The sequence below is a fragment of the Lates calcarifer genome, linkage group LG17 (assembly GCF_001640805.2).
Source record: "Lates calcarifer isolate ASB-BC8 linkage group LG17, TLL_Latcal_v3, whole genome shotgun sequence".
Taxonomy (NCBI): domain Eukaryota; kingdom Metazoa; phylum Chordata; class Actinopteri; family Centropomidae; genus Lates; species Lates calcarifer.
The window spans coordinates 24474388-24546476 of NC_066849.1; the positions used below are offsets into that span (position 1 = coordinate 24474388).

Below are 72089 nucleotides of genomic sequence, written 5' to 3' on the forward strand. Positions count from 1 at the left end.
TCTCTCCCTGGACACTGTAGATGGCTTTGTCAGATAATTTTTCTATTGCTGTTGCAATAAGATGACTTTGATAAGCTGATGCCATGTGTCACAAAAATGTACACATCAAGAAAACTAATACTAAACCATTAGCAGACCAGTTATTTAGTGAACTAATAACAGCTACAAATTGAATGTTAACCATGGGGTTCCAATATCGACTCATGTCATTTCATGCAAAATCTATGCAAAACACTCAGAAACCATTTAAGAAAAGCTGTGATGTGGCTATGTTTCCATGAAGTCAGTAGCTGTTTGGATTCATAACAACAAATGTGATTTACAAAAGTGATTTTACAAGCTATAAAAACCAGTCAATGAACTAAAGTCATACATCTTATTACTAGTCCTTATAGTGTTATGGTGGAGCACTGGAGAGACAAATTCAGCTGGGACATGGATGATGCCAATGCATTTACAATGAAACAATTCCCCTAAAACTTGGTCTGTTCCTGGGAGTCTGATTCAAAACAGAAGCTGAGAGAGTCAGCTTCAGACTGCAGCAGCCACAAACAGACCATGAAGGGAAGACATCAGTGCTGAGCTGTTTCCTGCCTCTTTAGGGAGGAGAGAGTAATGCCGGGAGACAGGCTGAGAGTCAGAGATGCACTGAAGGGTGTCAATATAGTACAAAATTGAATTAAAGTGTAATTAGGGAAATCATTACCTGACACTTCTGCAGTGGGGGATTTGGTTAATTTACTGAACAATCCTTCAGCGAATGGACTGTGTCTTAGAAGATTTTTATGTCAAGGGTGACTGAGTGCCTGCAAGTGGTAGAGGGTGAATTCATAATGCACTCGTTAATAATGGAACACAGATTCAATCAAATCTGCTTTAAAAGTGTTTATGCAGTATAAAAAGATGGCAAAGTTTGGTGCTGACGGAGGCATATCTTATCCCCCATCGAAGCCTAAGAGGGGTAATGCCTCGCTTTCTGTGTGCTTTAAAAAAGTAGTATAAGCCACCTAGATCATACTTCATCATATTCAAACTTCTTGAGATTTACTGATATGATGGCTCTGAATGACACAAAATCCTATTGTACATTTACATTCTGCCCTCTTTTTCTTTCATTTTCATTCCTCTATTGAACCAAGTGAAAATCTTGTAAATTGAAATGTCTCGAGAGAGACCTGTCAAAGAGGTTAGCATTAAAACATAAAATATAAGCATAAACATGGTAAGGCAGTTGTCACATACTATGAAAAAAATATTAAATTTTTCAATTATGATACATAATAGGCATGATTAACATAAACATAACATAAAATTACATATAAATGATTTAAATTAAATTACATATAAAGCTATTCTTTTCCTGAGAGTTTTATATATATATAATTCAATCAATGTAAACAATGACAGAAAACAAACAACAATGGACCAACAACTATAACTGGAAATAAAATGCAATGCATTTAGAATCTTTAGACTCTGGGCAGGGCTATTTATGAGGAACAGATCAATTCCAGGTGCTTCCTCACCTGGAGAAACAGGATTTATTCCAAAAGAGGAAACTTAAAATAAGTTCAGCGTGGATTACCAACTTAATTTGATTTAAAAGGAGATGAACTACATGAAAACCAGACTGCAGGAAATCAAAGGTTTGTACTACTGATGGAGAAGAGCAATAGAGAACAGAATCATCATCATAAAAATGGTAAAGTGTATATAACAAAGAAAATTTACATAAATAATGATAATGGGCCCAGTATAGAACCCTGGGGCATGCTCTAATATGGGGCAAGGAAGAGGAAGACCAAGCACAGGACGCAATCAGTTTTAGGTAACATGGAGTTGGCAAACTGGTGTACACCTTTCCCAAATGAGCCAGTAGTGTGGAGTCTATTAACCAAGCTGATATATTCAGATTTATCAAAAGCACTGGCCCTTAAACTAGCTTGCTTGCTTAAAGTAGTTGGTGCCTTTGGATATAAATCTGGAAGCAATGTCGGTGACATTGCTGCCCGCTACGCACTGATCATTTTCAGGCTAAACAATGTAGCTACACACAAGTTACATGACCGCAATTAGCTACAGTAGGTCCCTATGGGATAGAGATTTATGAGCAGGTGCATGTTTTTGTGTGTTTATTTGTATGTGTGTGTTAGATTTTGAGAGTGCTTCACTGGGTCAAAGCAGTACGGTGCGTGTGATGCCATTATTTTCACAGAGGAGCTTCATTTGTTGCTCCTTCTCAAGTAATTAATTTATTCATGCCAGTTAAAAATAAAACCAGGAGAGGACCCTTGTGAGAATATTAAGGCTGGGGAAGGAGCTGGAAGGGTGTCAAAACATCTGCTGGTCGCACTGCAGAGCTGCATCCATTAACATTCAAAAAAACACAGAAAATGTTTCTTTATGGGCTGTGAGTGGTGGTATTACATGTTGTTTTATGCTTCATCAGTTTATTTGGCAGCAGTATGACCAAAACATTTTTCCTCTTAGGAGAAAATAAATGAATCTGAATCCTGAATCTTGATGCTCACCTGAATTGCTCTTTTGGATTATTACTGTGTATGAAAACATCAGGATTTTCAAGTCTAGCTCTTCAGACATTTCCCATGAAAGTCAAGAAACAACCAAAAATACTAATAAAGGAAAGACATGGACAAGACCTTTAGTAAATAAAGCCTGAAGCAGGGAAGGTGAGCGTGGTTAAAAACAAAATGTTCAAAGTGCAATTTTTTTATGCATTTTAAACATGGCTAATCACCCAGTCCAAGGATACAGCAAGTGTGTGCTTTGTGGGTAATGATGCGGCATAAAATAAAAAGGTGTGGAAAACATGACCTTCAGTCACTGAATATCATAAGATAAATAACCACCAGTAAGGGGAAAAAAATAATTCTACTTTTAGAAAAGAATTCACATTTCCTCTTAAAATACCCTTTGCACTTATAATGTGCATCCACATGATACCATTTACAATGATGAATACTTTATATTAACCTCAAATTAGATTCTACTGCACAAAATGACTTTAGGTGAATTCACACTCCACTGCACCATAGTGTGTGTGTGTGTGTGTGTGTGTGTGTGTGGCCCAACAAATACAACATTTTTCTAACAACCCCTCACCACTTCGTATGATTTTCTTTTTTTTTTTTTTATTTCTCCCTGGTCTAAGTTGTGACAGCTCAGGTTCTGCAGTCTCCCCCTTCGCGTCAGTCATTTTCCAGAAACACCCTCAGATCACAACATTCCATTTATTCTGTAAGTGTTTGCGATCACATGTAATTTGGTTTTCTCTCTACTGTCCCAGTGTTGATGGCAGCTGATGAGGTCTTATAGAGCCAAGCCTTTTATTCTCCTGAGAGCATGTCCCAAACAGCATCTGGCCATGCCTCACAGCCAAACACACACACACACGTACACACAGTCTGTCACACAAACTGCCACATACACGCTGAATATACTATATTTAACCAGTTCAGTCAGTCTTACTGCTGCATTAGCTCTAAACATTCATCCATCTGCAGTCATTCTATTAAATCTCACTGCAGTCTGTTGTCTGCTGTTTAAAATCTCACTGCTGTGTAATTTCAGTATTGCAGGGACATATGGTCTCTGATAAAACGATGGTATTATGTAGTTCCATATGAGAAGCAGAATGAAAACCCAGTTCATAAATATCACTCTGCCAGGAATTTGTCTTTGTAACTTGATGCACGCAACATAAAAACTGCCAGATATACAAGGCTATAAATGATGAACATTATATGAGACAAGTTGGAGGAGGACACAAAAGATGTGCTGATATTTTTTGCAGTAGTTACAGCTTGAGGATGTAGTACTATGCAGAAAAAACTCGATAAGTCCATGTTTCCATTCTATTAAGATTCTGATACATTTCCAACCTCAGCCACCGCATTATCTCAAATATAGCCTGCAGCGAATGACTGAGCAATACCCACAATTTGTTAAGGTAATAGTCTCAGGAATTTTGAAATTATTATATTAGGGTGGCTACAGAACAGAATTAGTGAGAGAAGAGAAGAGAAAAGAAGAGAAGAGAAGGTTAAATTCAAAGCTATCAAGGACAGTTATTAATTTACCCAAAAATGAAAATCTTCTTTTCTACCCAGAAAAAGTTTGCATGTCATTATAACATAACGAGTTAGCTGGTGCAGCTTCTTCCCAAAACAGTGGTGACCTATAACGAGGTCATTTGAGATCTAATGTGAGCAAACAGTGACCATAAAATTACTGCAAACATCTTGTGCAGCACAATCCAACTATTCAAAAGTCCAATATTTACCTCATTATCTCCTAGATTTTTCTCACTCACAGTGCTCTTATGGCCCTGCAGCACATGGAAAAGTGCTGCTGCTGTCTTCATGCCCTTTTTGTGAGCACATACTTCCAACTTTTAAAGCTATAAATACATCATACTTATTAGTCAGAAATAATAAAATCCTGAGACAACAGTAGCTTCCTTGGCATTTATTTTGACTACTATCACTACCAAGCGAGTAAATATGTATTAGTATTTTGTAACCAATATTTTAATGTTCTCACTGAAGGGCTTAAATTGAAATACAGAAAATTCAGTTATTGAAACTGTTGAATGCCATTTAAGTGTCTTTTGAAAGATAGCAATACTAATTGAAAGCTTTGAATGAGGTGGGGATGCAACATGAAAAATCAGGGAATCACAAACAAGGTTCATTAGGTGCTGTTTTTCTCCCGACTAAATGAAGATGGTGAACACTGTAAACACATCTACTAAACATCTGTTATTTGCAAAGCATGCTAACAGGCTTGCCATGACGATATTAGCATGCTAACATTATCATTTTGGTCAAGGCACGGCTGTGGTCAGGTGCACCTCCCAGAGCCGCTAGTAAGCTTAAGCTAACTGTTACAGGAGGTCAATTTTAAGGTTTACTATTTCTTTAGTAAAAAAGACATTTATGTCTGGGATTCAGTGTCTCTTGTTGGAAGAGCACAAGTCAAAACAGACTGATACTACTAAGCCATTTGGGCTATTTGCATACACTGATGACAGTTACACTTACACTGAGTGAGCAATGGCAGTCCAATCAGGCTTGTATACAATATGTGCACTGAATGGAGAGGATTGGAGCAGAGCTCTCAGGGCATTTCAGCTGGACACTGCACAAGACTGGAGGCTGTTGGCTAAGGTCATTTATCAGCAGCCAGTCGCTGCAGGCAGGGGCTGGGTACTTTCTATCCCTGACCTATGTTCTCTATAAACCGAGACAATGTCCTGCTAACACTGGGTTTTATTCTGGAAAAAGTCTCTCTATCACTGGTGAATTGTTTGCTTTTGTTTCCCCGGAGGGAATGAATCGTCCTTGGCCCCCCTGCAAATGCAGACCAGCATCAAGGGGGAACAACTCTGAAGAGGTAAAAACAGAAGAGGAAGGAAAACATAACACTAACAAGGTTTATACAATGGGTAGTGCCAGCCAAGCAATCGGTTTGGTCAGATAAGCATTCTTACCATGTTTTATGAGACCCTTAACTACATTCAGCCCAGCTGGACAAAAGCGAAACTGGTTGCTAAGCTAAAAAAAGTGTGCTATTATGCTAATCAGGGAGATAAGTAAGTAATGTGTTCCTTCTTAACATATATACACACACCAGTTGAACGATCAGATAAATATACCATGAACTATTATGAATCAGCATCAGGTGAAAGTGAATGGGAAATCAGTTGCGTCATAGTGGTTAATTTGGTGCTTGCTTTAACTTTTCAAGACTGACTATGATTATATAAGATACCCTCTTTCTTTCTCCATCATGAAATGTTGTCAAAAAGGCTGCATCTCACACACTCAGTAATAAAAAATATGATACAGAGTAATTAACAACCAACAAGATTACATAACACAGCCTTATGAGTCAGCAAATAGAACTGACCCAATGCTAACTAATGCTGCAGTCCATGGCAGGATAACAGTTGTGTAAAGGAGAAATGTCAGATTTTTTCCACATTCCTTCAAAGCAGCATTAGTCATCAAATGTACATCATACTTCTTTTAAGGTTTCATGTGATGTATATGCATGTGCTGACCCATTGTGATTTGGTGTTTTACTGTATTTATGTTATAAACTATTGATTTGGTGTTATTATGACATGCTTATGATCTGCATGTAGCAGAATTAGAAATATGTGTGTCCTGAGCTCCTTACACCCTCTCTATACACACTGTTAGTGGGTGAAACAACATCATTTCAGCAACTGGGATGATTGAGTCAATACCTGCCTCCCTATTATACTCAGAATAACTGACAAGAAAGTAGGAATATAGTAACGGCACAACATCTTAAAATCCAGACAGATTTGAATTTGCCATCTGCTTGTTAGCCCAGTGTTTTTCCACTCAATAAAAATGCAATAATGTTTACTCTTTACTATGCAACACAGTATATATTTCAATCTCTGAAGTTAATGGTTTTTCAACTGGAGTGGCCACATTTGCAAATAACAATTTTGCTCCTGCAAATGAACTCAACTCCCTGATGAGGTGAAAAGTCTACCAGCCTTAACAGCCAGGAATGATTTCACACAGGCTCCTTATCATATCATATACACACGCACATATGCACGAGTGCACACAAACACACCGGCTGTCACTGCATTCTTGACTGACTATGTGAATGTCAGAATCGTTCAATAAGAGAGGCAACAACACAGGGAGGCTGAGCATCTGGGGAGGCTGTAAGGAGAGGTATGAGCTTCTCCCTCTGTGGATAGGCTGACACATTTTATTATTTCATTCTGTTTCTTTCTTGCCATCTCTCTCTCTCTCTTGCTTCAAAAATTCTCAATTTGCATTAATGGGTAATGGTGAATGTAAAGCAAGCATACAACACAAGATAATGTATAAATAAATAATTATAACAAATATAAATAAATATGAAACTTGTACATGATATAACAACAGAAACAGGTCCAGTTGGAAACCTATCATACAAACTGCATATTTCTATACTGTACAATAGATTATTACATACTATATAATTAGTTTACAGGATGGTGTGATGGCAGGTGAGTTTGTACTTGCAGATATTTGTGTTGTTTATGTACTTTCATGTAGCAGAATGCCAACTTGCTTTTCACGACTGAACTCATAGAATTTTCACACATATCCAACCTTTAGAAATAATGAACTACAAGAGCGGTACACACACTAAAGAAATTAAAGAGAACAATAACGCTCTGAAGCCATAGCCAACATCTACTGATAAGCCTTGAAACAGCATTACAGCACGGATCTGTCTCCTATTGACTCTGTTTTATGTGCACAATACAATGGTGTATCTCAAGCAGAATACCTCACAGTGAACCAGGCAGTTAATTAGAAACATGGTATTTATTTAAAAAAAGAAACTTGAATACTTGTGCAATCCTGTAAAACTAGAAAAAAAGCATGATGATGACACAGCTGTAGCACTGGACAGGAGGCTCAGCATTTCCCTAAGTTGATTAATGGCGAGTTTTGTGACCCAAATGAGCAATAAGTAATGCATATTCTGATTAAAGCTTTGTCAGGCTATTGGCTTCTTTAATCACCACATTATGTATGCCTCTGACCCTGCTGAGATATGTACTGTGGACAACATTAAAGAGGATGATTCACTTTTTTCACAATTGACTGGGAGCAATTTATAATTTATAGACACACAGAGGCAGTTAACTGGCATCCTGTACCACTTAGTGCTACTTATCCAAACAAAAAAGATACAATGTCTTATCCATCAAAGCTCATAGGCAGCGATAACTTTGAAGATTTATTTTTGAGCATAAACACCTCTGCAAAGAGTACAATGAGGCGCGTACTTCATCTAGCATCTGGAAGTGTCAAGGAAACACACGATTTTTCCCATCCTGTATAGCACACGAGGAAAAAACAAGTAAAGCTAACACTGCTGTGACAAAGCACTGACAAAGGCTGTCAGGTTTTCAGGCTAATTAAAACCTCAGCTTCACTCTGTTCCCTGATCACTCCTCACAAAGACCCTTGAGTGGCATCAATGAGCACGCTCAGGCTTAAGTGAATGTTTACCTCCCCTAATGACTATCTGTCTCAGTGCTGAGTAAATGCGACTGCCGTGGTCGTCTCCACATCTCATTGAGGTTACATACGCTCACGCAGAGACGAGACCTCAGCCGGAGGTCTGTGTACCAGCTGTTTGTCGACACAAGACCATTTGCAGGTTGTTATTATTTTGCTGTGCGTAATGATTGTTGGACAGCATGGCAGCACGGTAGTGCACAGCGTTGCTTAACACTAAGAAGAATGCTAGATTCCACACCTCTGCTCTGTCTGTTTGATGCTGCATGCCAGTTCTGTCTGCTTCTGCAAAAAATTCAAGTCAGGTGGACTGAGGCACCTGAACTGTCGGCATGTGTGAATATGAATATCGATGTCTCTTTATCTGTGTTTGCTGTGATGGAATGATGGCCTGCTCGGGATGTTTTCTTGCCTGCTGCCCTAATGCATGCTGGGACAGGCTATACAGACCCAAAATAAAAGAAAAATAGTGGGTTACTGGTAAGTCTTTGATGATGGTGAAGGCTGGATGTAGCCCAGATTTTGTTTTATGTGCCTATTTTCATGTATACTATTTTGTGAATTTAATCATGGTTGAAAAAGTATTCACATCGTTTATTCAAGAAAAAAGGAGCAACTTGGAAATACTTACATTACAATTACAAATATTCACAATTACAATTGTGCACACTCAACCTTGTCTGCTAGAAACTATGTTCACATAGTGTTAGACCACTTTCCCAGTTGCGTTGTGGTGGCAGCATTATTGCTAGGTAGACTGCATTCACAGGGAGTGTTTTTTTCTTGAATGTATGATGCACTACATCTATTAACAACAGGGGACCCACAAAGAAGTGGTTGGTGGGTGTACAAAGTGCATGACTTAATTTACCTATGTGCTGCAACTGCAGAAAACAGTAAAATTTAGCAAAAAAACAAAACAATGAGGTGAAAGACACCAAAAAGCTCAGTACAGCTGAGGAGAACTGAAGAGTTGGGTGATAATTCTTTAGGGACTCATCACACATAATGTACAGTAACTTGACCTATTGTTCACATAAACATATTCATTAGAACATGAGGGTTTTGCTCAAGGAAATATAGTTGTTACTTTCCACCACAGGAATGTGGTTGGCTGCAGGATATGCTTGACGCAATTTTATTGCAAGTTTAAGGTATTCTTGTGTAATTTTAAGAAACAAGTAAAATAAAAATCATGATCATAACCCTGGATATAATAGGAGCAACATGGTAAAAATATTTACATAACTCAATTTAAGCTAAATTTAGTTGCTATTGCTGCATAGTACTGGTAGTAATACTGCAGAAATTCCAAGTACCATTTCTTTATGGCTAACAAAATTAAAAACCTCTGCAGGAGGACGTCTGGCTGAATGCAGTTGCCAAGGTTCCGCTTGTGCAGTCTTTGGTGACAGTGGCCTCAAAGAGCATGAGAATGACTCCTTGTTATAGGTCACTGCTCAACCACTGTGACCTACACATTTCCTGCACCTTTTCTGGAGCTATAATGAGCCCTTCTCTGCGACATTCCTCTTTGATTTTTTCCTTCATGTGCTTCGTTTACATGTGGTTTCACATGCACATCCTTATGTTCTATCAATTGGCAATCAATTCTGTTTTGCCTTGCCCATCTCTCCTAAAAAGAAATAAACAAACACACTTGCTGTGTGCACATTCCAGTACACACACGAACATATCTGCTCTTGCACACATAAGCTGTAGGGACTTCTTTCCACTCTGCTTATATTGAGTTTTGGGGCTCTGAAACCTGAAACAATGTTCTAAAAACTGCCTAAAATGCAATGTGAATCCAGGAAAGTAATGAGCCATGACATTCGCTCCACTAAATTCATCTTTTATTCAAAACTTAAAAAAAAAAAAGTTTAACCTGCGATTTGCAGACAAACTGTAAATGGCCAGCTACAGTGCAGCTTAAAAACAGGCAGGTGGAAAGACCCTTATCCAGAAACAACACTACAGACCAAAGAATGTCTGTTCCTATTAGGTAGTTGCCCTTCAGAAGTCATCATAGCTGCAAGGCAGGGTCAGAGGAAAAAGGCACCCAATCCCAACACATGATGATGAAACTGTGACAAATCAACTCATTCTTTCACTCCAGATTCTGCAAGTTGCTGTGCCACAGGATTTCAGCTTCTCTTTGAGTTTGGGAGCCAGTGAATCTCATGACTCAATGGTGTTCATTTCTCTAATCCAATCCCTGTATAAAACCTTCCTTTGAACGTCTACAGAAAAGCTGAAAGGCAGCACATATCCCTCCCTCTGTTCGCCTGCTCTCTCTGCCTCTCTGATCCACGCTCAGTGTCCGACGCACAAGCGCTCGGATAGAGCGGGGATAGAGCAGATCTAATTAAGTTTGCTGATGGTGAAAGTGATGATTATTCTGCAGGAGAGGGAGGAAGAGGGCAAAGAAGATAACAAGAATAACTGCAGGGGGCTGGATACACCCTCTCCCTCTCATGATCATCATCATCATTATCACCATCACCACAACCTACAACCATCATTAAAGTCATTATTCAGATGATCTGAAACTTTTTCAGGATTCATTTACACTAAGATAAGATCGATTTTAACAATTTACATTTATTGAGTAGCGTGTTAGATTATTAATTTTATTACATCAAATTTCATTGTGATGACTGATTCTCTCTCTCTTTTTTTTTACATAATTCAACTTTTCCCAAATATCTTTTGAATTCCAAGAGTAGTTTTCTTGATAAGACTGGTTTTATTTTTGCTTGATTTGTTATTAGAAAAGGTACTGTGCCACTTTACTTGTATTATCAGAATGACACTGTTAAAAGGTAAAGATAAGATAATCCTTTATTAGTCCCACAATGGGGAAATATACAAGGACAATTAAAAAATTACCATTTAAAAGGACTGTAAATCTGAGAGCAGTCCAGTAATTAAAGTTGACATGTCTTAGTTTTTAGATTTTCTCCTGTTCCCCTCTTTCTCTCCACCGTGTCTTTTAATATGCATTAATCTAAACTGCAGGTGACTTCTATTGGTTTTCTAAAACGAGGCATCTGACTCCAGCACATCAGCATCCTCTGACCATCGCCTCATCCAGCCTGCCCCCCATCAGAACACCTCCTACTCTCACTTCCTCCAGTTACGTCCCAGCCAACCGGGAGTGTGCTCGCTGCTGGAATAAATTAAATTGCGGCGGTGTGGTACAGGAGGGAGGGAGAGAGCGCCGCGAATGCCATTCACACATTCCGTGCGCTGGGAGTCAAGGCACCGTCGGCGGCTCTCCGTGCGCCCTGTTTGCGCCCCGAGCGCGTCTCTCCAATCAAGAGCAGAAATGAGTTAGAGGACAGCAGCTATAAGCGAGGCTTCTCATACGCAGGGTGGCCGTTTGGTACCTGTGCATTCACAAAATCCAAAACATACCCGTGTCTTTAGATAATTAGTCTACCTGGAAGGTTTGACTCCGTGCGCTCTTGAAAGCATCGTGTCTGCTGCGACTCATTCCGTTGGATTGGACTTACAGTACCTACACACATCCAGAGTGCATCGTCGGAGGCTCTCCGCTGGAAATATGCCATTGTGAAAAAGAAGATAGGAGAGCGCTCTGAGGAGGTTGGATGTCATCTTCTGTTTCGCTCAAGCTGCGCGGCCCCTAATTGTGCGTCTGTTTGCATTTGTGGCGAAAGTCCTTCACGAGAAAAGTCATTTTCCGATGCCGCCCCGTCTGTGCGCCGAGCCGAACCCAACTTCACGGTCCTATCAGGGGATTTTGCGGAGACTAATTCCGACCAGTCACGGATCAGAGTACTTACAGAATAAGGTAAAAAAAAAAAAAAGAAAAGAAAAAAAAGAAAAACTAAAACGAATTACTCTTCAAATATGTCAATATTAAGGCTATTATGAGATCCAAAATATAAAAGATAAAGATAAAATTGTGTTTAACTGTAGACAGCCTAACCTCTAAAATAGTGTCCCTCTGCCATGATCTGACCCAGCAATACTGGACAAATGCAGGTCTTTCAGTTCATCTTTATCCCACTCACGCCCAAAACAAAATTACAACCTTATTGTTCTCTAGTGTGACCACTCTGCTCCAACTCCTCTCCCTCTCCTTCCTCCTTTCAGCAGGACTCATTCAGAGTGCAGGGAGAATGAGGAGTCACCGGGGCCGGGGGAAGCAGCATGAGTGGCCCGTGCATCTCCATTAGACTGACGGCCCTCATGTTTCTATGGAAGTGGTTAACACTAAGCCTGCTCCAGAGCTGGGTGTCAGTAGGGGCCGGGGCGGCCGACCACGCCGGGGCTGGCTTCAGTGGCTCCACCGGGCCCCTTGGCTGGCTCCTGTCGGACAAGGGTCCTTTTCAGCACTCACAGGAGTTTGTTGATTTCTCAGAACGCTACCAGCAAGGATTCACCACCAAGTACAAGATATACAGGTGAGAAACAGTGGACAGCAGGGTCAGGGAAAACTGTCTGCATTGTCTGCAAAGCTGAGATGCCTGTGGGGAAGGTTGTGAAATTGGAATTGTAATCAAAATTGGACCAAATGCAGAGATGTGCAATTACTCAAAGCTTTATATTATTTAGGTTCTGATTCCTGTGGCTCTGCTTGGGGAAAAGAAGGATTTTTGCAGGATCTTTAGAAAAGTATAGGCAAGAGATCACATAATACTTTTCTTTAGACTATAAAAGATGAAGATTTAGTAGGTGGCAAACTGTGGGATGAGTGTTGAGAAGATTACTTAGTGGAGTTTTGCATAAAAATGAAAGCTCTGCACACGCTCTGTATAGATGCAAGCTTCTTTGGGTGCAACTGCCTGCTTCCTTTTTTTGTGGGCAGCAGAGACATATGGTTTGAGTACGATACAAATCCACAGAAATGCTGCATATCAGTGGAAACTCAAAGTGAAGATACCGCAGGAGGGTTTGGGCAAAGCAGCGGGATGTAACAGATATCTGACTGAGCCAGTTGATGTGTGACAGTGGGTAGACAGGATGGCTTCAGAAGTGTGTGGTGTGAAGTATAGTGGGTGTGTGCTTAGAAGCAGCAGGATATTGTTTGAAAGCTTGCTACAATGACATATTTCTTCAGTTTTGTGATACAAGAAAGTTGAAATAAAGAAGAATTGCAGATGCAAAGTCCCACGTATCAATCCACAGGATATTGTGTTTTCCCTTTCATTGTCAGTTAGATATATGGAAACTAACTTGGTAATTCTGAATCTTGCATCTCAAAAAAGAGGATGACAATTCTGTCATTTCACATATACTCAAGTTACCTGTAGAAACTTAATCATTTATATAAACACGCAAACTGTACTGTAAACCTCAACTACACCTGGCAGGCTTTCTTTCTTTCTTCTGTTAGTCATCTGTGTGCATGCAAGTGTGGGTGTTTGTTTGAGCTGGTATATCCCCCTGAGTTTTATTATGTTCAGTATAGAGATGCATCTGATGCATTTAAACTGACTGATAAAATTCTTCTAGGTGGTGTTTCAGTATCTGTTTAAGACACCATGACTCACACACAGTATATAACTGTACAGATAACATCTTGGTCTGTGTGTGTGGTCATATGAGGGATATATCCTCTTATATATACATGTTTATTTTACAAATTGCCAGGAAGAGGTTTTTTTTGTACTTGTACCTGTTTTGACTTCGGGGAGATGTGGTTCTTTAGAGGTTGAGAATTTTTTCTGATATAACGAAACCTTTTCAAAATGCATTTTTCACAGTAGCTAAAACAAGGCAGGTGTTCTTGCTTTGACAAAGTCAACAATCATTCCACATTATGTCAGACAAAATCGGCAATATGCTTCCTAACAAGATACTGTATGTCTGAGCGTGAGCAGGTGTGCATACTTGAGTGTCTGTATTTGTGGCAATGAGTGTGTGCCAGGTAAGTGTTTTGATACTGTGATGAGAGCGATGCTGTCGGGGTGTCCACAGCCGTGCAGTGGAGGGGCTGATGCCAGCTGAACATAGGTTTGACTGACACTGGCATTTAGCCGCTGACAGGGTTGACAATGCCAGGCAAAGATAGAGAATGTAGCACTGTTGGCTTCCCCACATCCATCACCTCCTCTCTCACTTGCTCCCTGTTGGCTTCTTCTTTCTTTCTCTCAGGATGTCTACATACCTCTCTTTTCTCCCTTCCCTTTTTTCCCCCCCTGCAGCTTCAGCACCCCACCCTATGCATGCAAATCTAATAGGTATTTGCATACACAGGTTTCACAATTCTACATCACTAAAACTCCCACTGACAATGTCTGACCACTTTCATTTCCAAGACTATAGCCCTAGGCCTTTTTAGCATTCAGTAACCTACAGTGTGACTTCTATTGACCTCTATCAGCAAATGTCCAGAAATGCAAACTTGACAAGTCTATAACACTCTTTCCCCCTTGAGGTACAGTGGCCTTTTCAGTTTCCTCTGAAGTATGAAAGCAAGCTGGCTAATTAGAACAAAATCCAATAGGAACTCCAGCAGAGAGGTAAAATATTCCTATGTTAAAATGAAATAATGTTCCTGCATTGTTATTTGCTTTCCTTGGCTTGAAAAACAAGCCTTTTTAGGCTTTAAATATCTTGCCCCCGTTGCACTGTCATCCATCGCTGAGCAGGCGAGGATGCCAGTTAGCCGAGAACTGAAGAGATCAGAAGTACCTTCAAACTGCAATGGGCTACACTGTTATTTATTTATTTATTTTGTTCCAAAGACTCATGAATTTTGAAAGCCAGAAAAATCCTAGCAGAGTAATCTTTGAATCATTTGTATTGATCAACAACAACATTCTGCTTCTTGCTGACACATTATGCTCATTTATGGGTCAGTAAAAGTCTTATTATTGGCTCTTGAGCTGTCACTCCTATGTATCGTGATCCTAAATCCGAGTCCAAAGCCCACAGTGGCCCTTGTAGAACTGAGGACCAGCCAAGATGTCCTCAGTCTGGACAGCTTTCCTCAGTACTCATGCAGATTTTGGTCCTCAGTCGTATAGAAATGCAGTAACACGTACAGTACAAGCTCACACAGAGAAAGAGGAATAGCAATAAGAAATTAATTTTAATTAACCACCAGGTTAAAGAAGGTTAAATAAAAACATTAAAATCTAACCTCTCTCTCTGCTTCATCCCCACCTCTATCTCACATTTTCTCTCTTTTTCTTTCCCTCCCTGTCACCATCCCTCCCTCCTTCCCTTCCTCCCTTGTCGAATGATCTCAAACCAATTGCTCTCCCTCGCTCATAAATATTCTCCAGAGCTCAGTTGGCCTTTCCCGTCAGGGGGCAGGGGAGAGGGAGTCGAGGATGTGGGGGAGGACTGGAGGAGTTGGAGTACAGAGGAACCAGGGTTTTACCCCCCCCTGCAGGCTTGCCACAGCACTGGAACTGCACTTAGCCATTTCTTATTATATTACATTTTACTGTATTTTTTTAATTCAGATTAGAAGTTACAAAGTGTTTAATTTTACACTGACAATCTCTAATCCTTTGTCTGGACTGTATTAAAGGCCATATTGAAAAAGCCTGGAGAATTGCAGCTTTCTGTGGCAGTGGTGTAATGTGGAGTATTGTTGAAAAACACCTATTCATTCATTCTTCCTCTTCTCCTGATGATTGCAAATCACAGAACAGTTTTTGGGCTTTTATGTCATTTTAAAGCTCTCGACTGGTTGCGTGTTTCCTTGTTCACCAAACACACCTTGGTGTATGCAATTAACAGCATTTCTTCATTGACTGTTCTGACTGTTCACACTGACTGCATGAGTTCAGATTAGAGATATTTTTGTGCAGCTGCTGCTGTTTCAAGTGCATCAGAGGTGGAAATAGGTGTAAAATGAACAAAAGCATGTTTCGTTTAATAATTTAGAGGCATGTGGTGTTTCAAAATCATTTCCTGCAAACGGGAGAAGCTCTTGCTTTGCATTTTCTTGTGTGAAGTCGAGCCATATCCGCAGACAATAGCATATTAGTCAAAATGTCAGCTCCTCCTTTCTTCTTCTTCATGGGCCATAACTTTTATATCACGCCTCATCTCCCATGTTTTCTCCTCTCTTTTCTCCTGTCAGTCCGCGGGCTATTCCACTGACTTCATTTGATGTAAGGAGTCATCTCTTGTAATTATGGAGTGATTAGTGTTTCAATTATATGCAAACATGTTTGTGGAGAGGATGGGGTGCAGAGGCATGACATTACAATACCTGTGCTGCACTGTGTAATCATGTCATTTGGATCTGGTAGAAGCAGAGCCTACTGTGCTTTATCGGTCTTGTGTTTATGACTGCCATTGCGCTACGCTTTAGATGGAAAAGCACATTTAAAAGAGATTATAAAATGGGATGGAATGAATGGGTATACAACCGCATGAAACAATGAAGGGAAGAGAAAAGAAATGAGCATTAAGGAATATATCATAATGTAGTGCAATGAAACACAATGCTTTAATATGTCACATTGTTGGTAATAATGTAGGGGCACGGGAAATGGTTTAATATTAAATACAAGACTGTTGGTGGTGGTCAATTCCTGTGATGGTCAAACACATAGTATTTTTAATATACATATACGTCATTTTACATATTCAATGGACAACTAGGATTTTTTTCACTGTTTTGCCCTAATGAAGACCAAGTGAGGTCAAAACCAGCCAACATTTTGACCAACATTTCTGACCTCACCTAAATAAGTGACATCATTGGTCACTTCTGAAAATGGCATAAACAACCTTTATTTGTATTCATTGAAACTTAGAGTCTATGCGAATTATGACATACAGATGCACGGTGGTTATGGCACCATAAAACCTCTTATTAATGAGGTCAGAGTGGTCGGCAAAGTATGCGACTTATATATGTGGAACAGTCGACTTCCTGTTTCCCTACAGTCAACATTATTTTCTTTGAGCCATGACCACGATCGATTCCTAACCTTAACCAAGTAGTCTTTGTGCCTAAACCAAACGAAGGTAGGGACACCAGATCAATGAAGCCCTCTGATAAACGACTTGTTTTGTTGCTTAGTTTGGAGAACTTGTTGGGAAGACTGCTTTAATGGTTTGTGGCAAGAGGGAATGAAACATGATTTTTATGCCAGACAATGCACACAGAATTCCTTCCTGAGAGGTTGGTATAAAAAAAGTTGCACTACTTCCACCCTTCACTAATAAGAGAGGACAGATAATAGTAGCAGGACTGTGAGATGTCCCTTGTCATGAAATCACATACAGTGGGTTATTTTAAGCGATTTTAGGATACCCTCAATTTTAATCTGTGCAAGTAATAGAAAGAAAAATAAATGTTTGACTGTTACACCCTAGTATAATTACATTTAAAAAATATAAAATACACAGTTAGATACAGTTAGTTCATGTCACACTTCATTTATTGTTGGCACTGTGTTTCTTTAAATTCAAAGAACATTCCAGCCCTTCCCCTCTGTCTCTCCACTTCCCTGATTCATAACCAAATCAAATCTGACCTTGTGGTTAACAGTGTAGAATGCAGTTGCAGGTGTGGACTGTTGATCCTTGCTGTAATTGTCTTGTTTGTTTATAAATCAATATATTAATGTCTGGAAATTATTATGGTTAAGATTTTTTACAAACACGTGTCGCAAGAGACCAAGAGATAGCAGGGGAGTAGAATGAGCTCCATTTTCAATCAAAATGCAGTTTTCTCTCGTGCATGAATGCCTGAGCAGCTTGTTCAATGAGAAAGCTGCGGTGGAGAAACAAGTCTGTCTATCGTCCTCCAGTCAGAGGTTGAACATGTCTTCAGGACAGAGGCAGAGCAGCCTCCTCCTCCTGATCACCAGCAGCAAAGGCAGTGACGAGGACTTCATCCAGCACAGAGCTTATGGCTTCTGACAAGTGTGATGGGGGAGTTATCAGGGCCAGAGGTCCATGGAAGCAGCTTTTATGAAAGAGAGACTCTGCATGAGTCTTTGAGTATATTTTGTCCAGATGGCCTGAGCTAAGATAATTTGGGTAGAGCTTGCGTACCAGTTTCAGTAGGTGTTGCTTCTTCATCATATGGGTCAACTTATTTTTATATCAAATTGCATTTCCAGTATTATCTTACATTGTAGATATGGCCTAAGACAAACAACACATCCCACCCCCCTCTAACTGAAAGAGAATATCACCAATTACAGCTCGTGATGTCTTCAGAAAGGCACAGGACTTTCACCACCACCCCTTGCATGTAATTGTAAAATGTATTCTTTTCTAATTCTGAACATTTTTGACCAGCACTTCTGTCTGTTATAACATTTTACTCAAAAACTATTAGATCAGATGCAACATTCTGATTCACATGCATGGTTTGCATACATACATAGTTTGGTTCAACTTTAGTTTTGTTTAGACAGTGTTACTATTTCTTTTACTCAGCCAGTCTGCTACACTGATGTCCAATGAACTAAACAACTGTTTGAGTATTTAACTACTGCTAACTGTATGTGGATGTGTGGTGTACTCATGCATATCTGGTGATTCATTGGGCCCAGCTGCAGTATGTGATTATAATTTTAAAAAGCCCATGCAGGCATGTCATCAACAGACAGCACCTGTGTCATGAGGACCAGGATTTAGCGTAGCTGGTGGCTCTTCTTTTCCATTTGTTTGCGTGTGTGTTGAATGCGTATGCACAGTGTGTGTTTGCCCCATTATATACACAATCTGATTCCAGGCTTTCCTTGTTTTATGTGTAGAGAGAAGTCTCTTGTCAACAGTGTTATGACAAATTACAGTACAAAAGGGATCAGCAGTCTTGATGTCGGCAAACCCTCCTGTAAATCATGCTTTCTCTCTCTCTGCGTTGCCCTTGCTTTCTATTAGCAGAGGTGTAGTGATATTCACGGCAGCCTCAAATCAATAATGTAATTACTTTTGTAACAAAGCTTACCTACCCAAAACATTTTGACAGTTTTTTTTTCTGTGCGGTATTTCACAGTTTCACAAAATTGCCCTGAGTTTGAATTGCTTAAATAGGCTGAAACAAGGTTAAATGGTAAAAATGTATGTTATTTTCATTGTCTTCCTGGGGAAAAAAAAAATATATATATACATATATGTGTTTCAGCTTTGCTGAAAAGCAAAAGAAAATAGAGATAGCCACTATTTTATATAAATGGTTTCATTTAAAATGGTGTAAAGTGGTAAAAAGGGTTTTGATTGGGAAATAAAAGCAAGTGTTCAGTTCAGTAATACATTTCATTAAAGAAGCAACAATTTATAGTAAATAGTTTTACCATTAGATTTGGTTGAAAAGCCTCTGCTCTTTCAGATTTCTCAAAGAATCTGAGCAACAGGAACAGTTCGTCTTAAAATACAAATGCACACATACAGAGAGAGAGAGGGAGTGTGTGTGTGTGTGTGTGTGTGTGTGTGAGGGGGGGGGGGGGGGCATTACATCTTAGTAATATCAATAATTCCAGAAGTATAACCTATAGGAGGAAGTTGTAGTGGAGGCTACAGCAGCAAATGGTGTTGAGTGTATCAGCAGAGTAATTAATGAGAAGTGTCAGGTTATAAGGCCATAGTGTATACATGCACGTAAATATGTGATTGGATTTTACCAGTCAGCTGGTAACCAAGCAGCTGATGAATCAGCTAATTCAAGTACAACTTCAATGTCGTCTGACCCACCGCAACAGTATGGTGAATTATTATAAAAACAAACATTTTTCCATTTATAATGAGCTTAAAAACAAAGCTTTAAAATCAAATATAATTTTTAGTTTCACTCCATTAAATGAGGGTTGTCAAACTTTATTGCTGGGAGTTAGTTGAAAACATTCATACCACTCCCACATTTGTATGCTAAATACAGAGCTCCAGCCAGCAGCTAATTAGCTTAACTTAGCATAAAGATTGGAAGCAAGATTTGACAGAGGCAGAGCATTGCCAAAGGTAGAAAACTTCTCCTACCAGCACCTCCTCAGCTCACTGATTAATATGTTATATTTTCATTTGTTTCATCTGTATCAAAATCAAAGTATAAGAAAGTTGTGATTTTATGAATCTGTGACATTATGTACTTTTTTCATGGCCGGTAGCAGGGAATTTCTGGAATCTTCTTGTCACCGTGAGGTTGCCAAGCAGCTGGGGAGACTGTAATTTTAACTCACATAAGACCTCTCCAGTCTGACTTTAGGCCTCTTTACTCCCTGTTTTGAATATTATTAGACCAGTAAAATTAAGAGTTTATCAGTGTTAAAGCAGAATAAGAAGAAAAATCTTGTCAGTCAGAGTCTTGTAGTTACAGTGTGTGTTTTAAAGTTCATTTTACAACTTGTGACAGTTTGACTTGCAGGTTAAGACTTTCTGTGAAGCTTTATTATTTTGTTAGGGGTACCAGCCATACAGGTTTCTCTCTTGGCATTTAAGATTAGTCAGTCAGGTAAAATGTAGTTTTTCCTATTTAAATGTCTAAACCAAACTGCGCAAAGGATGCCACTCAAGATGTACACCCTACCGATCACAAATTCTCATATTATCATATCATATTTGTAGCCTATATTTAAAGACTGCCTCAAAACATACTAAACTCCATGGTCCCAAAGTCCACATTCAAAATTAAAGGAAATGTAGAATTCAACTCAACATTCCACAACGGGGGAGAGACACAACTCAATTTTCGGTTCAGTATTCTTATTACAATAAAGTTCAGTTCAGTTTCATTCATTAACCAAAACAGGAAAAAAAAACTCTTCCCATCAAAAAATAATAAATTGGTTCACTTACAGATGGTCAGACAGTCTGAGAATCCAGTCCGGGTCTTCTGGAATGTGAGCGAGTGATCGGTTTCCGTAAACATACGATCAGAGTGGATATTAAGCGGTGAGAAGCAATCCGGGATTAACGATCGGAGGACGCTGTCCGTGGCGGATTGTAAACGGATAGTTTTTGCCCCGTGTAGCTCCGTGTTGCTCCGTTCTGCTACTCCTCCTCTGCCCCGCTCTGAGACCGACAGGTAACAGGGGGATTCAAATTTCGGCGCGAACCGGAAACAAATCGGTGAGTCGACCATGAAAGGGGGGTTTCTGGGGGCGTTCCTGGTATGAAAACCAGCAACGTAGGTTGTCGCAAACTACTGAGTAAGGAAAGCAGAATTAAATGCCCAATAAGTTGGAATCAACTTCAACCCCTTGAGGTAGGTCTAGGTTGCTTCCTTTTGCACTATTTTGCATCCTCAATGCAATTCATCCTAATCCTCTGCAGGAGTTTTAGAGAATATCTGTGGCTGTGGTCACAGTCTTATGTGGTAATCAAGTGTTTGAAATAGGTAGGCTACTTGGGGAACGCTCAGTAGCATCAAAAGCATGAAAAAGCAGAATGAGTAGGAAACAGTATGTCGCCTTGTTTATAGGTTCTCTCAGCAGGTTTAATCGGATTTTCACAAATTAATGGTCTGATGTTTGTTTGATGTTGAAAAACTGTTGGTGGCAATTTTGTGAAGCGTTCACAACCAGCAGCTATTAACCACATCATTACACGCTCTTTCTCTGTTATGATCTCACTTTCTCTCCTTGTTTGTCTCTGCGGTGGGTGGATGTCTAAAAGACACAAGTGTCCCCTTTTTTTGTCCCTTCGTCTTACTCCCACTTTCATGTGACTCTCCAGCTCTCTTCTTGTTGAGACTGGCTCATCAGTAGCTCAATTAACAAAGTTGACATGTGCCACTATGAAGGTGCCTTTCAGGAAGATGCTTGCAATGCAGTTGGCATGTGCAGAATTTATTTTGACGTCGCTCAAATGAAAAGCCTCTTTGTATGTAATTCTTAATTTCTAAAATCATTTCTCTGTTGCTAATGGTGCATACATACTGAGAAGGATCAATGTCACATCAGATTAAACCAAGAGGAGAAAAAAGCAAACTGCATTAAAGAAAAAATCTGCAACATTGGAAACAGCAGACCGGTTTGTGGCTTGCTTGTAAGGTCTTCCAAATAAATGTAATTTGGTGTATCTTATACTGAATGGAGCATGAAGGACTTTTCTCCCATTTTGCACAATTCTCCTAGGGGAGGTCCTTGAAATAACTTTGAGTCTACATCAACCAACTGTTTTGCACAGCAGGTTATTTTGGTATCTGGGGTAACCTAGCTACAAAACACAACAATGTGTTCTCACTCAGGCCTTACTGATTATAAGCAAATGTTTGTCTATCATGGTAAGGTAAATGTTGCTTGTGAGTTTTTTTGGTCCTTTTTCCCACAGCAATTGTTGGATCAGATTAGAGAAATACAAAGCATTACCAGCAGATAGAATAATTTTCTCTCACCTGATGCCATTTTTTTCTTTTACTCAACTGAATATTGTCCTCTCAGAGCTTTGACTATTTTTCAAAATGGAAAGAACCACAAACTAGTCTTGCCGTGGCCAGTTATAGATCTTCCAGGTCAACCCCATCTCCTAGAAATAACATTCATATACAGCTAATGTGCAACAGCATATACGTTTTTGAAGAAATGATGCTAAAGACTATGTGGTAAATAAGATAAGATAGACTTTATTTATCCCACTTGTGGGAAATTTACATGTTACAGCAGCAAGAAACAAGAGTGACAAAAATAGAAAGCATTAAAAGTCTCTGTAATAAACTGAAATGCGCAGTTTGTAATATAGGAAAATGGTGATAATCAGTGAGGTAGATGAAGAAGTATGTGCAAATAAAGTGGAGTCCAGAGTTGCAGGTTTATTGTTGGGTCAGTCTGGTGTTGTACAGTCTGATGGCTGTTGGAATGAATGACCTGTGATAGCGATCCTTGCACCGTGGATGCAGCAGTCTGTTACTGAAGGAGCTGCTCAGGTCTCCCAAAGTCTCATGCAGGGGGTGGGAGGGGTTGTCCATGATAGACATCAGCTTGGCCAACATCCTCCTCTCACCCACCTCCTCAATGGAGTCCAGAGAGCAGTCCAGGGCAGAGCCGGTACCTCTGACCAGCTTATTCAGTCTCTTCCTGTCTCTCTTTGAGCATTCACTGCTCCAGCAGAGCACTGCATAAAAGATGGCAGAGGCCACCACAGAGTCATAGAAAGTCCTTAGCAGTGACCTGCACACTCCGAAGGATCTCAGGCTTCTCAGCAGGTGGAGACGACTCTGGCCCTTCTTGTACAGGGTTTTGGTGTTGTGAGACCAGTCCAGTTTATTGTTGAGGTAAACACCCAGGTATTTGTACTCCTTCACAATGTCCAAGAATTACCTACCAAGTTGCAAAATGTATTAACGTCGCAACTGACAAATGATAAACGTATTTCATTTGTTTTCCAGGCAGTATCTGCTCTTGTAATGCACATCTGCTCATAGTGGCTGTGGTTCAGAAGGTAGTTTCTCCAGTATGCATGTTGAAGTGTCCTTGAGCAAAATACTTAACCCCCAACTGGCCTGTATGAATGTGTGTAACAGAGAAACACTATGTGTAGAAGCACTGTGTGAATGGGTGAATGTGACTCGTAGCTTAAATTGAGTGGTCATTAAAACTAGAGAGGCACTATATAAGTACAGTCCATTTACTTTTAATAATAAAAGCATTATTAGACAAGACGAATGAAAAACAAATGAGTTAGAAGTAAAAAAAAAAAAAGACTTTTTGGATCACCTAACATAATTCTTATGTGAAATGAAATACAGCGTCTCGAGATAACTTCTGTTGTGAATTGGCGCTATATAAATAAAATTTGACTTGACTTGACTTGACAAAATTAGAATTGAAATAAAAGATTAATACTGCATGAAGTCAGAGGTGAAATTAGACTTTTCTGAGTCAACTGATCAAATGTGTTGACCCCTTTATTCCACTTATATGGATTAAAATGTGCGTTAATTACACAATAATAATGACTGTACTGCATTGTGCTGTATCTGAATAAAACTGCAAGGAATGGAGAAATGGAAGACGGCTGTCTTCAGTGGCAATCAGCTCGCTTTTGGAAATAGTGTATAAATGCAAATATTCAGAACACCTGCAAAGACGTCATGTTATTTTTGCCTTTTTCTTTCCTTTCTTTCTCTGTGGCATTCAAATGTTCTTATGATGAGTTGAAAGAAGTATGCCTAGGAGCAAACACCAGCTAGAAGAAATGTAGAGACTAATTACCTGGCAGACAGAGTGATTTTAACCATAAAAAATCTTTTATAAAGCTAATTTCAAAAATGAATGTACTTTCCTGTTTCAAAAAATGTGCGGACAAGTGCAAACTGTACAAATTGTAAAAGTTTGACCAATGTCATCTGAGAAGGTGGCAAAATGCTAAATTATTCCATGTTTTCATCAATTACATGAAGCCATCACATGAACCGTCATGTAAATGAGCCACAGATGTATTCAGGCTAATAAAAACAAACATGCTCAAATCCCTTTGAAATTACTTCATACTGACTGTGGATTATCATTAGCTAAATGAGGATGGTTTCTACCCAAAGTTTGAAAGATGTAGCGTGGCCCCCTTTGTGGTTTCCAGTCATTTAACAGAACTATGAAGCGGTCATAACCCAGCTTGTGGGCTTTTTATTAAACATAAGGCGTCAGAATTTCACCCTGCTGAAAGACTTTATATAGATGCTCCCCACGGTATTTTTCACAAAGAATAATGACATTGAGGGTGATCTAAACAATAGTGTATGTGGGCCAGTGTCACTAAGTGGTCATGCAATGTGCAATGACAATCGGGACCTGTTGTTGGCACTTTTTTTTGTTGTTGTTTTTTAAAATAATGGCAAATTTTTTAAACTAACCTACAAAAGACTGGTTTGAGGTAAAAGGCAGTTTCCAGATTGCTTCAACCAAGTGTCTCCTTTTGTTTTTAAAATACACTGTTTTGTGTATCTATGAAAACATTTAATTTTCTCACCATAATTTCCACTTTTAAATGCAGAAATTAAAATTACAGAAATAGCATTTGCAGTAGCAGACCCTCCACTAGCCTGCTCAGTGACATGTTGAACTGTCTGAACACAATCTGCATTGCTATGCTCAATCGTTTGTTTCAACTGCATCAGCAGGTTATTCGCTGGGTTGATTCCCTGATTTGTTATGTTGGGCACAGAGCGGCGCCCTCAGGCTGCCTGTACACTGTGATGGATCTGAGACACCTGGGCTATGATAGACAGGTAGCAGGGTATGACTCCCCTGCTCTGATCGCAGCCCCTGTAGCTCCTGCAGCGCCTCACCTCCTGGTGCATGACACTCTGGCTCGCTCAGAGGGGGGCTGAGAGGTAGATGTGCAGCGAGACCCCTGCTGCACAGAGCTGCGGGTGAAATAAACCTGCTGCGTGTATGTGTGTGTGTGCCACTATGTCTGTGATAGGCTATTCCAGTCACTCAGCATCTCACTGAGAAGTGTTAAGGGCGAAATAAACCTGCAGTTCACCATGAAACGCAGGATCTTTTCATGTGTGGATGTGTGTGGTGTGTAAAAGGTGAGGTTGAATTGAGGTCTTCAGCCACAGATCTGTGTGCATGTGCTGTATTCTCCAGCTTAGCTGTGGCAACATTCATAAATGTCCATCAGCGAGCAGCATAGCGAGGCAGTGTGTCTATCACAGTTAAGCTCTCCCTCTTCCTCTCTCAGCTGCTCCCTTCTTCAGCTGGCCCCAGCGGACAGAGAGAAACACTAATGGCCGCTCGTTATAGAGAAACACCAACATGAAACAGGCCTTAATGAGCTGTTTTCTGTTTTGTATTTTTCTCGGGGGGTCATTGTTATTGGTGGGAAATTGATTGGCAGCAGGCCTGCACCCAAAGGGGCCCTGCGATATTCTGGGCGATAGCAAAGTTGTTGCAGCAAGGGCAGCTTTGTTTAGATGTTTGCAGCTGCAGGGTGTGTGAATGCATGAGTGTGGGCATGTGTCTTTGCATGAGGGAGTTGTTGCATGTCTGTAGGGTGTTGGGGGTTGTATGCATGCTAAAGACATCAGGAAAGCCAAAGTGTCTTGTTGCTCCCTTGGAAGGACAGTTCCTTTTTCAAGCAGCGTTTACAGAAAAGTTAACATTTTTGAAAGTTTTAGGGAATTTATTTCCCAGAAACCATATAAGCTGGCATTTCAGGCATGCTGTGGCTGTCAGTATTATGATGTCAAACAGCTATAGTGAAGAAGCTGCAGTGTCACTCTGTGCTCTAGAAAGTCATCTTACACTCAGATTCTGTCTGCCTTACACAAGAGCTAATTATTTGTATGGGCAGTGCCTGTTTAACCCTCAATAATCAATCAGCCCACAGAGAATTTTTTCCAGACTAAAGCTCGGTGGAGCTTTACCTTCTTTTAGCCAATTGTATGGCCTCTTTCAACCACTTCCAGCAGCAGCAAGCAGCTGTTTTCAGCAAACCAGCACTGACAGACCCATTGTATGCTACCAGCTCCGGTGCCAAACGGCAGACAAGAAGACAGAATGTCTGTCAGTTTCAATAGACTGTGGAGACCAAACCAGAGGTAAAAAGAGAGGGACTATTGGACTGTTCTCACTTATCATCTAGACAGAAATAAAACTCAAAGTAAATGCCTACATTGTTACGTGTTTGGCATTAGTCTTAACACATTAGCATTATGTTACCATTACAGTGGTGTTACATTAGCTTAATATGTCAGCAGTATTTGTCTGGCAGGTTGTTTTGGAGTTTCTTTTCTCATTAGTGTCCAAAAATATCATCATGAATGTAGTTTTGATGGCAAAAATTCTTATTTGTCACGCCTTATTTTTCGAGTTCTTCAGGGGCATTTTATGCCTTTATTACAAAGTTGAAAGAAGACAGATGACAGGGAATGACGTGACAGAGATAATGTATAAAATGTAACAAAGTTCCCCTGCTGGACTCAAACCAGGGACACTGTGAATAATGGCCTGTGCTGCACCAGGGTGTCCCTCCAAACAGCCTCTATCCTTTAGATTCAGGAGCCAACATTAAGATTTAGTAAAAGTTGTTGAGTAAAACTGATACCTAAATTGCAGTGTGTCTTGTTATAGCATCCTCCCGATTGCATCATTGCATGATGCAGTCTGGTGAGGAGTGGTTCAATAAATAGAATTTTGTTGTGTTATATCATTTCTTTACTTCTCCAAAGCAGCCACAATCAAGTCAAGTATTCCTCTCATCAGTGTATCTTAGGTGTTTTGGGACCTTGTGAGTCATGGCTGTTATTGATTATCATTTATCTCTCTACTGATTAAGCATCTAGGTGCCACAAACAGATACTTCACTGTATTTAATTTCCAATGTGAAAATTCTGCTTTCTTTCTTTCTTTATTTTGAAAAATAGTAACTGTATCCTCTAGATGTTTGGCCTCAGCATGTTTCTTTGTAATATACAATGTCATATTGAGGAGAGATACATATATAAGTAGAGGTACTATAGTTTGTGTTGCAGCCAATCTTTGACATATCACTGTGTGTTTTTTACAAGTCTTACCTATTGCAGCTCCACAAAGCAAAGACACTTTCAATCTGGACTAAAATGTAACATTTTGTTTGTAGTCCTTTTCCCAAAAGATAAGTCAGCCTCCTACCCAACACTGATTTAAAGGTCTTCAATTTCTCTCCTGCTTGGTTGGGGTAGAACCATGTTTATTACCAGCTGTATTTGAATGGAGCTTATCTATGCATCAAGCAGCAGCACTCAGTCTGCACTTGGTAGATAAAGGCAGCTGGCATGCTCCAAGGCCAGGCTGAATATCAAACGACTTTAGATGAAGCCTGTTCCCTCCAAAAGAGGCCCTGAAAGCAGCAAGACTCCATCCATGATTACAGCCCGTCGAACCACGGCGCCTTAAAAAGTGACTTGAGATGAGAAGCGATTGCGCTATTATTTAAAATCGGTGGAGAAACACAATGTTTTTCACTATGGTGCAAAGCAATTCTCTGAGCCGGAGGTAGAAACAGCATGAGACCATTCATCTTTTAAAGAGTGGCACACAAGATTCACTCTGAGGTCGTGTGGGCATCATATTTTATGCCTGGCAAGGAACAGCTCTGAATATGAGCCTCCTCCTGAGGGGCAAGCTGTGCCCTGTCCACTTTAAAATCACAACAATATTTTCCTCCTTTTCAAGAAGCAGAAAACAACTGCTCAGATCAACTTCATTCCATTTCCATTTTGTCTCTAATGGAAAACAGATCCCTGTCACATTTTGACATTGATGGAGATGCTCTCCAAATGTGGAGCTTCTTGTGTGTAAGTTCAAGTAACATGTTTTCTGTTAGACTTGTTTCCTCTCTTCAGTGTGCTTGCATGTGGCATTCATGTGTTGTCTGTCCTTTGCGTACATTGAGCATGTTTTTGTGTGACATTGCAGGGAGTTTGGCCGCTGGAAGGTGAACAGCTTGGCCCTGGAGAGACAAGAGAACAATGGCTTCTCGTTGCCGCTGGACCCCGATTTCCTCCAGACCATTAGGCAGCTGGGCAGGAGGCCGAGTCTCAACGCCATTACTGACAACATTATCAGGAAATACGGAACCCACTTCCTGCTCTCCGCTACACTGGGAGGTAAATAAAGGAGATGAGCTGCAGTTGTCTTTGCTTTCATTGACCTACCTTAACACCATGGGACAAACAAGTGTTAAAAGATGATTTAGGGTATTCAGGTGGCCCAGACTGAGGATGTCCCTTTGACACCACAGGAGCCTTTTTATGTCCTTGCTTGTCCATTGTTGTCAATCATCATCAATAGAGTAATCTTTCACAAAGACTAGCTGTTAAACATCTTTGAAGCTCTAAAGCTTTGTGCATTGTGCTCAAACAACCAAATATTTGACTAAATATTGGTTCAGCTGTGAAAGTGGGATGATTTCTGGTTGTTTAAGCTCATACTCTCAAATTCAACATGTAAAATCTGCGTTTGGGGTTGTTTGACAAAAGTGTCAGTGGATGATCTGTTTTCCTAACAATAGATGCAAGTTAGCCAGAGTACTGTAAAGCTCGGCAAAGCTCCCATGGCTATCTGCTGCACAATCTCCTCCCGGCTCCTCTGCTGGCTCTTTTCATCTTTTGTCTCTTGTGCATAAACTCTCAAAGCCATGATGAATACCAACAGTATTTAAAATAGATTATAAAGACAATCCTGTACATTATGTGAGAAGAACAGCAGCTAAATCATGGCCTGATATAACCTATTACTTTCAGCCTTTGTTTTTGACAGTTAACTTTATATGCATGCTGGGACATCAATATATCATCATAAAATGATTGTAATTCTTGTTACTATTACTGTAAATACTATTAGTAGGAAAACCATTCTGTTGCATCAGTTTTAAAAAGGAATAATTCAACATGTTGGGAAATATGTTACTTTCTTGCTGAGAGTCAGAGTTACTGTCACATCTGTAGGCTAAATATGAAGCTGGAACTAGTTGATGCCTAGCTTGATGCTTAGCTTAGCATAAAGAATTGAAGCACGGGGAAACAGCTAAACTGTCTATGACCAAAAGGTTAAAAAATTCACCTACTAGCATCTCTGTAGCATGCTAATTAACATGTTATACATCACTGCTCAATACCTGTAACTTAACTTATACTTTCATACCATCAGTTTTTTTGTTTCTTATAAGATTTCGGGACTCAAGAGTTGTTAAAATATAGATTTTTTACAGTTTGGTACAGAGAAGTGTTAACCTTTTATCTGTCCCTGGTGGTAATGTACTCTCTGTTAATTCTAGTATCTCCAAATTAAAACCACATTGCCCATAAAAACTAATGCTGTTAGAAAGGATGTCTCTATTGATCTTACACTCCTTGCAATGTCTGTCAATACACTGTCCTGAAAGCTTTGGCCCTGTTTGTATTGAAAGACAGAATCTTCACTTGTGCCCTCAGATTTATTATCACTAAATCTGAGTCCAGGATAAAATTAGTAGAGGCTGTTAAGTTTCTCAGACTCTTTTCACCTTCAGCAGTACTGTTTTTCTGCCTATGTGATTGTATAATGAGTGCTGGCAGGTGTTCATAGGTTAATATTTACCACTACACCACTGAGAACATTTTGTGTGTGTATGTTCACAGGGGATGAGTCATAAAAGAAGTTTGCGTACTTGTGTGTGTATTCATAGGGGAAGAGTCATTAATGATCTTTGTGGACAAGCGGAAGTTGAGTCGGACGACTGAAGTGAGTGAATCCAATGGCACAGCTGTGACTCTGGAAGCTCTGCACCAGCTGGCTGCCTCCTACTTCATCGACAGGGAGAGCACCCTGCACAAACTGCACCACATCCAGATCGCCTCTACTGCCATCAAGGTAAAAGCCTGCTGTTATTTGGGCTTCTGTCAAACACAATAGCAATAAAAAAATAAGATACTCATTTGCCAAAGCTTTAAATTGCCCCCATTGTTGATTTTTTTTTTCATGCACGATTACATGAAGACATTGCTCAAATTAGATTTTGTTTCAGTGGATAAACATAATTATTGTATTTTTTTCAAACATGGCAAGTGGTCTAGATTAGCTCCCTCACTAAAGAATTAATTAAATCATGGCCAGTTTGGAGCATTTGAATAGGAGCCCTACAATCAGCATGTTTAGCTCATTTTAATCAGAAGGCCTGTTATTTCCTGCTGATCAGGGGGTAGTTTTTTCCATCTCTGTGGATTAAATCTCCAAATTAATTAATATATACAACTTCAACCATTTTATTTTTACTTGCAAACATTGTAAAGATCACTGTTGAGGTACTGACCTAAATGACACTAGAGTGTATATAAAACAACATGATGATAACAGAATTACATGGGGTCTTTATCATGACATACTTGCTGTATTGGTTGACTGATCCCGCATCCCTACCGAATGTCTGTGTGTGTGTGTCAGTGTGTGTGCTTGTGTTTGCGTGTGTGCCCACAGACAGTAGGTGGCAAAAGTGTTTGTACAGAAAATAACAAACTTAAAATTTTACGTTCTGATTAATAGACTATGAATCATAAACAGCTGTTTATGTGCTTATGTTTTTTAAAATAATAATGTCACTTGTGCTCCCCTCTGGGAATAAGTATCGGAACAAATTAAGAAAATTACACTGCACAGTGGTCAGTACTTGCCAAATACTTACCACTTATTACCAATTACTGTATGCAGTTTACGACCCATCGATAGGCCCTCAGTGGGCCATAGTGTTTCAAATGCAGAATATCATCATGCTGCAGATTATTAAAACACATTTTAAGGCAATCTCAGTCCTTGGTTGACAACATTAGACCTTCATCTAAAGACTCCATAAGGACTGATAAACTTCAGCTATTTTTCTTGCCATTTTTAATTAATGAACCCTTCACAGTGAATGGACTTTAAGACCTCACATAATGTTCTGGCCAAAAACCCAGTGGGAGCCTTTTCATAGGTTACCTGTGGTTAGCAGAACTCCTCCAAAGAACCCCTCCAAATTAATATCTCTGCAGAGTTATATGGGAAAGTTATTTAGAGAGAACATCTTTCATGGGGTAACCTCCTATAATTAAATACATTTACTCCTCATTATATGCATTTACTTCACATTAGACTGAAGAACTTTCAGGCAAAATTTGTAATGCAGCAATGTTTTTTTTTTTCATAGAGCTGCTCAATGTGCATTGTCCACTTTACTTCACATACATTGTGTGTGACATACTGTATATGACGCATGAATTAAAATCAATAATTACTACATGACTATTCCTATTTTTTTAAATGCTGTTTAATACCATGCACAAATGACAAGAAACGAAATAAATAGTTATAAAACTAAAATTAGCCTCTATTTTAGGTTTTTAAGGATGTTTACCTTTCTTTGTCACTTGAAATATTCAATATCTTTGTTGGCTACAGAGCTGAAGAAGTGTGTTTGATTTCAAAATCTCTACATAAACATTGTGGCAGTTTTTCTCCTATTAATGAAAGCCAAACAGCTTTCACTGTGCAATCTGAATTTAGGTTTTTTGTTTGCTTAGGTTTGGTCGTCTTGGAATGTGTTGAGGACTGAGATGTTTCTTTGAGCTCTATTTGTGTTCAAAGAACAATTCATTGACAAATCTTTTCACTGTTAGCTCTGACAGCCGCTATTTCTGACTGCTGTGCACCTGGAAAACTTTATGATGTGATGAAGCAATATTTAACAGAAATAGTACATTTTCGTAAAAAAATGGACATACATCTTTCAAAATATTTAGCTCTTTTAAAACTACTGTGCTACAGCTGCAACCTCCATGCTCTGTTATGAAAGATCATCTTCAGTCTGGACTTTGCTGGTAGTGATGATCACCCACAAAAGGTAGCTGACTCAATGAAACCAAAAATGTCAGATATACATTTCTTTTTAGCAAAACATCATAACAAACAAAAACTGACTGATTGACTTGACATTTTTTATTTAGCTGGTTGATTACAAATATATAGTTTCCCTTCTAACCTTCCATTGTATGCACTTTAATGTGACATTGGAGAAAACATATACACTTGCATGCTCAATGAGCAAGAGGGAGTTGGACCAGGAGATGAGGTGAAGCGAGCCACATTGTTTACTTCCTTCCCCACTCTTTCATGTGTGTATTCACAGCAGGCATGTATATGGAACAGCATACTATGCATATCAAAATATGCTTATGATGTAAATATCACCCTGCATCTTTTACTGCTTAATACCTTCAGGGTGTGTTCATTCATCACTCTGTCAGTTGTTATCAAGCAGAATGAATTGAATCGGCTGAGTTTGCCCTTCGTGTCGTTGACTGAATGCTGTGTGCTTTCTGAGGAATCTGTTTCTTCACGTGGCTTTAATGTGTTTATATTTGCGTGGTAAACAACAGATTAACATCATGGAATGTAGGTAAGATCAGCAACCTGCAATAAAACCCATCTGAGACACTGTCAGCTTCCTGTTTATCATAGGCTGTATACTGTGATTATACCTGTCTCTGCAGCGGTAGTTATGGGACTGAATATATCAGAACCAAACAATGACATTGAGTAAAATTGATCTTTTGGTGTCAGACAATGCATACATTTTGAAAACAAGACATACTGGAAAAGATGAGATAATCTTAAATCACACAAGATAAACGGAGAGTAGAGTAAATGAAATAAAATATGGCAAAAAAAAATTCTCAATTTAAAATAAAACTCCATTTAGCAGAATGTGTAAATCAAAAAAGCTGGTTGTATAAGTTACAAAATACATGTCCATCCCCATGTTTGTGATGATTTGTGATGCTTTCTCACAGTTTTCTGTTAATTTGCATGCCTCCTTTGAACATTAGTTGAGTGGTATGTTGTGAAGGGCATGTCACTTCACATCCCAGGTGGAAAACAAATAGAAAGCAGCCATCGGTGAGTAACATGGGGCCGATGGGAGCTCTAACACAGAACTCCTTAGGAAAAGTAGAAACACCCATGTCTACTTCCCTTATTCTGACTGTGTAGCTGCAGCTAAAAACGAAATTGCTTTCCTTTTTCTGAGCTGCAGCCCATTTTTCCTGGACTTGTCCTTATTGATGCCCCACTATATAGTCCATCAGAGATAAAACTGTACATTCTCTAAAGTGAATTGGCAAGAGGACGTTGAGCTGATTTGGCAGCCGCCACTGAACCAAAGTCCTGCTAAAAACCCCTCTGATTGAGATGAATAGAGAAAAAGCCCTTTGGAGTACATTTGTTTGTAAGGCATTTTCAGGTGACTGATGTAAAATATTCACAGCGTCAGCAGCCTTTAATTCCTAACATGGGTTTTTACCTCACCCCAATGAAGACGGATGCCAAAACAAAGCTGCCTTTAAGAAGAGCACTGGTCCCCTGGTTTTAAGAGATAACATATTTTAAATGGTGGAAATGTCTGGCCTGAAGGCCTGCAGGACTGAGCACAGTGGCACTGGAAAATAATCAAAGACGGGGAAAATGAGATAGGCGTGTGTGGGAAAAAATGGCTCTGCTGTTACATAGTGTGATGAATCAGCCCTTCCATTTCAGTAATTTCCTTTGAGAGCCTCTGTCATTAGTCAAACATTTTGTGGTATGAGTTAAGGTGTCATGCGACTCGACAGAAGGGATGCGCCGAGGGTAGACAGGCCTTATTTAGCAGGCCTTTTAGCCTAGGATTGAGGCGCAGCAGGTACACAGGAAATGCTGCATCAATCACTGTGCTTATGTTTGATTTGCAGCCCAGGCTGTGCCATATTGAAGATTCATTAAACTAAAGTTGGGAGGAGAATATCATTGACGGGGAGGAGAAGTGATAAGGAATGTTTGACCCAATTTGCTGTGCGAGCCCTGAGTGTTCAGTCAGTCATGCAGTGTTATGCTTCATTTGTTGAAGTAGGAAAAAAACACAAGTAGGACTCAAGCATCAGAAATCAGATAATGGGTGCTGAGGAACAGTTGCAGAGAACATGACTCCCTGAGTTTAGGGCAGTTTTGATGGCAGGACCAACAAAACAAAACCAAATAACAGAACAGAGCACTGTGGCCTCTGTTATCACGAGCGTAGATTAATAATTCAGTACTGGCAGGATTTTTTTGTGTCTTCATTATTCAGAAAGGAAGATAAAGATTTTGTATATAAAGCCATGTATGTATAAGATTTTGTTTTGTCTTTTCAACCACTTCAACCTTTAACTAAATCTACATGCTCCCTTGCTTGGAATGTTATAGATGACGTGGCCTCAGATAGCTGTATGATTGAATAATGGATGATAATCCTGGCATTAGTCTTATATCTGACTGCTTAAGTTACGATTTTTAAGAATTTCACTTCTTCTAGCTATTTCACTTTAATCTGCAGCTGGTTAAAAGCAGTGAAGCCTGGAGAGCAAAAATATATACACAGGATCAAATTTGCTCTTTTGGCCCCTTTTCAAGTAACTGGTACTTCCCGTAAAACAGCATAGCTTAGTTTCCCTTAAAGAGACTTAGTGAACATAACACAACATACAGTATTAAATTCCACTTTCCTCTACCAAAGGTTCCCCTCCGCTCCCCTGTGGCTTTGAGTGGCTTTTTTCATCTTTGAGGGCACACAATAATCTCATTCTCATGCTATTTTCTCCCTCTTCCCCCTTTTTGTTGCTTATAGTTTATAAGCTTATCCCTCACTGGTTGACATTAGAGTGTAAGCCAGTGCAACAAAGTGGTCTTAAAACATGCATCGAAATCCTCAAAGACAGAATAAACAGGCGGAAATGTATCTCAGATGCAAATGTGGATTTGCACATCCACCATGCCGTGGTGATTAAGCCAACGACTATTCTTGAAGGTGCAGCAAATGAGGCAATTTTGAAATGAGCAATGATTTTCATGAAACATTAATGCTAGCTTGTACTTTTTTTCCCAGCAAGCAGAGAGTGCAGCCATTTAAAGTCCATTGTTGCTCAACCATCTGACATCACCAGCTCACTAAGTGACATTTTATGCTGTTTTTGTGGAATTATTCTTATGAGGGATTCACAGCAGTGATGAATCTTCATCAGTAAAATGCTCTCGCCTAACTGGTCTTATAATAATATTAAAGCCGTGTATTTCTAAATAATGAATGTGCTTCAGAGCTATCTGTATTGGCGGACCATGGTAACAGGCTAAGTGCTGCGGTGCCCTGCCGAGGCCGCACACCCAATAGCACAGAGGCTATCATCTATCTATACACTGCGTAAGACAGGACATAATCTGATTTAGATAATATGGGTATTTTAATGGGCAACTTGTAGCATCATTTCCTTTTATCATGTTCATTTTATTGAATTTATTATCTGTAAATATTTAGTTCCACCTTCTCAATGAAATCAGATATGTGGTGAATCCCTACTAAGCCACAGTTAAGAGAGATATGAATAATTTCTTTGTTATTGAATGATATATTTTACTTTTTGTACATTTGTTTGATATTATGTTCTTGTTCGTCATCATTATTCTTTCTTTAATTGCTTTTGAAATACTATTATTTTCCTTTCTTCCATACCTCTCAGAGAAAATGAGGTGTGTGCGTGCGCACACATAACCTTGGTAGTGGAGACACTGGACGCAGCAACGTTTCCCTCTCCACTGCACTGCACTCTACTGAGTTAAACATCTGTACACTACTCAATCAAGTTACAATGCCAAACAGTGGCTCTGGCTCTCAGCTGCTCCAAAAGTTGAAACAACACGTCCTGAGCCACCACACTTGTGCACTGGGTCGTTGTGTTTTCTGAGAGAGGAACTATGTCAACTCTCCAGGCAGCACTGAACAACAAGTCTGGCAGCACGCAGAGCTACATTTCTACTGACAGAGTGTAAGATAGAGTTAAAAAGGATGCCTTCAGGGCTCACTTGGGAATATTTGCTTGCTGCTTGAATACACAGACTGGTGACAAAATGAAGGGGAATGAATGAAGAAAAAGAACAAATGCAGATGCTTCCATATGGGGCTTGAGAGCTCAATGAATGGTTTGATGAAAATTATGTGAATCATTAATGTTATAGCATTTGCTTTCACCACATCTTAATCCAACTGAACACATATGGCTGATAATCTCCACCACCGTCATCAAAACACCAAATGAGGGAAATTGTCTTATCTTAATATCTTCAAAGAATTTCAGACTTGTAGAATATATGACAAGGAGCACTCAAGCTACCTCACTTTATGTTGTTGGTCTTATGGTAATCAAGTGCTTTTTTTACTTTATAGCTCACTGTTCTAAGGTTTGATGATAAAATGATCAAAAATGAATGTTGCAATAGGGAAACAAAATCCAATTTGTTTCACTGGTAAACTACCATGGTTGCTCTACCAGTCCTTTGCAGTAGCCCACAAACTTGAAAGTCTTTGTAAGTTGTTACTTTCTCATAGCTGTTACCATCAAATCACTTAAATCTGGATGATAACTCACTATTACCCTTTAACTTTATGTGAAATGATCTTGTAACAATACAATCATATTGCATTATCGTTTACAAAATGCTGTTGCCTAAATGAGTGAATCACACTGTAATCAAAAACTAATTCAAGCTGTTGTAGAGGCTTTTTGATATAATGCATATCACTGGAATGCAGGTCCCTGTGTTGAACACCCAGATGGTAATTTTAATTGTGTGTTTTTTTTTTTAAATATATTTGTTGTGTCATGATATAGGAAGCATCCATTACTGTTGCAATATTAATTTTCTGCCATATCAGTCAGCCCTAAAGACATTTTAAAAAAAAAGCAAATTATTTTAGTGCTGTAGAAATTACACAAGGAATATTTTCAGGATTAATAGCTTCTAAAAGGAGTATTTAGACAGTAAGAAGACATCAAAAGGCATGCCTGGATGGCAAAGCGAAATTCATCATGATAAGATAAACAAGTCACGTCTGCAGCATGTGTAAGCATCACAAACTGCTTATTCTAGGAAAGCCTTTAAGTGCAATTAAATGTTCCATTAAATGCAGCTGTTAGTTATTCCAACACAGTCAGCACAATTATCTTGTACTCAATTATGGCACATTAATAATTCCCCCACCAACAACTCCATGTCATTTACATATCACATTTTTAGAATAACTTGTATGTTTTCTCCCTTTTAGCAAAAACTGCCCCATGAGGTCTTGAAAGTAGTGAAGTCTACAAAAAAGGATTTTTTTCTTTTTAGGGTCGATTTCTAATAGAAAAGGCTGACTGTGCACACATGCTCTGCTCCACTGGGTTCTTTTTGCAGATGGTCTCATTGCTATGCATAGAAAAGCCATCTTTAGATTTGCATTTGGTCAATTTTCTCCTTTAAGTTAGACATCTGTCTGTGTTAGAAATTAATCTGCGGATCCCTATGGAGGCTTCTCGGATTTTAATTAATTGTGTTAACGCATCAATAATAAAAAAGAATAATAGAAGTCAGTTTCTCTCTCTCTCTCTCCCTCCAACACTCTTTCTAGCTCCGTCTGCCTGTCCTGTCTAAAATGATGTCTTTGTACTCAAAAGATTATATTTTAATAAGTTTAAATTGAAAAAAAGTGTAGCTCAGTTAAGTATTTTTTAGTTGGAGACTGAAAGAGATCTTGGATGTGTAGCGCACATACAGAGCTTCCAGCTTTTATTCCCACTCATGTCTTTCTGTGCTTAGTTTCCTCATTGACCTTGTAGTTGTCAAAAGTAGATGTCAAAAGAAAGACAACTTTTCTGCCCACAGCGGCAAAAGTCTCCCTTTTCCTCCTGGCTGGATACTACTGTTGCTGTCATTAATCTAGCAAGGAGATGTGGTTACTTTTATTGGACCTTTGGGAAAATATTAAAAGAAGACACCGTCATGGTGTTTGGCAATAATTCGCAAGTGACAGAGAAGGAGATGGATTTCCCTTCAGGTGAGCAGTTTATCTTTGCTGCCCCGTGAAGCCTGGATGTATGTGTGCTCTAAATCAGGCTTTTGTCAAGGATGACTGAGCTGAGATTGTGAACAATCTAACTATGAGCTCAAAGGAAAGAGGACAATATTCTACAGTGTTGTGTCTGTGTTTTGTCAGCACAAATCTGGTGTTGTGTCTTTGAGGCTTGGATGTAGTTGCATCTTCCAAGACTTGCGGCAAAAGTTGTGAGATCTTTTTATGTCAGTCTCAGAAGGTATTCTGTTTTTACTGAACTTCTCTCACTTACCAAGTTTTTACCCAACTTCTTCAGTGGGTTCAGAAAGGGCTCAAAAATGACAAAATTTATTTGGAAATAATTTTTTTTTTTATTGTAATCACGCAGTATGCCCTTACCACTATGCAATCTGTAAAGAAAAATCAACATCTCTTTGATCTGTTCTTTAGGCACAGTCTAGTTTATGCTTAATTCAGCTCACTTTCCAGTCATAAAGCAATTATCAGAGTCCATACGTAACAGTTTTTTTCTTTTATTTGTTTATTTTGCTTGTGTGCTGGTTCGCCTATACAGTCAGTGTTCACCTTTTGCTCTTCTGTTATGAATGTTTGCTGCTCTTAGTTCTATTTTTGCGACATTGTGTCACCATTTTTATGGAAAGCTGCACACCAGCAGTCATGTGATATTAGCTTTACTTATGCTCAGTTCTGAGTGGGCTAGCCTGCACGAAATCCACCACACATTGTTTTCTGGAGTATTGAGTACTGTAAGAAATGAGCCCTTGAAATGTTTTACTCTCTACCATGGAGGTGAGAGAGCAATCACCTGAGTTTGCATGACATGAAGCACTGAACATGTGAAAATATCCTGCCTTTTATAATTTAGAATAACTAACAGTCACTGTGTTTTACACCACACAGACTGACTTTGACCAGGTGGTCACCACAAAAAGAATACTATCAGTATCAGTCCTCTAAGCATGCTTACTCTGTTACTATGTGTTAAAACAATTTACCTTCATGCATCAGACTGTGATTCATTCTGAAAGCAGAGTATAGCCTAATGGCTCTAGAAAATTGAAGCGGTCTCCATAAAAATAGTTGGCTTTTTATCTTGCTTACTTTTTGTTATTGTATTCAGTCAACCCACATATTGAATCACAACATTTTAATTTAGAATAAATACAAATATAGAATTTGTTTTGGAGTTAAGCCAGCAGAGAATGAACAGTGAGATTTAATGGATCACCCAACTTGTAATAGAAATAAACCTTTTCGGCTTGAGTGGGTCTGTGGATCACTTATCTGCCTGAACAGCTTCAAAATCTTCATTTGTCCCAGAGAGTCATTAGCTCATACAATTTCTTTTCTTTTTTTATTTTATTTTATTAAATACAGGACAGGCTCACATCATTTTTCTCTTAAGTAAATACAAGCAAGTAGTAGATGTTATACCAGAAACATTATCTAATCTTCTATAGTCTGTTAGATTTGTTGTCAGTAAGTGTAAAATTTTATATTCGCATCAGAAACTCCATAAACTCCACAAAGTTCTTCTAAGCATAAGGTGATTTGGACGTCTGTCATAGACCAGGTGAGAAGCTTAGAGTACAAATCACAGGATTCTTTTTCGTGAATCCACGCAAAAAACCCAGTTCAGTTTCACACAGAACAGACAAAAGGACACAGTGATATTTACTGCACAGACTGTTTATTCAGACAAACAATCCTGACAAATCTTCACTGCTTAATTGTCTTCGGGTCTCTGTATGCACACAACTTTCCTCAAATACTCCCAAAAATGAGTCAGAAAACAGGCAGACAGAGTTTTCTCCATGTGTATTCACTGATGGCTTTTTTTTTCTCCCACTCCTCCTACAAGGCTGAGGCTGATCTGAGCCAATCAACCTAAATTAGAGCAGGTGTGTAGAACCATGTGCTCTCTCCAGCCACTGCTTCAAAAACACCCACTCATGGCAGAGCACTGATGAGTAGATCTGGTTTCCAGAGCTTAACTGTCTTATTTGACTTAAACCAGAAGGATTTTGCATTCCTAATTATGTGCACATAGCTATTGTGTGACAGATTGTCATGTATACAAAAATGCCATACTGATACATAGTGTTTGGAGAAATATCGTGGCCCTATCCCCTACAGACAGGCTGGTAGATGACCCTCTATCAGAGCCAAACCAACAACTTCTGCCAACTTGTTTGGCGCCTCACTTTATGTCACTGAACCGTTTCCTAGATTTGCACGAGAGTTCTCCTGGGACAAGAGAAATTCATGCTAACTGAATGTGTTCTCTCCCCTCAAGCTGCAGTAATTTAATATCCTCCAACCCTCAGTAGCTGACTTAGAGTGTCATTTATTCCTCTTATGAAGACTTTACACCTCCCACGCAGCCACATCAGTTTCCTCTGGGACGTTTTTTTGCAGTGAAACCTGCTCTACACTGTTCTCTCCATCACCAAATCACCAGACAGCAATCGTGAAAACTGCAGTTTTTTACAGAGTAGAAAAAAGGTGGCTTGATTGGTCATGATTGAAGTAATCACACCTACTGACAGTATAATTCTGTTGTAGTTCCATTTCCAACTCCACCACAGGTGCACAAAAATTGTCAGAAATTACTGGTTACAATATATGAGCTTACATCACACATCTGATAGAGCTTTGTGTTGTGTGCTAGTCTTCAAGCTACCATTACAGCCACCATTCAGTCAAACTTTATGAGTGAGTTATAACCTCAGATGTTTCAGCAGCTCTCCAAACATGGCAGTCATAGATAACGAGAGATATTTGTTGTGAAAGGACATTTCACAACAAAATATTGCTGTAGATATGATTATCCAACATGCTGAATGCTAACATTTAAGCATGTGCACCTGAGATAGCTCAGTTACATTGTTGATGATTTGACTCAAGTCCAGATTTTTGTTGTTGTTCAAAATTATTCACGTGTCTTATTCACATTTATCATAGGTGTCTCAATGTCTTGTTTTTAGACACGCTAGCAGCATGGCATTAGGGCTGCCAGTGTCAGTCTGTATCTCAACCGTGGAATGGATTTCCATAAAATTCTGTACATTCATCGTCCTCAGCAAATGGGTTCTACTGACTTTAGAGATTCCCTTTCCTCTCAAGGCACTACCTTGAGGTTTACACTTGTGGTTTCAAGTGAAATTTCTCAAAACCTTCTGAATCACACTCACTTTTATTGCCTGAGTTTTACTCTTAAACCATTTTCATTTGTCCAGTACTTTGGTTTTGGTAGCTTTCATTAAATGACCCACAATCAAGAGATGACTTTGTTGCCAGCCCTCTCATCACAGTTCAGCCTGTGTAGTCCCGTAACGATATTAGATACATCATGTAAAACTTTGCGCCAGGCAATTACATGGATCCTCAGGTGTGTATATAATTGAGTAAATCATGCTTACACTGGCATCACAATGGATTTTAGCATGTTTACGGGTGTCAGTGGGCTTTGCAATGGGTAAACACAATAAAGAGATAAATTTGACAGATGACACCACAACTTACTCATTACGCTTTACTCCAGGGATCCTTATCACAACTCAATTTCCAACCCACTAGCTCACAAAGTCATTATCCTTAATATGATTTGCACAATGGAGAAGTCTAAATAATGCGTAATATATTTTGTGTTTCTCAGGAGAGAGGATAGTGAGGAGAAAGGGTGTTGTTAATCTTATTCTGCATGACGCTTAGTCATGTGCTTTCTCTTTTCCTCATCCGTTGTTTTTCCTTTATCTCTCTTCATATTTAATGACATTAGTGGCTTTCTTTCTCAGTATGGATTATTGTTATGTGCCTCCGTTTTCCTCCCTTTAGGTGACCGAAACAAGGACGGGCCCTCTTGGATGCAGTAACTATGACAACCTCGACTCTGTCAGCTCCGTTTTGGTTCAGAGCCCTGAAAACAAGATTCATTTGCAAGGTTGGCCATCCATAATTGAACTCCCCCAATTTCTGATGGAATTGTCACAGTGTCTGTTCTCTGGCAAGCTTATAACTGCAGCACGAGAGTGTCAGAACGAATTTAGCTTCAATCACTCTTTCCCGTTTTTTTTTTTTTTTTCTTTGCCATGCATGCTTGCAGAGTTCTGAAGTTCCCAGACAGTAATGATTCAGAACAAAAGTAGCAGAACTGTGCAGTAAAAATAAAACTTAAAGTGAATCTCAGCATATTGCATGTGACGCCAAGCATATGTCAAGCGTGGCAGAAAAACAGAGAAAATGAGTGCCGGCCTTCAGTGATTTACAGATCTGTTGTACAGCGTACAACAGCACATCTAAACACATTTTCTGCAATACCTAGAGTGCTTACAGCTCCCTCTTCATTCTTGCAAGTGACATTTCCATGTTTTTGTCCTTGTCACAGGCCTGCAGGCCATACTGCCAGAGTATCTGAGGGCCAGGTTCGTGCAGGCAGCTCTCAGCTACATCGGCTGTAATGAGGAGGGCCAGTTTGTGTGCAGAGACAATGACTGCTGGTGCCAGTGCAGCTGTGGACTACCCACAGTGTAATTGCCCTGAGGTGGATCTGAGGGCTATGGAAGCCAGTTTACTGCAAATCCGAGATTCCTGGCAAATGGCCAACCAAGACTTTGAGGAGTCAGGTCAGTGTTTTTCCTATTTGTGTTCATTCGATGACTGTGACCCTCCCACTGACAGCAAATTACACCCCATTGTTACAGGAGCCGATAGACAAAGAAAACAAAGACAGAAAAGCCATGAAAGCAAGGAACAATTGCATCCAATCCATGAAATGGGAATTCATCAGTACACAGAGGAGCACTTTTTAAAGCACCATCTTACAAAATCATAGCATCTCAACCCTATAAACTGAAATTGCAGAGATTTGATGGATTTTCCCAAAGTCCCAGTGTTAGGTATGGTCATAGTTCATAAAATTCTTACATAGGAAATCTATGTAAGAATTTATGAACTATGACCACAAAATATAAACCGGTCTCATAAACCTAAAGCACTTTTTATTATTTTTATTTTGGTAGCTTTGGGTTAAAACACCACCATAAACCAATCAGTAGACACGACTATGCAGCAGCTGATGTTATGTTACTCAGTAGCACCTCAGTAAAGGCTGAACACATTGTAATATTGTTTAAAAAAAAAAATCCACATGAGAAACTGAGATAAAATGTTTGTTGGAAAATCTGCTAAATGTTAAATGTTTAACAGTTTAATGTACTTCTGTACTAATGACATTGATGCAGAAATCCTGAAAATCCAATACTGTCATGAAGCAGCAGCCTAAAGCAGCCTGAGACATTAAGGCATAGCTGACTCGGTAGAAACATAGCATAGCAAAATCTCTTAATAGCTGGCAAATCTGTCATCGCACAGTGTGCATTGTCAAAACAACCAGCCGTCTTCTTTGGCATTCAAACAACTACCTCTTCCTGCAATTTGAGCCTGTCTGTATAGAGAAATTGCATGTTGCAAATCTGAGTGTCCAGAAAATGAAAGGCCAGCATTTACTCTAATGTGACTGGGTCAACAGCATTTCAGTCAAATGAAGGTTTTTCACTACCGTAGGAAGAGCTGTCATACCCCAGAAACAAACTGCAGTTTCTGTAATCTGTTAACAGCCTGTGATGTAATACTTACAGTACAGATCAGTTGTAGCTGGGTAACAGGGCAGAAACAGACACAGTCAGCCATCAGCTAACCACTGTGCTCACAGGGTTAAGATGAACACAGTACAAGCAAAACCTTTGCACATGCTTTCAAACAAGCTTTTTGCATGGGGGAGTTTATGAATTGATAAGCACAGTGTCTGGCACACACTGCTGACCATTAGTACAGAAGTTGCACCCTCACAGTCCTGTATATTGTGTATTTTATCATATCTCTCAATGCAGCTCTGTTTCTGTGTCCCCCTGTCATTACTGAAATTGTAAGCTGCATCCACAGGCTCAGAGGGCATCTAGCCATTTCAGTCATTTCCAGCCCTTCCGTAAGCTGTTCTTTGTGCACCTTGCTGGCTGAGAGTGTTATTACTGGCTACATGCTTCTGTGCTAAGGGCAACTTGATTAGCGCGCAGCTGGCAATAACTTAAGCAGCAAGCAAGGTGCCCTGAGAACTGCAGTGGCAATGTTGTATTAAATAAAGAAACATAAATAAGTTCCCTTAAAACCCCAGGGGCTCTACTTGTATACTTGATCTAACAGAGAACAACTAACACCAGTAGCATAGAGATTAATAATCATGACTCTTGTTAAATGAGGTTTCCACAGTTGGTGTGAGGTCGAAGCAAATCTGAGTGTGATATCCTATAATTAGGAAACCAAAGAGTCTATAGCTGGACCAGTATCTCAGGTCTTACTGGATGCAGTGTAATAGTCATATTCATGATAAAGTAACAGATATAAGACTAAGATCCATTGACAAGTAGGTACAATATGTGCCAAGTTGCATGTAATAGGTGCTAATCCAAGAGGCTTTGGTCAAATACATTTCAGTATTGTGCATTAATCAAATATTAAAATGAACCCAGCTACTGATAAATAAATGATGTGCATTTATTAATTGTAACCGCATAATTTGGCAATTTAGGAAGAATGTGCCAAATAACCGTCCTGATGCACATCATTACACTCCAACCCCATCCATGTTATTTTTAATACTGCCCACACAGTGTCTGTACTTGTGCTCCTCCAAATCTGACAGTGTCTTCTATTTTTAAAATCATACAAAAAGGAAGCGCTGTTGCCTTCCTGGGTTCAGTGGCTGACAAGATAATAATGGTGGGTAGAGAGTGGGTGTCCAGGGATGAGGTATCGTTGTCTTGGTGATAAAATAATGGTCTAGTTCAGCAGCTACTTGCAGTTTGTACCTTCCCCAGGAAACATGGGGAGAAAGAGTAAGTTACTGTTTTGTCTACTGTATTTAATTAATCAATATCTCTTTTAGTTTATTTATTTCAACCTCAATTTAACCAAGAAGTCTCTAAAGATAACGGATCTGTTGTTACTGGACAAATAGGGCACGAGAGAGGAGGACTTTGTATTAGTCTTCCTTCCTTCCTGCACATGTCTGTTAGCATGATGTTTGAATTGTGCAAACAAAGATACGATGTCTGTGGAGCTATCAAAATCCAAGCTGCTATTTGAAGATTTAGAAGAAAAAAAAATCTGCCAGAACAGAAAATCTACCAACACATTAAGAACTGAAGACAAAACATGTAAAAAACGAAGTTAAAAATGACCAAAGTTGAGTCAACAAATCCCATTAAAAAGAACAAAACCAGCTGATCATACTATACCATGTGTGTATCCTGAGTCTGATGTACCTTATTCCTGGATGCCATTGCTGTCCAAAAATGATTAAAAATGTATCACTAAGCCACAGTATTGAACTGGGTGACATGTTCCTTAATGAACATGGGCACTGCAGTTTATTTGTAGTTGATCACACATATATCCTGATGCTATAAATATTTGCTAGTGGTAGTGGATTTGCTGACAAGGATGTAAATATAGAATAACTACAGGCTTAGTCTTTAAATTCCTTATATATATATTTTATATAAACCCATGTGTCAAAAGGTAACAGTCTTTACGTGGAATTAAATGAACATAGAAGCTGCACCATGTCTTCTCAGGTGAATGTTCCTCATTTCAAAATGTAGGCCATGAAAAGACCCCAAATATCCTTTAATATATTTTATTACAAGCTGTTTAATCAACTTATTAATTTCACAGGGACATGTAATACACCTTGCATAATCACCGGGGAAGCCATTGACACTTAATTGGTTTTCTAATCAAATGCTGTATTATCAAGATAACGATAACTAATTAGCAACAGTCGTGCGGTCATTTTCTCATCAGTTTTGCACACACATCGATTTTCCATACAACCAATCATGATTACGATGGTGATGATATTGTTATTGAATGCCTTGGAAATGTAATCTGTTTACAGTGCATTGTGCATGCAGCAGACAGCAGCTCAGAGGGACTGACAGATATTACCCTCCATGCTCTGTGTCCATCCTATTTCCTCACAGACAGACCCGCAGCATTAGCTCTGGAAAAGCTGTTGGCTGTTCATTAATGAAAGAAAAAAATCTTACCCCAACCCCGTATTTAGCTCTGCCTTTTTCCATTAGCATATGCGTCAAACAATATCACTACCAGTTTGCCCTGTAGCTCTCGAGCCCATCTGGCCTCTGCAAAATGATTCTCTCATTTGGTCTGACCAAACCAGCCAAATATAGTTGGGAGAAGTGAGAGAGTTAGTCTGTCCTGTGTTGGAGAAAAAAAAAAGGCTGTTCCAGTCTCATCCCACATGTTTGCTTGCCTTCCAGATGAGTTCCAGAACTTTGTTCGAAGGCTTCCCACATTCTACGCCCTGAACACGTCCGCCATCCAGTACTTCTGGACAATGGAGCCGACCGTTCACCAGCGCTACAAACAGCTGGAGCTCAACACCCAGCAGCTCCTGAGCAAAGCGCGACGCATCGTCAACAAGCTTTTCACCCTCAGCAAGAGGTGTCGAACTCAGCCCAAAATTATTATGCTGAGGGAGAGGTGAGAAGCTGATAAGTATTCCTGCTGACCTTTCTGTTGACACGGATGTGGAAGTCTGCGTGTGTGTGTGTGTGTATGCCTGTGTGTGGTTGCAAAAATTCCAAAGCCTGCAGCCACATCACAAGTCCTTTCAAGCAAGCTGTAAACGGCAGTGCTCATTTATTTTCTTCAGCCCACTCTGTGCACAGCACTTTGTTATCCCCTGAACTAGGCATTATGCTAATAATACACACAATATATTAGTGCTTTGATATTCAAGTGAGGTACTATTGAAGTGAGCTATAGTGTCACACCTGATGACTTGGCTGCACTCCCAGCCCAGGTCTCCTTTACATCCTGGAAATCAAAGCTATTCTCCTGTGAAATTAAAGTTTGCAGTGTTTTAAGGGAATATGCTAAGTTTGGGAGATTTTAACGTTGGTTAACCAGCCTGTGATGAACTCATAGACAAAAAAGTTTTCTCTCCTCAGCTGATCATTCAATCTATTTTTGTCTTTTTCTCACAAAATATCAGTCACATAGTCTGCAGACTCCAGGCTTATGAAAAAGAAATATGATTATGCCAGTGCAGCTGATGCAGCCAGGTTTATTTTAGGAGCTATTTCAGGTGAGAAACCAAATATTCATCCTCTGCAATGTGATTTTTAGCTGCAGCTACAGTCTCCCGCCACCCACCACCTTCACTTCCTGAAACAGTGTACTATTCTTAACAGCATTTTACCAATCAGCCACAAAATCTTATTAGACCATACAAGATGTATTGTTAACCTTAGAGCTACAACAATTTTCTGGTTTTAAATAGATTTGTATTGCTTGTTAAACATAGCATATGCTAATGTTTTTGGTGTTTGGTCTTATGTAATATGCAATATTTTAGAGGGGCAAAATATAGGAGGAGGACATGGAAATATAAATAGCTGTTGCACCTGATTTATCATTGCAGATTGACCACTGTGAAAGAGGAAACTGAAATGTAAAGTCTGGGGAAAGCAGGAGTAAAATGTATGGCACTCTGTAATCAGATGCACACAGCAGGAGAGAGACTGTCGCTGGAGTGAGAGAGAGAAATGCAAATTAAAAGATGCATTACAAAGCTACTTACTTACTGAGTTCTCAGTTCAGCACCGTGAAACATGGCAAAATAGCAGCATCAACAACCCTATTATTTGTTACAACTGTTTATTTTTCTTGATTTTTGACAGCTCACAGCAGCTCCTAGTCCACTGCAGCATGATTGAAGGAGCCAGTAATGGCCATTACATATTTGACATGTTTCCAGAAATAATCAGGTCAAAGGACTTTTTTAATAGTTTTACCAAAATCTCACACACTGACTTTATGTAACTCAGACTCGAATGCTAATTTCTTCATGGGGATGATGTCAGACTGTTTTATATTTCCTCACATGTAGCCTTGTTTTTGTTGACAAAAACTGACAAAAATCAAATGATTAAAGTCTGACATTTTTCATCAGAAGAGTAAGACTAAAACTAAATCAAGATGCTAAAATGTAGACTGATGAAATAAGTGACTTGCAGGGAATGTGGAGACGAGTCCATAAACAAGGCACAACCTCACATGCAGCACCGTGGGCACTGAATCTAATATTTAATATTTCTCAGCACTTCAACTGGACAGTTTCTGGGGAAAATTTAGGAAGAGCAGTAAATGCAGTCATAAGATATAGTAAGAGCGATGGAAGCAAATACTTAAATTGGATAGTTTGGACCCTGCTGTGATTTAACCTGCTGCTCTCAAAAGATCTGAGGAAGAGCCTGTTGGTTCATATTAACAGGGTTCAAAGCCAGGCATTTAGAATAAAGATAAAGTCCCCCTCAGCTAAAAATTGCACTCTCCTCTGTATTGAAAAATCTTTTCATTGTGGGATATAATTTATACATTTTGAATTTAAATGCACTATTTTCCTGTTCTACACCAAAAAAAGACAAAAAAAAACAATGATTTCAAATATTCCACAGCGCGTTTCCATATCGCCTTATGTGTAATGACCTAGTTCATGGAGGATTTGTTTTTGCCCTTTTTATAAAAGAGAATATTCATGCATCTCTGCAGCCATTATTCATTTACTGAAGCATCATGGTCTTTGTCAGATGAAGAAAAAGCAAACAAAAAATATCATATACTTTGTAACTTAACACTACAAATCCATTTTGGAGCTTTTGTAACTTTCTAGTACTTTGGAGATAAGGACAATATGTTTTTTGCATTTTCAGCTGTGCTGCCTGAGAATACAAGAGGTGTCAGAATAGCAGTGATGGAGCCAGACAGAAAAATGATGTGCCATTTTTTTTCTCTTGGTTCACTAAGTAAATAAATATCATTTCTAATGGAAAAAATGTAGAGCATCATTTACGGAGGAAAAAGTTTTGCTCACAAGTGAAAATTGAATCAGTGGCAGAAGGAGAAAGTTGGTGTGTGGCATTGATCTGTGTGAAATGAGCTGACAGACAATGAACAGATTGCAGAGTGAACACCCAGCCTCTCTTTGGCCCGCGCTGCACACTGCGTCTCCATGACAGTTTACATGTCCTGCTGACACAATGCGCTTTATGATGGCGGGACAGCTTCCTCTCTCTCGCTGTGCACAGCCTCCACTCTGGAGGTGAGATATGCACAACTGACTCTAACTGATGACTTTCAGAGTGACTGGGTACTGTTAACACATTATATCAACTGTTTTTTGACAACATGTCACCAGATTTTAAAATTGATGATTTGAGAAAATGTCTTTTGCTCTTTCCTTTTATCCTCGACGTCACACTCACGTCTACACACACTGACTATTCTCAGTGTGATGTTGGAGTGTTAGAATGGCTGGCTGGTTCAAAGCACTGGTGAAAAAACTGATATGAAACTGACAAACACCACAGCTGAAGTTTTCTACAGACTTTCTATATGGCTTTTTATGCTTACCATACATGTACTTAGTGAGTGATAGAGTACAATACACTGAAGGAAACATAATATTGTTATGACATCTGACAACATAAAGGTGTTCATTGACTTGCAAATGTCACTGTACACAGGTGTTTTGCTTGTATGTATGCACTTGTAGCATTATCATCTGCAATGCATATTATCACAGCAGCTTTGCCATTTCTGTGCCAATTTCTGATCCCAATTAGAGTGTAAAGAGGGTTTTGTTACAATGTTGAATCAAACCAAATTCCATTTGAATATATTGTATCAGATCAAACAAAAGTGATCAGACTCTACCTGTCCTGTGCTGAAGAGCTTCCAGTTATTTGAAGCAGTTATCAAATCAGAGAGCTTCACATCCAAATTATCAAAGTCTTCATTGTCTGTGTTGAAGAGAAAAGATTTTATTATAGCAAAAGTTATAGCAAATTACCTCCATTTTTGTGTCTCGAACCTTTGGTAAGGGGTCAGTAACAAACACTGGCTGTATAGGAATGAGAAATGGTCCTCCAGTAGTACAGAGGTAGGCACTTATTTTGAAATACTTAAATGTGCTTCACAGATTTCTGGTTTGTGAAGTTGTGGGAAAGAAATTTGGCTGACTTTTAATGACTTTAATCCAATATTGATCATTAAAGTTGAAATTGCCTATGCTGCACATACTATGCAGCCCAGCAATTATTTAGTCAAACAACTGTTTGGACAACTGTTTTTTTCCCCTCAAAAATGTGTTTTTAAATGTAAATTACTTATACATGCACCATTGTTTCTCCTAAATTAATTTAGCAGCTGCACACAGCCATAATAACAAAACTGCTAACTCTGCTGGAGAACAAAAATGAATTCAGAAATGTGACAGATGTGAAACAAAGAAAGTGAAAGACTGATTAACGTCATTATATTCTTGTCATCTGGTCCATCTGCTCCTTTCTTCACAAACAACCTGAGGAATTTTGATTTACTAGTTTGTGTCTTTGAATAAAAACAACATTTTGCTACTTCTATAGTGCTAGTCGCTAACTCTCATCGCTCTAGATTGAATAATGTATCAGAAACACGTTTTAAAATCAGATTTTATGTTGTTAAACATCTTATGAAAAGCCCAGAAGACATATTATCTTTATCAGCCTCTCACTAAATGTAATTAGATTTTTCATGAAATGCAACATTATTTTTTTCTTTGTCAAGTGCCTTCATAAATTCTTATAAGTCAAAATACCTGTCATGCAGTCAATTACCATATTTGTGTTTCTGAGCAAAATGAAAAATGTTAAGTAAATATTTGGAGTTTAATTTCATAGAAATGTTTGTATTCACAGTAAATCTTACATATTCCTTTGTCTCCATTGCAGACCCTTCAGCTACTGGCTGAACTACATCCTCTCTATCATGTACTGCAGCGAGAACAACCACATTGGCTCCTACGTGGAGGAGACCCGCAGCTGCTCCTGCCCATACGAGCACCCTCCCTGCCAGGGGGTGATTCCTTGCGTGGTGGGTGAGGGCACATCCTGTGCCTCCTGCTCCTATGAGAACCGCTCCCGCTGCGCCACCTGCAACCACGGTTACATGCTTAGCCAGGGCGTGTGCCGCAACGAGGTGCCCGACTCCACTGACCACTACATCGGTTTTGAGACAGACCTGCAGGACCTGGAGCTGCGTTACCTTCTGCAGAAACGTGACAACCGCATCAGCATCCACGGGATCTTTGTCAGTAATGACGTCAGGCTGAATAATTGGTTCGACCCGTCGTGGAGGAAGAGGATGCTGCTGACTCTGAAAAGTAATAAATATAAGTCAAACCATGTCCACATGCTCCTGGGGATGTCTCTACAGATCTGCCTTACCAAGAACAGCACTCTGGACCCCATGCTATCTGTCTATATCAATCCATTTGGGGGAAGCCATTCAGAGAGTTGGATCATGCCCATTGACCAGAACAACTACCCAGACTGGGAGAGGACTAAATTAGACCTTCCCTATGACTGTTACAATTGGACTTTGACTTTGGGCAACAAGTGGAAAACATTTTTTGAGACAGTCCACTTCTATCTTCGGAGCCGGATCAGGGGGCCCTCCACTAACGGAAATGGAACTGTATATTATGAACCCTTGGAGTACCTAGAACCGGGGCGAAATCTAGGCTACATGAAGATCAACAGCATCCAGGTGTACGGCTATAGTATGCACTTTGACCCAGAGGCGATCCAGGATTTGATTTTACAGCTGGACTACCCATATACTCAGGGATCACAGGACTCTGCCCTGCTGCAGCTGCTGGAGATCCGGGATCGGGTCAACAGGCTTTCACCACCCGGAGCTCAGCCTCTGGACCTCTTCTCCTGTCTGCTACGGCACCGGCTCAAACTGTCCACCACAGACGTTGCCAGGATCCAGGCAGCACTGCAGACTTTCACTGCCAAGCAGCCCAATTCGATGGAATACGAAACAACCAAATTATGTAGCTAATAAGTGGGCAGGCGGCCAGGTGCACAGATGGCAGAGCAGTTATCACACAGGCCTGATGATGGTTAAGAGCAATTCTGGAGCTGTGCAAGGGACATTTGGGGGACATTTTTTGTTGTCGTCATGGATCTCAAGAGTGCGTTTGAGATTCTCATGTCAGCTTTTCGTATAAATTTGTACAACATCGTAGAATTAAGGAGGATTTCACCAAACTTGCCTCATAGCTTTTTCTTTCTCTCCTGATGAAAAAATAACTTTGACAGTTGATAATATAAATTTAAAGCTCTGCCATCACTGATATGTTGCCAGTGTGCTAACGTTTGTAGATTGCACAAATCTGAATCACTCACATACGTAAACAAAAGCTTTTGCTGATGAAGTATTACTCAAGCAATGTAATCATCTCACACATATAAACATTTCAACACCAGCATGTTTTTCTTTTTTTCCTTTTCTTTTTCTCTTTTTTTTAACATTTTATTTATTCATTTTATTTTTTATTTATTTTTATTTTTTGGTTTCTTTGTTTATTGTGTATTTTTCTCTCTGATCACATTTACTTTCCAGTAAATATAAATACTTGTGTTAATACCATGGCCCTGTCTTTCAGCCTGGGAAATGATGGGCACCTCATTGTTCTTAGCTTTCCATACAGCAACAAACTCACTTCTTTTTTTTAAACTCTACTACACAGTTTTGTAAGAAATAAATGAAACAAAGTGATTAAATAGATGCTGTATTATTCTGAGATTTGCTGAGAAAAAAAATTACGCCATTATCACAATATATGTTACATGTGCTTTTATTTTTATAATGCTGTTGTTTGTGAAACAAAAGTTACAAAAACACTGTCTATAAAATGTATAATACAATTTGTTAATACACTAAATAAAATACATTTTTATGTGTGGTCTATAGACAGTGTATGTTTCATGTACAGTTTGTGACTCACATATAATTACCAAAAAGACCCTGTACAGACATTTGCAGCTGTGCTTAAAAAGCATAGGTGTAAATAAAGCTGCAATGATTCATTGATGAATCAGTTAGGTGACTGACAATTAATGAAAATTAATCAGAAGCTATTTTGACAATAGGTTAATTGTTTTAGACATTTCAAACAAAAATGCCAAAATTCTCTGGTTTCAGTTCCTCCATAAGGATTTGATATTTTTCTCTTTCATACTAGGAAATCATCTTTATATTGTGATCTTCAATAACATTACCTCTTTAAAGCTGAATTAATATTTATTTGTTGTCACAGTTCCAAATCCTTAAAAAAGAACCAATCCAAATTGAGTTTGGGATACTGTGTGTATAGAGTAAAGTTAAAATAAAGTTTCTGTTTTTTAAAACAGCAGAACCAGAACCACATTTTGACAGGCCACAGTAGGAAAACCACAGGTGCTAACAATGAAAGTAATGTTGGCTGAATTCCATTAAGCTGCCTCAGTTTCAGTGTCCTGGTACTGTCACTGCTGGCTCAGTGTCATGTTGTCATGGTTTAGTAGGACACTTGAATAGAAGAGAGCCATCGTTGATGCTATAAGTAACACCTGTGCTTTTCCATCTCTACTATAACAAGTCATAATGTTGGCAGGTGAAAAAGGCCTATTCATCATTTTGAACACTAAACTTTATAAACTATACTTGTATCATAAGAACAGACTACAGTGGATTTGAATGAACAATTTATTTGATATGAAAAAAGCTGAATATCAGGAAGTACTGACTTCATAAAAAGTGACTATATCCACGTGTGCTTAGTGCTTTGTTTTTAGCAGAATGTCCGTACCCGTGCATTGTCCACAACTACCTCCTCATTACTAATTTTGTTCAGTACAAGAATGTAGCACTTCTTTCTTGACTGCAAAAACGGTTTGTTTCACACATCTAGCCAGTTAGTGAGACATGTTGCTTAAGCTGTTACGTCTTTAATATAGATTTAGTTATTTGAATATTTTAACCAAGGCAAAGCAGAAAGGAAAGGGAATGTTGAATCAAAGATATTAAGTGCAAATGCAATAATTTAGACAGCTGGCTCCTTTTGGAAGAAAATGCTAAATGCAGTGGTTGGTGAATATCATTATGAGCTATTCCACTCATCTTCAAAATTACATCTCTGAATGACACCTTTTAACATACTTTCTTGAAAGCACATTACGCAGAAAAAATCATTTTATGAGTGAAACTGATTTTCTTTGGCCTTTCTGACCTCTTACCAAGCAATCAATCAAAAAAAATATTAGTTTTACTGGAAAAGAGTCAGTTGCTGAAATTTTACATGTAATGTCAGCTTTATCTGGCTTATTAAATACTCATTTATTCCTCTGAACATCAATCCAGCATATAGAACCTCTATATGATTAATACTGCCATGATACAATAGCAATTTAATGAGTTGGATACATGTCCAGCATTTCTATATATGTGTGTGTGTGTCTGGTGTGACCGGATCACGTTTGGCTGATTTTTAGAATATGCAGTCATGCATATGGTGCTCTGTAGCAACAGCAAGAGAATTTCTGGGCTTTGGATCTCTTTTGGATTTGTGCTGATTGATGGCTGCTAGAGGCAGTGGGGAAGACACAGCATCAAAGCCCGTTATCTCAGGTGGTTCTCCCACTGGTTTGCAGTCTGTTGTAATTTGCGTGGGTTTATGTCTTACTCCAAGCCGTGAAATAAAAGCATCACACTTCGAGTCCCCCAAGTGATTTGTGCTATGCACGTAGTGTGCAGCTCTGACTGCACAACGCATAGCCAGTCTTTTACTCCTCTCTGATGTTTAACCATTTCATATGATGAAAGAAGGCAGTGTGGAAATGCAGGTTCAGAGACTCAAATTGCCAAGAGTATTCCCCATCACATGTTCAGGTAGCAATGATGCTATCTGCCAAGGATGTTAGAAAAATGCAAATCACTCTTTCCTAGTAGAATGTTGGAATGAAAGGACAGATCAAGTTGAAATTACAAGTTGAATTTCAAAGACTTCTAAACCATAGTTTTTCCAAGACTGTGTTAACTGACATTACATCAGCATAAAAGAAAAACTTTTTTTTTTTTTTAAGTACAGAGTTGCTTGTAACATGTGTGTCAAATGTGTTCTAGCTTTAAGTAATTCCTGTAAAATCATGATAAATTGCTGAACATATACTTTTGGGGTATAAATTTGCACTTTAGCTTAGTAATATGCCCTCGTGCCTGTTGGGATAGGCTGCAGCAGCACATTGTTGCATTTTGGAAGAACACTTTTGCCATTAAGCTAAGTTTGTGAGGAAAACATACACTTTTGGGGGTTAAATCAAATCTCACAAGCCCCAGTGGTTCATTCATTTCTTTTCTCATATCTGAGCTGAATCCCTGTGACATACTAATACTGTAATTACACCCAGCCAGCAGAGAATTTGCCCCCATCCAACATTTAATGGAACAGAGCGTAAGCCCCGTCATGCACCGGTGTATCTGGTGTTTTGCTTTTGTCATTATTTTTCTGCATAGTGATTTGGTTTGAAATTATCCATGGATTACAACAATCAAAAGTAACGTCTGTGTGGAATGTTATCCATGACTCCATCTAAGTAAGAGAAAGCAAAGACTTTTATTTGGATTCCCACCAAAAATTTGATATTTTCATTAAACCACATGCCCAAGTGAGAACAGGGAGGTAGGCATGAATTGATGCAAAAAGTAGAGTGGTCAAAGTGCAAGTCCAGTGTATATGACAGACTTGAAAAACGGGACATATAATTGAAGGGTTAATGAGAACATTAAGTTCAGAAAAAGTGGTAGCCAAAGCAAAAATTCTCATTAGAGTGAATGAGAAGTCATTTATTATAAAGGCAACTGTTTTGCACTCCAAAGAATTTCAAAAGATAAGATTTCCTTTGACTTTTTGCTGCTTTGGTGATAAAGTCTCCAACCTCTCATCAGACATTCAGACACGTATCTCACCGATGGCGGCTCAGTGATATTTGAGACATGACTAAATGATGTGGTGTTTATGTCTGCACTGATGGAAGTCAGATCTTGGCCTTGATATGAAAACAGTCTATTGAACTATTTAGCTTAGCCTACACACAGTCATTCCTTATCAATCTCTCTGCTTTCCAAACTAACAAAAATTTCATTCAAAGAAAAAGCTGATTTGCTTTAATATGCGAATACATATTTCAGTAATAGACCACTGTAGGCTTATTTCCTTAGAGTGCAAGGTTAAAAGAACTTAATTAATTACATAATATCAGCACTCAAAAAAAGTGAAGAGAAATTGATGCCATTCCAGATGTAATCTTATAGACTAATCCCCATGATTTCCAAAACTGATGCCTTATATGCCTATGCCTCTGCCCTTAAAATAGAATTTAATCTGAATATAACTGAAATTATCAGCAGTTTAGAAAATCTTTTGTTTTTAAGATGTTTTATCTATAGCTATACACACACACACACACACACATATATATATATACAGTATAGTATTAGTATATAGTTAGCATATATAGTTAGCATTTTCCTCCTCAAGAGACAGACATTCAGTGATTTGAGAGTAAAAATACTTCAACTATCAGCATGTGCTGCTTTGCTTTTATTGTTCAGCATTGTGTTGATTCTCCTCAGCTTGGTCCTAGCTTCAGTTCCCTACAGAGCAATCTGCAAGGCTCTTTGAAAACGTACTTCATAGTTCACCACACCAGCTGCAATCAGACACAATTCCCAATGTGACCCGCGAGTCGCAGCCCCTTTCTAGCAGAAAGAAAACACTCATAATGCTTTGATAGTGGCACTAAAACATAATGTTAAAGGATGAAAGTGAAAGAGCACCGTCTACACAGAATGTGGTGGGTGAAGGTGACAACATTATCATCATCTCAATGCCAGATCCTGAGAGAAAACATTTCCTCAGAAACTTGAGGTAGGCAGTGAGATGTGTTGCCCTAGCCTGGCAGAGGCAGCCTATGACTTTTAGAGGAACTTGAGTGAAAAGATAAGAGAGTAATTCAGTTCAGTCAGTTCAGTCACAATAAACGTCTGAAACATCACAAGGAGTTTTGAAGGTTATTGACATTCATGTGGCCTACCTACAACGTACTTGAGCTGAATATTTTGAGAACAAATGTTTAGGGGTATAAGTTATTTTTATGCACATTATGCTTCCTTGCCAGAGGGGGTAAGTGAATCTAATTTAGCGGCAATAAAACTAAATTAATGGACTACAAGCATCGGAGCACATAAAGAACTAATTCCATCTGAAAGTAACATTAACACAGAGAATATGTAATTGCGAAAGGGGTCTATAAAAATTGTGATTTGGTCGGCCAAATGCAAATGTGTCCCTCAATCAACTCTGCCAAGTTCTGTTCAGGCGTGGTGTGCAACTGGATCCGAGGCAAGCTTTCCCCCCAAATCATCAGATTTGAGTAAAGCCCTGAAGCGAGTGAAATATTTGAGATAATGGAGTAGAAAGATTAATCTCAATCTGACTTTGGACTTGGAAACAGCTTTAGGAATCACTGTACAAACTGCAAACATTCCCACAGTTACTGCTATGCTGTGTTCATCCCATTGGTTGCCTTTAAAGATGCACTGAAATGAAAGGTGTTGCACATAGTGATGGATCCACAGAGAGCTGTCAATTAATTCTCAGCTCTACTGAGCTTTTTAGTCTCTCAGCTCATAGTTGCGGTTTCTCAGCTCTCCACAACAACCTCCTTTCCAGTAACAGAACGCTAACAAGCTCTGAAAAACCCACTCTACACACCAAACGCATAATGGTTGACAGACAAAGTTAGCACCTAGCAGGGATTGTTGCGGAACAGTTAGCCACTAAAGAGTGAGATACTTCCCTCATGAGTTGGTGAAGACCAAGCAGAGCTAAAAGGAGACCAAATATTGGACTTGCGTTCATCAGCTCACCTCAAACACAACTCCAAAAGACTGATAATGTTGCCCTGTGTTTATGTGTAAAGTGGAAATTGGTTGCTAACACATGAGCTGCAACAGCAAACAAATTTAAAAGCACAGTTTCAAGAGAGAGAGAGAAGAAATGAAAATCACTCTGCTTTCTCTTTCTGTCAGAAGTTACAGTGTTTGATGACACATCCTAAACTTTGACACATACACATAAATTTAATCTAGCTAATGGGATAACAAGCTAATTCCTAGCTGCTAACTAGTAAAGCAAAATGGGTTTACGTCAGGATATCAGTTGGCAAAAACTTTCTGTGCTGAAGACGTGGTCTGAGTTTTTGTGATTATTTTTCTCTCGTTTTCCGTCTCTTTATCCAGAGACAATGAGCCAGGTGTGGGTAAAAATGTGGCTCCTCAGAGTCTCTGTACCTGCAAAAACACACCCACTTTTGAGCAATTAAATCAAATCTCTGAACAATTTGATCAAATCCCACCTGAAATTATACTCAAAATTTCTGTCTCTGAAATTAGTTATATTATGCAAATTAAAGAATAAACTGCCATTTCACTGTTTCTTTTAAAATTAAGCTGCATATGCAACAGAAAACAAGGCAGAACCTTGTGTCATTATAGCGGCTTTGGATTAAAGAAAGCTGATAACTCACTTGTCTAAAGTAACATTTATCAAAATTTTAAAAGAGAACCTCTGATGTGAAAACTGAGCTATTTCTGCTCTGGGCTTTGAAAGCTCAGTCAGTGGCAGCAGGACACACCATGTAGCTCTTACAGTCCTTATTATTATTCATTTCTCTGATCTTTTTTCATTCTTTAAAGAACATGCAAAGGAATATGTGAGGCTTAAAAGACAAACTCCAGTAACAAAAATATGCTAACCCCATTTCTTTAGAAAATAAAACACACCTCTTTTTGTTGCGGCTCTCTTATCCAACACTCTTTGAACATCACAGTTTGCCCTTTTGCCCAACCTACTTATGCATGCCAGAAAAAAAGTATTTTGTGTCCATTTCTATTCCAATTGCTTATGATAGTATGAGTGCCTTGGTTTCCTCTGGGGCCGAGAAATGCTCATTTGAAAAATCGCCCAGACGTGCATGGAGGTTGCCAACCTCAATTTTTGATGCAGTTGCTCATTTTGTGTGTCTTCCTCAGGAGTCATTGCCCAGCCCCACCGGAGGCCTGGCCACACTAGCCAGCCAATTACTGGGGCCTTTTCCTGCACCTGCCCACTGCCGCCCTGTGTGTGAGGCTGCAGCTCCACTCCAGGCCAGGGAGCAATCAAAGCTGATGCCCTGCTACAGCTCAGCTTTGAGAGGCTATTGGAGCTGTGGTGGCATTTAATGAGAAAAGTTCAAGTGTTTTAAGCTGCAGTAAATGCAGGCATCATGTTGCAGGTTTCATGTTGCAGGTTTTGGTCTCCAGAGTTTGTCAGTTTCAATCAATTCACTAGCTTAAGCTTAATGTTGCTTGAAAAATGAATAGAATTGCAATTCACCCACTGTCTTGGATGGAAGATTAGAAGAAGAGAAGGTGGATGAGCTGCATGCAAGATGCAACTTATACAAACATTAATTTAAATGACATGCCATTTAGTTCTGGTTATATGCGGAGAAGAATCCCTTCCTAAAGCTAACAAACTAACAAATAAAAGATACTAATTACACTTACCACTCTGACACATCTAGTTGCCAATTTTGGTGCAGACAGACTCCTTACCTGACTCTAGATCTAATTGTTGCACAGATGTGCATGGCTCTCTCCAATGTCTCCTCTAAAGCTAAACATCTCGATGCACGCTGCTCTTTCACCAGTAAATGCAAGTAGTGGCATATTCATAGATCCAGAGTTTCTAAATGAGGAAGTGCATGTAGATGTGCTTCTGGCCCCTCTCCAGACTTTTTTTTTTTTTTTACTTTTTATATGGGAATTGCTAAAATGTTTTTTTTTATTTTTTTTATTTAATCATTGCAGAGTATTTTTACATACTTTAAAACATGAAGGGAAGATTAAATCTTTACAATGCTAGAGCAGACATGAAGGCAATTTTCTAATTGCAATTTTCTTTTATTTAATTAATGGCAACAACAAACTGATGTTTCAGATTTTACCTTCCTGAAGTAGAATGGTTTTGGTTTAAGAAAAAAAATCTTAAAAATAAGAAAAAGCTAATTACATTCTAACTTACACTGTAGAAAAAAATACATGAAAATATGAAAATCCTTCAGTTTTTGGATGTTTCCATTGCACAAACCATAACATGAAAATAGAGGCAGAAGTAATTTCCACTCTCAGCTAGACCCAGTCAGTAATTACCCCACTCCCAAAAGCCTTATTTCCTTTCCCCTGCACTCTCTCTGCCTCCACACTCTCTGCCCCGCCATCTCTGTCATTTATTGTTACTAAATACTTATATTATTATTTCTGTTCATAGAATTTGGAAAATATCATATTTCCTTCAGTCTGACTGCAGCTAATGGAGTGAGTAATATGGCAGAGGCTGCCTGACTTGCAATTGTACTGCAGGACATCTGTTGGTGGGATAGAGCGACAGAGAGAGCACAGACACTGACTGTCCAAAAAGCTCATTGCTCCAGGTAAAACCACATAAATGCACTCTGTTCAAAGACTCACACAGTGTCAGGGCAACAAAGTATAGTGTATAGTATACTTCAGTTAGTGTTAGTATCTGCTAGCTATCCTGAAATGTCTCTGAAGCCAACAAATCTCTCTGCTGTACATTTCACTTTTACCAGCAGCCACTTTTCACAGCAATGCATTTTTTCTGCAGATCACAATAATCCAGCAAGGTGATCAAAACACGCTAACTGATGAGCGCTGTCCAGGATGTAAATTAGCACAAGTCTTTTTGCTACAGCCAGATGAGACAGTATGAGATTGAGTGTCGAGGAGATAAGAAGAACAAGTTGTCAGTGTGAGGAGTGGCTGGGAGATAAACTGATTGGATGTAAAAAAAAAATGGTCTGTATAAGTTGTTCCTGTCATTCACAATAAGTTTGACTGCATGAAAAGAAACGCAGACGTACTTTGTGTGTCCACACTCCAGTCTTTCTATCATTTTCTTTGTATGTGATGTGTTTTTTTACCAAGTTGCCCACAGAGAAGGCCTTGACAATGACATCCACCTGTAACGGGCATAAAGGAGTACTATTGATCTTGGTCGGTACAGTATGATATTCTCCATGATTTTCATCTAGAAGATACTTATTTTGTATCTTGACTGTGAGCTTGATATTTTTCTAACCATCAGATGCATTCACAAAGAACATAGAGACTAGCAGCTATTTCTGCAGCTATACTGTTGATCAGACATTAATGTTGATGATAGAGAAAATTCTACTAATGGGGCATAATCTGGCTTTCCGGTATGTAGTCATACTATAAAAGAGTGCATCGCCCCAAACTATTGCCAAATAAATCACTTTCACTTTCATGCAAATTGAGCCGCACACTTGAGCCAACTCATGCACTGAATTAAAGATCTGACTGGGGCACATTTATTTGTCAGAGGCCCTTCACTAGAACTTCACTACCTCCCTACCACTACATTAACAATGCAGAGCAGTATGGCATTGGGATTAAAGTTTGATACAAGTTAATCATTCAACACTGAGAAGTAGAGAAACATTAGCGCACAGATCCAGAAATACACCATCAGCAGGCATGAGTAGTAGTATTTTCCTTGTGTACAACTGGATATATGACTGTGCAAACACGGGAAAATCATGGAAAGGGAATTCAGCAAAAGAATAGAAAATTAGCAGGAACTGACGCAAAGACAAGTCTGCACAAATTAAAAATGTTTCAGCATGAGCAAAAAATGTGCACGTATCTCAAGGCTTTACAAATCCGCTTCATAAAAGTGGAGAGGATAAAGGAGAGTGAGAGGACTGGAGGGAAAACAGAAATAACTGGAGTTACCGGTGAGCTCTGAGATCAATCAGCAGCTGTGGTGAACACAGACATACGTACACAGGCTGTGTGTGCTTTGCTAGCTAGCTTACAACTAAGGTCTGTACAGTCAGTACAGATGTTAATTGGGGTGAAGCAGTCAAATTTGTGGAAACGATGCAAGGTGGAATTTTGCTTAGCTTTCTGTCTGAACTTATGCCAGTCCATCAGTTTGTTAGGGACCCTTAACTTTTCCTTTTAAATATCTGATCAGTGTCCTGCTGGCAGTAACCACTGGTGATTTTATTATCTCAATTCCCCCTGAAAGTGCACATGTAATAACTATTTTTGTGCAGTATTTACTTGATTTCTTAAACTAATACAAATACAGGAAAATGTCTGTAGCAGCTGAGTTTCACTCCTTAGCCAGAAGGAAGAAGAACATTAAACTGCTGCTATACTGATGAATTCATGTCGTTCTGCTTAGTCACACTAGGATTTAAATTTGTTGCACAAGGTGGAGTTTGTGATAAATCTTCGAGTCATAGGAATCACAGATGGACCCTGGCCATTTGACTTCCAAAAGAGGAGCAGTATGACATATTATCTTGATGGTGGGGAAGTGTAATGAGTTGCAATATATTGTGATGCTCTGAAATGGAAAACAATATTCAGTCAATACATGCACAGTAATGCTTTGGCAAGATTTCATATTGATATCATCTCATCTGTTGATGGATGGGTGTGTAATAAGAATCTGTGAGTCTGTGCAGCAGATGATGCCTAGAAATTCTGAGATGATTATTCATGGTGTAAAGTAGTTAAATGTCTTCACGTAGAATTGTTGAACTTGCTGTCCAGTGATTCTGTGGGATTTTCCAATGAAGGAGATTTATAGTCAGTGAGGAAAATAGTGCCACAAAAATGTTTTAGTGCAAACTAAACATTTATGACTTTCCTACCCATGATTTCTTTCTCAAAAAAAGTCAGTGTTACTGGTGTTATAGCAAGTATCCAGTGGAAAATAAGTGGTAATGCATGCAGTAAGGTACATTAAGGCGGGCTGCTAAATGTAAATGTGAAAATGGCCTGACAGCCAAAGTTGCCACTGTGAATGATCAGGACTTGAATTTTACAATGATCTGGCAGATTTGACATTCCCACTTTCTACTGCAGCCCACTGGATGTCACCGTGTTAGCAATGATGCACCTTTAAAGAAGTTTCAGCTAGAACAGTACCTACACATATTTTTACAACAGGCAGATAGTAATGCCATTTCTGAATAACTACACATACAAATGTTTCACTGTTTTGGAAATCTTGAGTAAAGTAATAAATTTTTCCATATCACTCTGTTAGACCCAATTAAAGACAATATCATACTGCTTAAAGGTTAGGCCCATCTTTGGGGTTATACTGGGTACACAGTGCTGTAGTATATTTGTTCCTGGGAAGAAATATGAGCGTAAATACAAATAAAACAGTGTAAGTAAATTACTACCAGAAGTAGTGCTGGAACATCTACTGTATATGTGATTCAGCACTACTGAATCTAATATACAAGACTAATGTTAATATTGTAGAGTAACATGCTCAAAAATTCTGCTATACACATGCATTTCTTTTTTTCTCTGTAAAATAACTGCCTGAAACGCTGGAGTGTGTACAGCTGAATATTATGATCATTCTTTACAAACACTTCTAAAAGCAGTCTTTATTGTACAATTTGTCTGACTGCATGAATTGTACGTCCTTATGATTATGTTTCTGGCACTAGAAGAAGAGGCTGTCACCGTCTCCAAACAATATGAATGCATGCTGTTTGTCATCCAAGCCCTGGCCATTTCTCGAGGGTATTTTTCCATTTATGACAGGATTTATTCTCTCTCTCTCCCTCTCTTTCTCTTCTCTCTCTCCTGCTCTTTCTGATTCTTTAATATATGTCCTGACTTGCGGGCACTTCCTCATTATTCCTATCTTGATATCTGCCACTGTTAATGAGTGGAGGGACTCGAGTTGCAGAGTTTGAGCATTTGGATTAATGTGAGCGCTGCAGCGGGGAAGTTTGGGAATAGTGCGTGCTCTCACAGTTCATTACTGTGGATATATGACATTTTAAGGCTGTGAGACGCCAGGCTAATGATGCTCCCCGGTAAACACTGGAGACTGCCAGCCACTGCACCTGAGAATGTTCCTCTAATAGCAGGAATGTCAACATGGTGACAGGTCCACTTCCTCTGCACCAACTGTACTGCTGCATGTTCTTTTTTTTTTTATTTCTTATTTATTTTGTACAGCAAATCATCCTTGTTCTGTTAATTGATAACGGACAAATGAGATGGACACTGTAACAGGAACATGTTTAACATAACAACATCCTTATCAGGTTATAATTTCAAGTTTATGGAGACAGTGTGAAGAAAAGTGTTAATATTTGAAGTAATTTTTGGGTTTATTCACTTTGTCGAGACCTTTAGTATCCTTACGGACCACGTGACTTTTGCTGAACAGCACCTCCTGTGCCCACAAATAGCAATGCCACATTGAAATACTCTTTCTTTCCCCAAGATTCTCTGTGGTCAGTTGCTTTAACGATGCCATCATTAGGTCACCTGACTGACAGTGCATGGAAGTGGACCATAACATGAATGTAACAGGACATCATGTTCCAAGATGACATGCCATTCATTCCAATGATAGTTGCATACTGGGCCTGCATGCTGGAAAAGTTCTTCAGGCATCAATGCTTTTGGGCCTATAGAGCATGAACATAAGAATCATTCTCAGGCTGAGATGGCTGACTCCCCCGCATGCACAAAAATAATATACTGATATGGCTCTTTTGACTTTTTTTATTTTTATTTGACCTAATTGCAGCTATGCTTCTTACTATGCCAGTATTTAATGTTTTGTCTGTCATTCACTCTGAGTTTGATGGAGACATTTCATCTAGAAAGGTGCTGTATATATAAATATTTGCTGATTTACTAATTACTCAGATTGACAGTACAAAGTTTCTCTGATTTACTCATGGAAATGTTTATCTGTGACAAAAATTTAGTTTCACAGAAGGGAATATTTACATGTTTATCAACTTCATTAAAAATATGTGTGTTTTGATTATGCCTCTTGAGAGGGTAAAATCTGATTAAGATTTTAGGCAAAGCACAGCTGAGTATGAGTTACCGCCAAATTAGGGGAGATTGATGCCACCTGGGTCAAAATGGCACTAATTCCAGAGGTCCTCCCTGATTGGCCACAGACAGCAGGTGACAGGATATAAAAGGTTTTGGAAGCCAACAGACTGGTTGGTCCTGTTTTCCACTCTCAAGAAAATGGAGGAGGGCCAGTGTTTTGTGTACTTTGAAGGTTTTTTCCCCACTAATTATCTGCAGAGGACCCTGAATGATAAACCGAATGAAACAGTTTTTGTTTCTCCTTTTTTGTGGCCAGCCTGTTTATTTCTTTCACATGAAAAATCAATCCCTGCATGCTGGTCCATTGTTTCCACGCACACTACCAACCATCCTCAAGTACAACACTTTCAGTGAGGTACAACCTCATCAAACTGATTCAAACTGACTGAGCCTTTAGCCAACGTTACCATATGCTACTGGTCATCAACCATGAGATTGAAAATAGCAGTTTATAATTCTATGACATAACTCTGGGAAGTTATCATTGCAGTTAAAAAAAAAAAAACTTTGTTCTTTACAACTGGATGTAAATTGTCAAAATATTTAACCCTCATTCTGAAGTAATCACCCAGAATGTGCACCTGTATTTTGACTAGTCAATGCAGCACCCTTTCATATGGGGAGAATGTTGATCTAAACATCTAAACAATATCACTAGCAGCAAAATCCTTGAGTACACCAAACTGTGCAAGGGTGTGTTTTATAGCCTATGAATCCAACTTATTATTTGTAAAAGGAACATTTCTTCTTTCACTAAGTACATAATCTCACTTCTTTCAGTAGAACTCAGTTCAGGTATTACTGTGTTTACCCACTGAACATAAAGAATGGATCCATAAAAAGTTAAGCCAGAAGTTGGAGCGTGGACCATGTCTTATCGGATAAAAAGTATTGTCATTCACCTCTTAGTTTCATTTCCCTGTTAGGTATGAATTTTTTATTTGCACCAGTATTGATTTGGCCATGCAAACACGTATTGGGCAATGAAGGATTTGTTGAAAAGCATTGATCACCTCAGAGGCCTGACAGCAACCTTTTTTATTTGAAGTAATGTCATTTTGCAAATGGAGGTCATATTTCAACTTTATCGAGTCCTGCCCCATCGGCGCAGCAGCAACATGGAGTCAGCATAAAAAACGCCCTCAGGTAGCAAACCCAACCTCTCTTTTGGGGATAAAATATGTCATCTGAACAGAGGAAGTATTTATCAAGCCTCAAATTGATAATGTCAACAGCCAGGCTTTGGTGCAGCCAGAAGCACAATCCAACCACTTCACATTTGTAGCTAACCTAATATAACTCCAGCCTGTCTCACAAAAAGCCTTTACTTGAGCAGGAGACAAATTATCTTTTGATTTGAAATGGACCATTTCCTTAAATACCTGTATTCCTAATGAGTCCACCCCACCCTCCCTCCCTGCTCTCGCTCTCTACTTGTCTTGCTATTAGTGTCCAGGGAGCTAGCAGCGAGTTGCCCGACTGCCTGGCTGCCTGAGTGATTAACTAAGGCTTGGGGCTGACAGGCTAGCTACCCCTGATAGAAGCAGGAGGGGGATAATGTGGGGCTCTGTTTAGCAAGGCTGAGAGCACAGGAGAAAATAGCGGATGGGTTAGGGGGAAAAAAAGCAGGGGGGGGGGGGCAAGAGAGGCAGAGATGATAGAGAGGAGAACAAATGGACAGAGTGAATGCAGGGTGAGAGGAGGAGTGAAAAGCTGGAAGAGAATAGAGGATGGAAATATAAGAAAACAAAGCTCAGAATGAGGAAAGAGTGAGCATTTAAAAAGAGAGGACAGAATATATGATGTACATGTAGAGAATGGCTACAGCACTGAAGCAAAGGATGATGGGACATGATAGGGAGGAGAAATGTGAAAAGCGTAGGAGGCACAGGGAGGGGGAAGTGATGCGCAGGACTGCAGATGGGAGTCCCTTATGAGATAACAGTTAAGTCTATGTAGTGATAGGGGCTCAAGCAAAAGTAATGATCTCGTCCAATTGAGAATAGGCCATCTGAGACTAGCTTACATCTAATGGATGGTGCAATAGGCTGTGCAGGTGTTTCAGATAGCCTTTACAGAAGTTCTCCCTTAAGTCTTTCTATGTATAGCATGTTTGTTGGTTTCGGGTTCCTCTGAATCACACATTATGTGCAGTGTTTTTTTCTTCTTTTTCTATGCCAAACTTATGAGTGTTGTGAATCAAACTGACAGCTGCAGGTTTAAGTCCATGAAGCGTTGATGAGAGAGTGCAGTTTTAGAAAGGATTCTCTCGTGGCTGCGAGTGAAAACAGGTTCATTAGCACAATGGAGCAGTTCATGACGGGAGACAAAAAAGGGATCTGAAACTTCTATCCATTGGCCCACACACATCAGTTTTGTTCCGATGAACACATTTCAAAACAACACAGTCCCGCGGGGCTTCTTAATTGACATCAGCTATCAAGATGCAGCAATTAAAAATTTCCATTTATAACTTCAGCTTCAACATTGGCTGGGAGAATTTATACTTTAAAGCTAATTTTAGTCTTTTGTCATTAGACAAACGTGTGAATTTCATTTTCATTTTCAATGAATATTTGTTTACACATACCATTTATGAGCATCACTATAGCTGTCTGTATAGCCCAGCATCCTAATTCTCCATCTCTCTCCTGAAATAAACCACTGAAAAAGCCACTGGTCAAGAAAAGATGAATATTACTGTGCCAGCATTTTTCTCAATCATTATGCATTAGCTGCAAATAGAGAGCATATCACACTGACTTTTTTCCCCTTCTAAAAAGCCTGGAGAAATCCAACAATTTTGGTGGCAATAACTATTGAAAAATTCTGAGGGGACAGATAAGATTCAGGATTGGAGTTCCGCAGCACATTAATTTTCTTTTCCACATGAAATCATGGTGGCAGCATTTTCCCCCTAGAAAATGCTTGGCTCTGTATTTTGTCACCTTATTAGTGTCTTCCTGTCCCGACGCTGCTGTGGGTACTTTCCATATATGACAATGTGACAGGTTGTGGAAAGCCATTGGGCACTTCTAGGTGAGAAAGTGTCATTGAGGACCGATGGGAACTATGTTGAAAAATAATAAATTCTTCACTTTGTGAAGCCTGTGGGACCATATCTTCATTTATGCTTCAATACCCCTGGTTATTGTAATTTGTATTATTAATGTGTAGGTGGATATTAAAGACCGTATCCACTGACAATTTGCCAGGAAGAAGGAGAAGGCTGGTTGATGTAATATGAAAAAGGAAATTTACTTTTTTGAAAACTAATGTATGCTGCACAAAGCATTTGTCTTTTGTTTCTGTTAAAGCAAAATGGGAGCCAAAGCTTACACAGAATGTACACATTCACTCACACACACATGCACTTCCTGTTCAGTTTTTATTAAAAAAGAATACTATCAGCCATTCTTCTTCTTCTCTCCCCTTAAGTGAGAACTACCATGGAGGCGTGAAACAACTTCAGAGGAAGCGAGTGAGGAAAACTCTGCAAAGGCTGATTCGCCAGCCGGGATCAGAAAACTGCAACCTGTCATTTTCCATCTCTGCCACTCTTCTGGCACTGTCTTTTGAAGTCCTCTCAGAGGCATTAAATCATGGTTAATTAACATAATAGAAATGTTAATGGCAGTGGTGCAAATCACAGCACTGAGCAGCCATTAGCAGGAACACACACAAACAAGCACAAGCATTGATTTAAATGGAAAGTTGTTGAGTTGCAGTGAGAGAGTAGAGGAGTTGCTCTTTGATTGTGAATTTTAATTAATAGATATTTATTGTATATACACCTACATCTAAACAGAGAGCACTGAAAAATGCACAATTCATAGGCATTATCACATTCATGGCTGCACTGAGGAAGACTGACATGTATGCCTTTGCACAGTGCAGCCAATTATTTCCCTCTCCAAGCAAGTACTGCTGTGCTGACTCTCAAATACTGACACATTCGGCAACGGCGTTTGAAGAATATTTTCCCCCCTCACCTTCACACTATCGAAGAAAAAAAAGAGCTTCTTCAAGTGTGCGCCTTTGGAATCAACTTATTTCAATCAGACTTGCGTTCAGTTCTCCAGACGTTTTATTACAAATACATTAAAAGCTGCAATTATTATATTTATCCTTTCACCCATGTTGTTGCTGTTGCCGCAAAAGCCCTGAGGAGAAACACAAGGTGGAGGCTGAATAGACGCAGAGTTCAGAGATGTAGAGATGACAAAAAGAAATCAACCCGAGGGCCCAATCCCGCTTCCTCCTCTGTTCCTCCATCACACACAGAAATAGGGTTCACATAAACCTCATTGAAGCATGAATTCATAAACACCATCAAATCAACCTTTAGCACTTTTCATTGTAAACAATTTAAAATGCTGCCTGGTGGGAGAAGGCAGGCAGGCATCTGTCACCTGCAGTGTTTGGTTCCCTCTCACAAAGACCTGCTAAATCTGCCTGACTAATCATCAGAAAGATGACAGTTTCTTAAAAAGCGATCATACGCTGGTTTTGCCTGCGTTGACTTTTATTCTGCTTTGCCTGAGGGGGAGCCAGGAAGATCTGAGAACTCCCACCTCCATACCCCTCTGTCATTTAAAGTCTTTCTGTTCCTTGTTAATAACAATAAAATCCCTCTCAGATTACCAGACTGACAACAGAAGTGCATCATGTCAAAGCACATATACCACACATACCCTTACCTTTAAATGTTTAATTGCTAATTCACAAACAGAATTGTTGCTTTTAGTGGAGACATTTTTTCCATGCAGCTCTTGATGTACTGTGTTAGCTCGAATCATTTCTTTTTCCCATAAAGAGATTTGAACAGCTTCTCACTGGTGTCAACTGATTATAGAGCTACATTCATGGTTTGGCATCAACCCCTTGAGAAATAAAAGCAAGGCTGAGCGAGAGATGCCTGTTCTACATATCAGTCAGCAAACCACAATTAGGGAAGGAAAAAACAATGACAAGCTGTCAGTGCACTGCCTTCACCCCCCCACCACAATGCACAGCATGATCCACTGGCTGCCTGCTTTCGACTGACTAAATGCTGAATTTATGAGTCCTTAAATGAATACTTTAGGGAGGGAGGATTTACATCCTGCTGGGGTGACTTAAAATGTTGTTGTTTAGCATTTGTTCAGACAAGATGACACGGAATATTTATGATTTGTTTTAATTTGCAGAAAGCCATGGAAACTTTATGGAACACACTCTGCAAGACACAACAATATAAGTATGTTAGATTGTCCAAACAGTTGTCTGTCCTTGCTGAATTGGACACAAGGATCTGCTGTCTAAAAACTAAAAACTCCAAGAGCTACAAATCATTCAGACACTGCTACTCACAACCTAATGAAGAGAAACACTGGGATCAGACTATTTTTGACTGTTGTTATTTATTTATTTTTCTTTTGTTTTTTTAATTAATTTCTCTCATGCCATTTATACTCTTGTTCTAGTTGATGCCTCAAAGTATTTTATTACCCTGTATATAAAATAGTCTACACAAAAAAGCTGCCTTTTCTTTTTCTCAGTATGTTGCGCCGTCAACAAAGTTTGACAATTTTGACCCTCATGAATCATTATTTCATACAATCACCCAATCACATGTGACCCGAAGACCCATCAGCATTAGTGAAAGCAACAGACAAGGAGCATGCAATCAAAAGAAATGCTTCTGTTATCTACCCTTTCAGGGTCACGGTCAGCTACATGAAACATTCAAGATTTCAAGTGTACTATGACTGTTCATCAGCAGGACACTTGAGCCTAGTGAGACACACCAAGGACAACATACAGAATGGTGTTAATAGGGTTCAAGTGGCACCAGTTTTGAAAATGATGAATGAAATCAATTGTTGGATTGTTTGTAGTCTGTATAATTGTCTGATTGTAATAAAGACTGAAAAGCTGAACAACTGAACACTTTTCATAGCCATGAAATTACTATGAAATCAGTAAACTCAAGCACAAGCATAGGGACTATCCATGTCTCCCCCATCTCAGACCCTGTCTTATAACTGCAATGTAAATCCATATTAATGTCCAAATGCAAAATGTAATTTTGATTCAATATAGGTTAGATTTTGAAAAAGAAATGGAAATAAATCATTATTATTCTCTTGGAATGTTGAACAAAGGTTACTGAGAAAAGATGATGGTGATTTTTTTGTTTTGCTGCTGCACAGACAGACTTCGTCTAAAACATCTGACAACTTGAAAGCGTCACATGGACGCAGACATTTCAAATGAAATGTAATAAATAGGCTTCAGGTTGCAGAAGCACTCGTTTGATCCTTGAACATCATTATCGGTGATGTAAGAGTGAAAAGCAAGGACACAGTGAATTCACCAATGTGCTTTACGGCACTGTCGGGTGGGGGTTAAACATAAAAGAGATGCTCCATCACATCAGTAAGTGCCTTAGCTCATGCAATGTGGCAGTGACTATACTGCCACACTGCAAAACTTTTAACACTGAGAGAAAATGAGCACCAACAAATTCACCACTACCATAATGTACAGGTTATACATCATTTCACACAGGGTTTGTTAAATATTGAAATATGATTGTGAGACATTAGAATGTCTAATATTTTTAAAATGAGTCAGCCCTCAGGCCAGTATCAACCCTGATGAATGCACTCATTTCTTACTCCAACAGTAGCACAGATAATCCTTTTATTATGAATGATCTTTTCAATGGTA

The 72089-nt window shown here is 39.2% G+C and overlaps 1 protein-coding gene across 1 annotated transcript; it reads left to right on the forward strand.

The window, feature by feature from the left end:
- Positions 1-11078: 11078 nt before the first annotated feature.
- On the forward strand, positions 11079-53260 carry brinp3a.1 (bone morphogenetic protein/retinoic acid inducible neural-specific 3a, tandem duplicate 1). The gene is given in 9 exon segments (XM_018670939.2): positions 11079-11907; positions 12213-12523; positions 28385-28575; positions 30135-30319; positions 42210-42315; positions 42760-42884; positions 42886-42997; positions 46715-46937; positions 51230-53260. Coding segments are annotated over 8 exon segments (2313 nt in total). The 5' UTR covers positions 11079-11907; positions 12213-12269; the 3' UTR covers positions 52347-53260.
- The last annotated feature ends 18829 nt before the right edge of the window (positions 53261-72089 follow it).